At 37.6% G+C, this 72,089-nt stretch overlaps 1 protein-coding gene and 1 non-coding gene across 2 annotated transcripts; both read left to right on the forward strand.

Annotated features, from left to right (window-relative positions):
• The first annotated feature begins 24,459 nt into the window (after window positions 1-24,459).
• LOC141609793 (small nucleolar RNA R71) lies at window positions 24,460-24,566 on the forward strand. Its single transcript, XR_012527703.1, has one exon. It is a non-coding gene; the product is annotated as a small nucleolar RNA R71 (small nucleolar RNA).
• A 28,944-nt stretch (window positions 24,567-53,510) lies between these two features.
• On the forward strand, window positions 53,511-55,086 carry LOC141607773 (uncharacterized). Its single transcript, XM_074427124.1, has 2 exons — window positions 53,511-53,661; window positions 53,846-55,086. The coding sequence occupies exons 1-2, from the start codon at window positions 53,511-53,513 to the stop codon at window positions 55,084-55,086; spliced, it is 1,392 nt and encodes a 463-aa protein (XP_074283225.1).
• The last annotated feature ends 17,003 nt before the right edge of the window (window positions 55,087-72,089 follow it).

The following is a 72,089-nucleotide window of genomic DNA, read 5'->3' on the forward strand; positions in this document are numbered from 1 at the left end:
ATAATCATGAGTAGCTAAATCCCTTGTGCTAGGATGTAGGGAATCTGTAGTATAGGCGGCGTAAAATAGGAAGGCTGAAATCGCGCCATAGTCGACCGACCGCCCACCATGGTCGATCGACTGGCTCCCGTGATATTAGCTTCGTTTTAATTAATTTAATTGCTATATTTGACGAATCGAGTGCACGCGACTAGTTGAATGCTTAGGAATTGACCGACCCGAAAAGATCGAAAGATAGGGGAGGGAGATAGACTGCTTAATTAAGACGACTAAATTAATAAGATCGAGAGATAAGTTAATTTAGACTTTTAAATCACTTTTCAGGACGAGAGTTAGTATTGGTGATATTAGGGACCCGTAGCTAGATCGAAAGATGCTACCTGTTAAGAATGGACCGAGAGGACTTCTTATTTTCCCGCCTCACGTGATTGACTCAGACTTACCTAGGATACTGCCGCCGAAATTACAGTGAACCGACCATCTTAGCACCCCTTTTTAATATTTGATAGTAGTTTGGATTTATAAATTTATCTTTGGTACTCTACGACGGTATCAAATTTTGGCGCCGTTGCCAGGGTGGCAATTGTTTAAATTTTTAGTTGTTCTCATCTTAGTCTCTTTCTTAGTTTAAGGGACATCTGTTCCTTAAACTATTCTCATATTCTACTTGTAGTTTCCTCTTATGCGCAGGTCATAGGGTGGTGTACCGAGACCATTGGATCCTGAGATCGAAAGGACTTTGCGTGAGTTGAGACGATCATCTAGAGTATTGCCGACAGAGGAAGAGCTGAGTACTTTGTCCAGTTACTACGAGAACGAACTATTTGAGGAGGATCCACCTTCGTCTCCTATTTCTACTTCTTCAGCTGAGACCGTCACATCTCCAGACATGGCTGAAGAGGCAAGTATAGCCAGTCACTCCGAGCCGAAAGCTGAGAATCTCTATAAGGGATTTGCATTGCCAGTCGGGACGGAGAGAAAATTCGAAGCAAAACCGTCCTACATCAACCTGGTTGAGAGAAACCAATTTGGGGGAGCTGCAAATGAGGATGCAGCTAAGCATATGGAGATATTCATCGACTATTGTTGTTCCATACCCCCACCAGCAGGTGTGACCCAGGACCAGATCAAAGAAACAATGTTCATATTCTCACTCTATGATGCTGCTAGGGAGTGGTACCTAGATCTGGATCGAGCTGCCAACGGGATTACTGATTGGAATTCGCTGGCCTTAGCGTTCTATAAGAAATATTTCTCTGCCTCGAAGACCAATGCAATTAGGGCTCAGATCACAAGCTTCAAACAGGGTCCTGATGAAAACTTTCATGAGGCATGGGTCCGTTTCAAGAAGCTGGTGCGATCTATTCCGCACCATGGGTTCGAACAATGGTCCCTGTCTAATCAGTTCTATAATGGGCTTTATGACGATCAGAGAGCTATCCTGGATGCTGCAGCTAATGGCAGTTTCCAGGAGAATGTTGGAGAGACAAAGGGATGGAAGATTATTGAAGATATGGCCATCCATAAAGCTGAGCATGGGAATTCCAGAGTAAATCAGAGAAGATCAGCTGAATCACCTGTTGTAGCTGCAATAGAGGCCCTTACTGCGAGGTTCGACAAGTTCGATTTTGGGGGATCCACAAAAGGCGGGATATATAAGGTCAACGCAGTTTCAGACCGTCCTTTTACATGCAAAAGATGTGGAGTAGAGGGACATGTTTCAGAATTTTGTACCAGCTCGAATGAAATATGTGCTGCCTTTTAACATTATAGCTAGACTGGTACTTACCCCGATCCCTCCAATGTCCACCTTAATTTGAGGTGGACTAACCAGAATATCCTTAATCCCGGTCCACAGCAGCAGCAGCAAAGCTATGTGCCCCCTCATAAGCAACAACAGTTCCAAAAGCCTCCTTATGTGCCTCAGCAGCAGCAATTTTAGAATTCTGACATTTCTGAGTTGAAAAACATGGTTCAAAATCTGTCGGGTTTGCTGCAAAAGGAGACTCAAGCTAGAGAGACTTCTACAAAAATGTTGGAGAGTCAAATTGCCCAACTGGCAAGCAAAAGTGCAACTCGAGCTCCGGGGCAATTACCGTCGCAGCCGGATCAAAAAGAGACCTTAAATGCTATCACTTTAAGGAGTGGGTCCACCCTTGATGGGCCCGCTATGGTCGAGGATGTTACTGAAAAAGATGAGGCGGAACCAAGCAAGAAGAAGGCTGGAACAAACAGTAGCAAGAAAAAGACGATCAGCAGGTATATCAGTCGATCGACTAACATACCCGGTCGATCGACCAGTCCGCGAAAAAGTACAGCTTCTGGTTCTGAGGAAGTCAGTCGATCGACTGACCAACATGGTCGATCGACTGAAAACGCTGCTGATCGTGAACCTTTTCGTCCTCTAATGCCAGATAACTTGAGGGACCACTTGTTTCGGGGTACGACGACTCCGAAATTATTGAGGCAAGACCCAAATGCTGATGGGTCTCTTCCGGTTCCAAAGTATAACCCAATGACGATTAATGGTTCTTTCTTGAGACGGCCTGAAGAAGGTTCGAGCTACAACAAGGATAAGGTAGTGGATTTTCAGCCTAAGTCCACTGATGCCGGTATGAGAGACCTAGAGGAGAGGGCTAAGTTGCTTCTTACAGCCCCTTATCCAGAGAGATTGGTGCCGACAAAGGAACAGGTATCGTTTAACAAATTTGAAAATGGTATTCGTAGTTTAAATGTGCAAGTTCCTTTTCCTTGAATTAGTTAATCAAGTGCCTGCTTACACGAAATTTATGAAGCAACTTTTGTCTAAAAAGAAGTCACTTGATACTGTGCAATCTGTCGCACTAACTGAGGAGTTATGTTCCTATTTGACTCATACTGCACCTCATAAGCTAGAAGACCCTAGTAGCTTTTCTGTCCCATGTAATATTGGCACATTTTCTATTGAGAAGGCCTTGTGTGACCTAGGGGCCAGTATTAGTGTAATGCCTTTATGTCTTGCTAAGAAATTGAAATTGACTAGGTTTGCAGTTACTAGCATGACAGTACAGATGGTTGGTCGCTCTGCGGTCCAGCCTATATTAGTCTTAGAGGATATTCCTGTGCAAATAGAAAAGTTCTTTTTCCCAGTTGACTTCGTTGTACTAGATATACCCGAGGATCCTCACATTCCTATCATTTTGGGTAGACCATTTCTGCACACTGATGGTGCAGTTATAAATGTTGGTTCAGGGACATTGACCTTTAAAGTAGGGAAACAGGCAATTATTTTTGCCCAAACAGCTAAGAAGAAAGATCCTATGTGGCCAGTCACTTGTAATACGATTTCTGAGAAGAAATCTTATTTTGTGCTTTCTAACATGCCTACTTTGGCACCTATGCCTACTCCTGTTGTAACACCTCCGCCCCAAATTGGGAGCAAATTGGAGGAAGATTCTTCTGTTTTAGATATTGCAGGAAATGGTTTGGGGAAGGAAGAGCCGCATGTTGCTCCAGCTGTGAAGGAGCCAATCGTTCAAAGAGGCGGTTTAGGATGTCTGAGCTATGCAACTGATGAGGAGCCTGATGAGGAGCCACTCAGGGTGACGGAGTCCGATTTGGATTTTGACGAGCCATACGAGGTCATTAACTGGGAAGATGTCCGAGATGTTGATCCATTGAGTTCGGCGGATACTGAAGTTGTTAGGAGTGCAGCTGAGGAGATGAGCACTGTAGAGGCTACTTCTTGTAGCCAGGAGCCGAGCAAATGGGCCATTCCGTGGCCATTCTTGATCAACTATTAGTTGATTAAGGCATTTTAAACAAAACATTTTATTGCTTTTGTAAGACTTTTTATTGCTTTTGTGTGCGCGGGACTTCGCTTTAATAAGTTTGCTTAGGATTTAAATACTTTAGTCTATTACTTTGGGTTTTGCGCAATTTTCGGCGCGTTATTATGTGTATTTGCAGGTTCATAGGCCATATTAGCTCAGTTTATTGAGCTAATTCAAGAAAATCAGAACTTACAGCAGGTATCTCAGTCGATCGACTGGTCTGTGTGGTCGATCGACTGAGCCGCGACTCCAGGAGCTTCTGTTCCTGTTCACTCTGGTCGATCGACTGCCTGCTATGGTCGATCGACCGCTTTCCGTTGTTGTACTTGTTCACGACCATTCCCCTGTTGTGTTTGGTCGATTATCGGAGTTGAGGGAGTCTTTTCTCCACTTTATTCTCCGACTAATTTCTGTTTTCTTCTATTTTTCTTATTATGCACATAATTTTGCGTTTAATAAATTGTTTTCTCGGAATTACGCACGGTGTTTTTGTTTCGTTTCAATTACCTATGGTAGCACTGCTGGCTACTGAAACCTCCTAGCTCACACTGGTTTGGGGAGGTTTCCTTTTGCTGCGCTTAAAGTCTTGTGAGTTTCCGAGACCTTCTTTCATGTCAATTTTAGTTAATTTATCGCAAATTCCCATTTCCCTTTTATTTCATTACATGATTTTGCACAATGGGGACATTGTGTGATTTGGTTTGGGGAAGGGTTTTGCATTGCATTCACATGTTTTATTGCATTTCTGTTTCACATTTATTTCAGTTTGCATTGTTTATTTCATTTCCTATATATATACTAAAATTTAAAAAAAAAGTTGAAAAATTTCATAAAATTCAAAAAAAATAAAAATGCATGTTTATTTTAGCATATAGATCGAGTCGGAACGGTAGTATTTCAATGATGACATTGCATTTTCATTTGTTTATGCCTAAGCCGTGCTTAATTAACATGTTATATAGTAGAATCATTTGCATAGTCTACGAGTATTCGTTAATTTATTTGCTGAACTTTAAACTTGACTTAGATTTATGGCAAACTACATCACTTTCTGAGGTTTAGAGCAAATAACTGGTGTCATTCATGACCACTTTATCTAGGATTGTGAGTAGTTACTCCTTATGAGACATGTTACATCAATATGCATAAATATGAACTTAATCTGCTTAATACTTATATGCATTCGGGTTCGTGGTTAGTTGACACATGTGGAAGAGGTCGCCCCTTATTCATTTTGCCCATAAGCTCCACACTGCCAAAAATAGCCTTTTGTCCCGTTACTACATCCTATATATAGCATGCCCTTGTCAAGCTAGTAGTTTATGTTCTCGGGATTGTTATTTCGTTTTTGGTGGCTAATGCTCATTTTGAGATGATGTTGGGAAGATGAAAAGGACTAGAAAAAAGAAAAAGGGAAAAGAAAGAAAAAAAGAAAGAAAAAAACAATGATTCGGAAAAAAAGAGATCAGTCTATCGACCGGCTACATTGGTCGATCGACTGTGGACTGCAGTAATGAAAGGAAAGTTCGTAAGTCACATGTTACAATGGTTATAAGTTGGTGATTTACACTCCCATGTTGTATTTGTATCTTATGGGGAGTTGACTATTTATGGAGTTTGTGAGTTTTGTGCTTACTATTAGCACCATTTTGATTGAAATCTTGAGCAAGAAGTTGGATGTTGTTATAATTTGGTTCCCTTAGTTACTAGCTTGGCTTTTAACTCTGTTTTTATCCAAATTTATTTTAGCCTCTTATTACCCATTACCTCACATATCCATATTTACCTCGGCATGTGTCATGGTCATTTGTTTGGTTGGAATGCATATGTACGGTTGTAGAGATTATTTTCATATTAGATTGCAGGCATGTTCTTATAGGTCGTAGTTAGGTGAGTGTCATTACATTTACTTCTTTCTATCTTTACATATTTTCACCTGTGCTTATGTGGGTAAGAGTCCAATATGATAAGTCTCTATAGTTGACGGTTCAGCAGTTTTTGACGACTACATAACTCGTTTGCATGATTCATGTTGCTAATTGATTGTTAGTTGTTGCATTAAACTGGTTTAGGCTTTGCAGTTTGCATTTCGCTCTGAGATTGAAATCGTTCCACTAGGTTTTAAGATCGAGTCTAGTTCTTGCTTGGGGACAAGCAAGGGTTTGGTTTGGGGAAGTTTGATGCGTGTCCTAAATATGTTGTTTTACACCCTATTTTACACGCATTTCAGAGCTCATTTGTGTAATTTAAGCTACTATCTCCCCTATTTCCGTCTACTTTTATGTTTTTGTGTAATATTGCAGAAATGTGAAGAATCTAGCGGAAATCGAGCTGAATCCGTCCCCGAGTACCTAACATTGCATTTGACGTGAAGTATTTACTCGGGAAGCGAACTTGGTGCGCGTATCGAGGCTCGAAAGACGAATTCACGAAACTTTTTGAGCCAAGTACCTGATGAAGCAGTCGATAGACCGGTGTCCTTGGTCGATCGACCAGAGCACGACTTTCAGAAGCTACTGTTCAGCAAGTCTTGGTCGGTCGATTGAGCTGTCTGGTCGATCGACCAGACCGTGATTTTGGCGTCAATTAAAAGAACGAGAATTCCGAAGCCCATTGTAATTAGGTTTTGGGAATAAAGTTACGTAACATTCTTATATAACGTAACCTGATGTTTTCAGAAGAGGAGAAAGTCTTTATCATTGAGTTTATTAGGGTTCATCACAAAAAGTTGAATTTTAATTAACTCATTAGCTTAGATTATTCTTTCGCTAATAAAGTTTATTTCCGCATCTGGTTTTGATCTTTCATCTTCAATTCTTTACGGTATTCTTCTGTTCTATTATTCAGTTTTGCTGCTTTAATTAGTTCATAGTTAGAATTGCTAGTTTAGGTTTTCCAAAAGTCGAATTGTCGTTTCATGTTAGTTAGTTATTTCTTAATTTTAACCATGAATTCAGTATCTTTATTTGTTAATCTTGCTGTTGTTTTTATCATAATCATGAGTAGCTAAATCTCTTATGCTAGGATGTAGGGAATCTGTAGTATAGGCGGCGTAAATTAGGAAGGCTGAAATCGCGCCACAGTCGACCGACCGCCCACCATGGTCGATCGACTGGCTCCCGTGAGATTAGCTTCGTTTTAATTAATTTAATTGCTATATTTGACGAATCGAGTGCACGCGACTAGTTGAATGCTTAGGAATTGACCGACCCGATAAGATCGAAAGATAGGGGAGGGAGATAGACTGCTTAATTAAGACGACTAAATTAATATGATCGAGAGATAAGTTAATTTAGACTTTTAAATCACTTTTCAGGACGAGAGTTAGTATTGGTGATATTAGGGACCCGTACCTAGATCGAAAGATGCTACCTGTTAAGAATGGACCGAGAGGACTTCTTATTTTCTCGCCTCACGTGATTGACTCAGACTTACCTAGGATACTGCCGCCGAAATTACAGTGAACCGACCATATTAGCACCCCTTTTTAATATTTGATTTCATCTAGTTCTTTTATCATTCATTTATTTACTTAGTTATAGAACTATTCAAAACAAACCCCCACTCATTTGTTACTTTAAGACTAAAATCAGACAACTATTAATTGCATCGCCTCTCCGTGGTTCGACCCTGACTGCCACTAGCTATAGTAGTAGTTTGGATTTATAAATTTATCTTTGGTACTCTACGACGGTATCACTTATTTGTAAGGTGCAAAGGTATTCTTCTTGGCAGGGTTTAATGGCATTCCTGGGAAGTATCCCTGGTACTTGAGTATGTGGTTGCCTACCAAATTGGAGTATGGGTTGAAGTATAGAGGCAATCCTTTATAACCCGAGCTTTACTCTTGTCGTACTTTCATCCTTTTTGGATTATTTGGTGGTGTTGTCCCTGCTTGAGGTGATTTTGAGGTTAGTCCCCTTGTGGTTTCTTGAGGCATCAAGTTAGGATTGCTGGTAGTTATGGATGTTCAAGTAGGAAAGAAAAGAGCATTTGTCATTATGAGTTTGGTAACGAAGAAGTTTACTTTGGGAATAGAGGTTGTTATGACGATGTTTCCTTTGTGATAAGTGGTTGTAAGTTCTTTTATGTGCTTGAGGAAATCCGCAGTGATGATTGAGGGTGATGATATGTGGCATAAGATGTATGATTGTGGCTTTATAATTCAAAAGAAGTGAGAGACATAATGTGTAGATTTATCTTATGGTTTTATATGAGAGTATCGTGACTTATACTCTTACCGTTGGAATCATTGGATCATTATCTTGTGTTAAGGAAAAAGTTATGCGAGTAATTTATGGATCGAGAGAAAAAGAGTGGAAATGAATTGAATGTTATTATGGAGTTTAGATTGAGCACGTTGGGAATTTTTCAGACTATGCTCGTCTTTAAATGGAATACCATATTTGAGGAGTAAGAATCTTTAGTGTATATTAGTGAGTTATGAAGGATTTTATGATCTATCTGTTGAGGAGTTATTTACTGATCGTACCTTTTAAAGGACTGATTGAAAGAGATGAACTGTAATTTGTGGACTAGTGAGATGTTAATGTTAATATGTTCTAGCGTTGACATAGTGAACGACCATGTTGACGGTGATTATAACGTATCGTGGTATTCATCTTTTGAGGGTACATAGAGTGTTATGGATTGATCCATTAAGTGTGATTAGAGGAGTTCTTGAGAGTGGAAGGACTTGAGATTGATGGTCTTGAGAGTTTATGATTTTGAGAGTTTATAATATGAGGAATGTAGTGATTGTAAAAGGAGCAATTATATAGAGATTTGTTGATGAGTATATAGAGATTTGTTGGTTCTGAGGTATCATGGAGATATGGTGAAAGGATGTTACGAGACGTTGTTACCTTAAGTGATGATTGTACGATATTTGTAAGACCCTTGTTATCGTGCTTTATTTATCTTATCTTAAGGTGTCATCTTCGGGTAGATAGAATGTTTTTTAGTTGTCTATTCTTGTCATCCTTGCACGTGTTAACCATACCTCTTCTATTTGAGTCTTCAGACCATCTGTTTCTTTTATCTTTGTTCTTTGTCTATTTATCGATCGTTACTCTCTATTCGTTCTTTATTTTAACTCCAGTTCCTTCTTCTTTGAACTTTCGTAATTACTCTTTTCACATTGATTTCTCATTGACCTTTTACTTCCCAAAAGAATATGTTCTTTTACCTTGTGTTATTGCACGGAAATGTTTTGTTTTGGTTTGCAAGTTATTTATTCTTTCTTCGTAACTGGGAAATGTTTGAAATCTCTTTAGAGATACTTGTGATCATATCTCGTAGTCGAAACTTGGATCCTTTGTGATAAATGTTAGATCTTCAAGTATGGTGTTTGGTTATTTGAGGATGAGAACATAGTATCATAGTTGGATATGAGTATGAATTGGGATAACATAGAGAGTTTTGGAGAAGGAGTATTAGAGGCCTTATGCTGAGCTTATAAGGTCTGAGGGTGTTATTATATTGAGGATATATAGATGTTTGTTTATTATATGTGGGGTTAAAGATGTTTCTTTAAGAGTATGAGTGATTTTTGAAGGACATTGATTTATACAGTCTTGTTGTGGTTGTGATGTCAGGATAATATTCATGGATAGTAAACTGTGATTGGAAGTTGAGGTTATAAGCTTGTCGTTATGTGAGCACAAGTGATGAGAGTTGTATGGTGTTGTTATTACGCTTTGATGGAATTGTGTTATCGATGGCAAGTGTGTTGTGGTACAATAGGTATTTGCTTAAATAAAGGTGGATGGTTCCTTGGGTGCTTAGGAACATTGTGATCATATTTGTTCAAAGGAAATTATTGGGGTTTGTGAGTGCGACTGATGATTTTGTCATGAGATTGAGGTTGGATAGGATTATGACAGTTTAGTCAGAGTTTGAGGTTTCAGATTGATGACTTTGGATACTAATGTATATCGAGAACTATCTAGTATTATGTTAAAGTCTTTTGAGCTTAAGAGTTGTGAATGGTAGTAATCACTACTCGCTTTGAGGATATTAGAGTAGGTCGGAGTGATTCTAATGGCTCTCTTGAGTGAAGGAGTTTTCTCATTCAAAAGATGTTCTTTGTTTAGAGATTATCTGTTTGGGGTTTTGGTTAATGCCAGATTTTGTGGTGAATGGTAAATTAGAATTGGAGTATTTGTTAAAGGTTATGTGGATTTGGAGTAATAGTAACGAGTTCACAATTTTGAAAGATCATATATGTTGTTTAATGACGGTTAATGGTAGTTGGATGAGTGTCTGAAACATGAGGATTAGATGTTAGCTTAATGATCTTTATGGACTTCGATGGTATGAGTTTGATTTGGCTTTTGAGATTGTAAAGTGAATGGAGATGATAATAACATTGAGGATTTTTTATACTTTCTTTGGTTTGAGCGTTGATAAGGATCAGAGTGCGCAGCGGTTAGGATTCTGAGATTACTTATGTTGATGATCACTTGTAATTCTTACCTTGTTTTGATCTTGCCTTTGAATTTCAAGTTTCGAGGACGAAACTTCTTTTTAGGAGGTTGGATTGTAACACCCCGTATTTTATAATAATATTTTATTATAAAAGTATTTTATTAAATTAATTATTTCGAAGTGTATGAATGTATTTTGGAAATATTTATATTTATCGTCTTCGTTCTCTATTTTATTATTTCTCATTTTAATCTACTTTTGGAAGGGTTAAAATGTCCGTACACGATTTTACTATTTTAATTTAATAATTACTTTTCTTATATAAGTTCTCCAACCGTTTTAATATGGTCCAATCCAATTTGTAATCAGATAATCCATTGTGTGAGCTAATGGAACCAAAGCCCATTAGTTAATCCCCTTATAAATAGAATTAACCTAGCAATCAACTAGGTCAATTCACTTGTTTTGGTTCCCACGTAAATTGCCGCACGCTGTTCTCCTCTTCCTTCTCTTTTGTTCTCTTTTCTCCCTTTGACTCCATTGTTGAATATCTTTTCTTCTTCCAAACTCATACACAAATTATATTTCCACAATCCTTACTCTTACCTCTACATCATATTTATCTCCAAATAATTTTATGGGGATTATTTGTATGGACATTTACACCTACGTTTTGGGTCTCTTATTTTAACGGGTAAAGAAGAAGAAGGGCTTTCATGGCGTTTTCAAGGGTTTCGATTTCTGCCTTTCTTTAGTGTCGGTTTTCGGGACGTTGACACGTGTTGGAGACAAGGCTTTGTTGGTCGTTTTCTTTATGGTGGTTTTCATTAATTGCTAAAAGGGTAACTAGGTGTTTTCTTTTAATTGTGTTTATGCCAATTGATGTAATTAATATGATTTAATGATTGTTTTGCATGATTGGTACATGTTTGATTATTTGTTATCATGATTAAATATGTTTCGCATATCTGTATATGTTTTGTGCATTAATTATATATCATATGTTGCTTACCCATTAAATTATGGGTGTCATGAGTGCAAATTAGGGTTTACGAATCAAATCCTAGTGGCGGCAAGATAGGTGGCTAAGAGTTCTCTCCAAAGTTATGGCTAAAGCTAGTATAACCTTGATGATGATTCAAGTGTTATAGCTAAAGTTAATACAACTTTGGGTAGTTACTCTAGTTATGGCTGAAACGGGTATAACCTTGGAAATATGAATCCAGGTTATAGCTGAATCTACTATAACATTGGATACGAGTTAAGGTGATAGCTGGAACTAACATACCCTGAGATTTATGGCTCAAGGTTATAGTTGGAACTAGTATAACATTGAGTTACGTGCTAAGGTTATGGTTGAGGTAAGTATAACTTCAAGTTATATATGTTGAAGTTATAGTCGAGGTTACTATAACCTCACATCCAGAGTTCATATTATGGTTAGGGTTACTATAACATCGAATAGTTACATGTTAAAGTTATAGCTGGAATACTATAACATTGTATGGTTGATACTTGTTCACATGTTGTGTTGTGTTCAGTTATTAAATGACATTGTGTTTACATATATATTTGGTTACTCTTGTTCATATGATAAGTAGGATGGTCAGTTATACTGTCCTATGAGTTGAGTCGTGATGTTGTTCACGCATGTTAGTACAGTCAGTTATATTGTGCATTGGTTTGTTTGCTAGTCTGAATAGATGACGGTAGTATCAGTTATATACTATCGGAATAAACCAACGCTACCCTTTGATGCGGAATTTATTTTGGTCTGTGTTCGGGGGTGGCCAGAGGCAGTGGTTATACGCACTGGGTCCCGAGTGTCGTTCGGTTTGCACCGAGAGTCTGGTCAGGTCTTAGACATATAGGCAGTGGTTATACGCTATATATAGTACCGTGGAGGCAGTGGTCATACGTCCACACTAATGGAGGCACTGGTTATACGCTCCATCAGCTAGAGGCAGTGGTTATACGCTCTGGGAAGTTAGAGGCAGTGGTTATACGTTCTAACGGGCGTTCGCTCTATTCTCTACGCTTGATTGCTAGCTTTGTGCCTTCTGTTGCTGTGGATTGTGTGTTACCATGTTCGCTATGCTTTTATGCTAGCATTGTGCCTTAAGTTGTTATGGGTCGTGTGTGATACGTGCATTTTATATAATCTTTTTAGGCCTTTTCATGCACGTATTTCCATGCTTTTATCGTAGTTTATGCTACGAAATGCCCCGAATATGCTACTTTGGTTTGTTTTGTCTTATTTGCAGGAATGAACCAGAAAGTAGTGAAATCAAGCCTTTTACCGTCCGTTTAGCATGCATTTGGAGGAAGAGTGAATTTGGAGCGGGAATGTAGCTATTTTGAGATGCGCAAAGAAGAAAGATAGCTAGGCAAGCAAAGGAAGAACTTCAAATTGTTAGTGCCTATTTTGAAGAGCCATATCTCGAGTTCTACAACAGATATTCAGGTTATTCCAATTGGAGATGAAAGCTTGTCCTCTTAGCTTTCCAAAGCCACCGGAATCGCCCTGTTTGCCCAAGTAATGAAGAAATGGCAGCCATTAGAAGTTTAGTGCGCAAAACAGGAAATTGTTGCTGGAAAGTACTCGATCGAGTACAATTTTACTCGATCGAGTCCTTTTTCTACTCGATCGAGTAGTTGCATTTTAGGATTTATTCGATCGAGTAGATTTTCTACTCGATCGAGTGGTTTAAGCTTTAGTTTACTCGATCGAGTGGTTTTAAAACACTCGATCGAGTGGATTCTCTTATGGGCTTGGTCTTTTTAGTTTTATTCCGTCATTAGGTCAAATAAATCCTACTTTTCTTATAAATAGGAAGTGAGGACGTCATGTTTAGGGGGCTTCTCCTCTCTTATTATTCCAATACACTGTTTTTGTTACTTTGTTTCTCTCTTATTCCCGGATTTATTACTGTAACTCTTCTTCTCCCTCTTTCCCTTTTAATTTATTCTTGTTCCTTTATTGCTTTTATTATTTCTCTATTTAGTTATCATGTCTTATGTTATTAGATTAGCCATTGCTAGTGTAGTATCCCGAGCCATGCGTAGCTAATTCCTTTAATATGTTAGGACTAGGGAAACCGTGGTAGCAATATGTTAGGATCGACATGATTAGATTAGTTTTGCGACAAGAATTGTATTAAGCAATATAATTGTGATTAGGTTGAATGAATGCATGCAGGAGACCGATTAATTAGTTATCCCCGACCTGGATCGAAAGATTGGAAGGGAAGGCTTGCTTAATTACAATAGGCGATACCTAATTAGGGCGAAATCTAAGTTAGGGATACCCTAGGGCGATTAGAGACCGAAAGGGTATAATCGTAGGTTTAAGGACCGAAAGGTGACGACCTCGCTCTTCTTATCAATAATTTAATCGACTCAGTTGACCCGATAGTGTAGCTTCCACGGTAGACCGATTCCTAGCATATTTCTCTCTTTTATCTGATTTACCCCTGTATTTCATCATTATTTTCTCTTGTTTTGATTTCTCTTGCCTTAGTCTCTTTAGTTTAGTTAAAACAATTAAAACCCCCACTGTGACCTTAGACAGACCGAATAGACAAGTAGATAGTAAACCGCCTCCGTGTGGAGATCGACCCTACTTATCGCTAGCTTCTGTTAGTTATATTTAGGTATTTATTTTTGGTACATAACGACCGTATCAGTGTGTTACTTTGGTTGTAAGTATACGTGGTCTAGTGGTTGCATATGATCTAGGTTTGCATGATTTCGTCCGTTTAAGATTGATTAAGTCATAGTAAACTGTATTGGGTTTTCATGAGTATAGATGATCTCACATGTTTACTGTTTATGCCTTTCAATTGTTATTGATTGTTGATTATATTTAATTATTGTAAACATGACTGGGAGAGCATCTAGTTACTCCCGACTGATTGTCGACCCCCATTCTCTGGTTGTTCAGATTATTGTTGACTGGTTGATGTTGCTTGGGATGCATCGAGGGGCGATACGAATAATAAATTAGGAGTTTGTTTTTATGTTTGAGAACCGTGAATAATGTATTAGTTGGTTTTGGATTTAGTAGGGAACCGGATTGGTCAGGTGTTTCCGCCACCTTGATCCTTTTATCATTGTTATACTCTGATAATTCATTTAATATATGTTTTTCCTTTGTTTTATAATTCGGGTTGTTACATTTACTCATTCATCATTTTTAATTTTGCTAATATGATTGACACCTTTATTAGCATGTTTACCATAATCATGAGTGAGTAGTCTCCTAGCTAGGGTTAATGGGGGATTAAGGGAACTATAACATGGGGGATACATTCATACTTAATTTAATATGTTCTCATAAGATTGCTTGCTTGTTGTAGTGTCAACTTATGCACACAATATGTTTGATAAATTGCTTGATTAACAAACCATGCATGTGTGCATCTCTTATCTATTCAACAAGACTTGTAAAATATAAACTAACTCGAGTCCTGTTAGACCATGCATAAAAGTGACTAGGAAGAAACTAAGTCGACTTGTAGGTGTTGTACAGTCTTGACCGACTCGGCTCCGGGACCCAAATCTTCTTAGGGATTGTAAGACATAAACTAACTCGATTCCACTACAACAATAATTTGCTTGCAACTATGTAAACATGCTTGTATGATCACCATCATGAATCCCCTATGAACCCATGACAACCTAGTGCCTTAATCTATTATTTACAAACCCCTACTTTACTTGCTTGTTTTACTTTTATTTCTTTACATTTCATTGTTAAGTAGTGTAGTTTGATACCTCAAATCTCAACCCAATTTGTGACACCCTAAGACATAGCTTTCTACAATCAATAACTTAATTCAATACCCGTCCTTTGGGATCCTACCTTTTTTTTTTTTTTGGTAAAATGTAAAAATTATATTGAAGCTCAAAAATACCATATACAATGTTCACAATGCGTATTCCTAGCACAAACTCAGATACTATATTACATATAAGACCATAGCAGCTATTACATTATTTTCTCAATACAATGCTTATCCTTCCTGGATATCGTACCCTGCAACTGCTGCTTAATCCTGCTTCTGATGTCCCCTTGTATCATTACCACACATCTGCTAGGGCTGATTATAACACCCTCATGCCTGCTCGCATTTCTTTGTTTCTAGATATAATACATGGTAGCATTGAGGATATTATTCAATATCCCATTCTTCAATCTAGTGAATCTCCTATGTTGCCACCAATTCTGAGTATTGGCATCAGACATAGTCACTCCCGTCCATTCCTGTATCCTCTGAAGAACTCTCCTGCTGTACGGGCACTTAAAGAAGAGATGATGAGGTGACTCTTCCTCTTGAGCACATATACAGCAGCTGCTGTCAAGGCTAATACCAAGTCTAAATAATTTGTCTTTGGTATTAAATCCTTGCTGGTAGTACAACCAAGCTATAAAGTTGTGTTTGGGAATTGACCATTTGGTCCAAACAATATGACACCAGCTTACATCCTGACTGTTCTGCAGGGGATCCTACCTTTACTTACCACTCTACTAAGAGTAGTTTGTTTAGATTATAAATATTGTTTTGATTGGCTAGCTTAGACGACAAAGTTTGGACCGAATCATAACTTTTATTATTATTATTATTATTATTATTATTATTATTATTATTATTATTATTATTATTATTATTATTATTATTATTATTATTATTATTATTATTATTATTATTATTATTATTATTATTATTATGCGCGCAGCTTTCATTAAAAGAAAAATAAAAGTTTACATGAAATTGGTGGGGAGCCGAGAGACAATCTGGGCCCCCGCACCCTTAGCAACAGCAAAGCTAAGTCTAGTGAAAATATAACCAGCCACCCGAGCCTCCGCATCTTGAGCAAGGCAACAGCATCTGAACCCAGCTCCCCAAGTGAAGAGAAAGAGAAGGGAAGGAAACCATAACCAGCTGTTGCGCATAACTCCCCATACTTAGCACACTTACGTTGAGCAGCATCAGCGACAACCCGGCCGGTCACAAAATCCGTCATCCCAGTCTGAGTCAAATGATAAGACCCTATCAAATCGACGCACACATCACGCCCTCTGTCCAAGGAATAAAGCAGCAAATCCGCAGGACGAAGGGAGCCACCATGCCCATCAACCAAACCGATATCAACCTCCCTACCCGTAGAAATACCGGACCGATAACAGATGTCGAATAAGGTGTCACGAACGAGGTTGTGCCGATGCTTAACACCCACAGTACCAGTACAAGAAACAGTGTGGTCCCCATACACATCAGCAAAAACCCGAGAGCATTGATAATAAAATATAGTCTAAGACACAAGGTAAGATAATAACATTTTTCCGCTTTATATACATTGGTTTGTTCATACATTATACTATGCAGTCGTTTGGTTCACCATAATAAGATAGAATTCCCGGGAAGATTAAATTCATATGAACTTGAAAATCATGTGAATTGTATAAATATTATTTGGTTGGATGTGGGAACTTTAATTCATATGGAAATTTTCACTTACCTAGGGGGGCTAGGTAAGTGACTTCCTACATCATGTAGGAATTGAAGTTCCATAGGAAATTCCATTTCCCATGAATTGGGCAACCAAACAAGACTTCATTTAGCTACTTTCAATTATTTTCCATTTCCCATGAGTTTAAAAGGCAACCAAACAACCCCTATGGTTACATTACGATAAAAAATAATGAGAAGAGTTATAATTTTGTTTAAAAAATAATAATGTATATATGTTCGGATAATTAACTAGGTTTGTGACCCGTGAAATTCACGGGTTTATCCGTTTTAGTTTTGATATTTTTATTGTATTGTTAATATTTGTTCGAGCAATTAGTTGTTGATCCATTTAAAAATATACGGTCTTCAAATACATAGAAATTAGTTAGTTAATACCTTATTTCTTTGACAACTTTGGTTTATTTTTGTAAATCGAATCCTGCAAGTGACAATGTGTTAGCTACTAATTTTGAGAAACTTGACAACAGAGCAATGACAAAGACGACTCATTATATATATGTGTGTTTTACTCCGCAATATAATAAAGTGAGTTTTTTAAATATTAAAAGTTGAAGTCATCCGTATATAATAAATTTCGTATGGAAAAATCTTCAATGACGCCTTATCCCCTATCTATAAAAGTTAAAACATTTAGCTTGCTCCTATTGGTCCCTTAAATTTAGGGATTGAAATTTTTTTTTTTTTTTGAGGAACCCCATGTTCCATGTAAACATTTAATTACCCACTCTTTTCTTATGCTTTCATTTTCTAGATCTCTTATAGTAACCAAAAGAATACTCAAAATCAGTTTTAGATTTATCCATATTTAAATTTTCATGAAAATATTTGTTTGGAAAAAAATTAACTATCAATCAATTTTAAATGAAACTCTAAAAATAAATTATTAAGAAATGGAGTAAATATTTACATAAATTATTTGAATAGAAATTTTAATTATACTAATATAAAATAAATAAATCGAAAAAATCTATTCATATAAAAGTAAAAAAAATCATCTTAAAAATCAAAAAATAATTAATACTGGATGAACGTAATCAGATTTATTTACCTCAAAATAAAATAAAAAATTGAAAAACTTGAAAACATATCTATAAACTATAACAAATGAAATCTATAAACTATTTCTATAACAAAGGAAAATTGATGTGAAAGAAAATACTTCAAGGAGCCTTACATAAAAATTACCCTTTACTGTGAATGTGAGTATTTGAAAGAGCCAAAAATCGAAAATTCGGGAAGAAAAAAATACATGAATCAGTCGATCATTTCATGTGGTAATTATTATCAAATGACCCATTGAAATACTTGAATAATGGGTTGATGAGTTAGATTTATTTATATTATATACATAACTAATTAACTACATAAAAGATAATTGTAGATTTAGTTGAAGATAGATTGAAGATGTGAACAGTGAGGTAGTAGCGGTGGAAAGGGGTAGAAACAAAGTTTAGATGGATGAATGTTACGACGAAAAGTAGTAATTTAGTGGTAGGGTTTAGTTCTTTTTTTTTTCTTTTTCTTTTTAAGGGTAAAATTTTATTGATTGGATTTGTAAACAAGGAGTTATTGAGCTTACCGGTGATGCCTGTCGTTGTATGCACCAAAAATAATATTTATAGTCCAAACTACTACTATAGCTAGTGGCAGTCAGGGTCGAACCACAGGGAGGCGATGCAATTAATAGTTGTCTAATTCTAGTCTAAGGTAACAAATGTGAGGGGGATTGTTTTGAGTTGATCTATAACTAAAGCCAATAAATGAAAAGTAAACTAAGCTAGTAGATGAAATCAAATATAAAAAGGGTGCTAAGATGGTCGAGTCACTATAGTTTCGGCGGCAGTATACAAGTAGGTCTAAAACAAACACGTGAGACGGGAAAATAAGAATTCCTCTCGGTCCATTCTCAACAGGTAGCATCTTTCGATCTCGCTACAGGTCCCTAATATCACCAATGCTAACTTTCGTCCTGAAAAGTGATTTAAAAGGCTAAATTAACTCATCTTTCGATCTTATTAATTTAGTCGTCTTAATTAGGTAGGCTATCTCTCTTCCCTATCTTTCGATCTTATCAGGTCGGTCAATTCCTAAACATTCAACTAGTCGCGTGCACTCGATTCGTCAAATATAGCAATTAAATTAATTAAAACGAAGCATATCTCACGTGGCCAGTCGATCGACCAGGGTATGCGGTCGATCGACCATGGCGCGATTTAGGTCATACTATTCTAATGTCGTCTACTTCTACATATTCCTTACATGGGTTTAGCTACTCATACTGTAAATAATAACAACAATAAAATTAACAATTAAAACATTCGAATTCATACTTAAATTAATTAAACGAACAATTAACATAAAACGATAATTAGGCTTCGGGAGATCTAACCTAGCAATTCTAAACTATCAGCGAATTAAAGCAATGAAACTGAATATAAGAACAGAAGAGTACCGTGAAGGGAATCGTAGAGAAAAGATCAAAACCAAATGCAAACAGAACTTTATTAATGAAAGAATGAACTAAACTAATGATTATTGAATTGTATGTAAAGAACTAGATGATGAAAACTCGGTTATTAAAACTGAAACCAAAGGTAAATTATATAGGAATACAACGTAGTTCTTATTTCCCAAAACCTAATTACGATGGGCTTCAAACTTCTCGTTCTTTTAATTTGCGTCAGAGTCATGGTCTGGTCGATCGACCACTGGGACCGGTCGATCGACTAACCCTCGCTATACAAAGAGCTTCGTATGTCGTGCTCGTCGATCGACCATGGAGGTCAGTCGATCGACTGGAGTAGCTGGTACTTGGCTTCAAAAACTTCGTGAATTAGTCTTTCGGGCCTCGATATGCGCACCAAGTTCGTTTCTTGAGTAAATACTTCACGTCAAATGCAATGCAAAATACTCGAGGACGGATTTAGCTTGATTTCCGCTGGATTCTTCACATTTCTGCAATAATGTACAAAAACACGAAAGTAGACGGAAATGGGGTGAATAGTAGCATAAACTACATAAATGAGCTCTGAAATGCGTGTAAAATGAGGTGTAAAACATCATATAAATGACACGCATCAAACTTCACCAAACCAAACCCTTACTTGTCCCCAAGCAAGAACAAGACTCGACCCTAAAACCTAATGGAACGAGTTCAATCTCAGAGCGAAATGCAAACCGAATAGCCTAAACCAATTTAATGCAACAACTAACAATCAACTAGCAATATGAATCATGCAAACGAGTTATGTAGCCATCAAAAACTGTTGAACCATCAACTGTAGAGACTTATCAAATAGGACTCTCACGGGTCGCTCATATCACTCAATAAATACAGGTGAGTATATGTAAAGATAGAAAGAATTCATTTTGTAATGACACTCACCTAACTACGACCTATAAGAACATGCCTGCAATCTAATATGAAAATAATCTCTATAACCGTACATATGCATTCCAACCAAACAAATGACCATGACACATGCCGAGGTAAATATGGATATGTGAGGTAATGGGTAATAAGAGGCTAAAATAAATTTGGATAAAAACAGAGTTAAAAGCCAAGCTAGTAACTAAGGGAACCAAATTAATAACAACATCCAACTTCTTGCTCAAAATTCAACAATAAACCCGGTGCTAATTGCAAGCACAAATTTCACAACCTCCGAAATAATTGTAAATCCCCAAATGATGATAATAAAGCATGGGAATAAAATCACCAACTGATCAAAACTCCAACCACGTGATTTTGACTTCTCTTTTCTCGGGCTTCGGTCGATCGACCAAGATGGGCAGTCGATCGACCGCCTCCGCAGTATAGCACACGTTTTTTTCCTCATTTTTCGAATCATTTTTCTTCTCTTTTTTTCTTCCTTTCCTTCTTTTTTCATCTTCCCAACATCATCTCAAAATGAGCATTAACTACCAAAAACAAAGTAACAATCCCAAGAACATAAACTACTAGCTTGACAAGGGCAGGCTAAGTGTAGGATGTAGTTAACGGGACAAAAAGGCTATTTTTGGCAGTGTGAAGCTTATGGGCAAAATGAACAAAGGGGTGACCTCTTCCACATGTGTCAACAAACCACAAACCGAATGCATACAGGTATTAAGCAGATTAAGTTCATATTTATGCATATTGATGTAACATGTCTCATAAGCAGTACTACTCACCTCCTAGATAAACCGGTCACAAATGACACCAGTTATAAGCTCTAAATCTCAGAAAATGATGTAGCTTGCCAAAAATCTAAGTCAAGTCTCAAGTCCAGCAAGAATTTAACGAAAAACTCATAGACTATGCATATGATTCTACTAATAACATGTCAATTAGCAAGGCTTAGGCATAACCAGATGCAAATGCAATGTCATCATTGAAATATTACCGTTCCGACTAGACCTAAATGCTAAAATAAACGTGAAACTTTCAAATTTTTTTGAAATTTGTCAATTTTTATTTTTTTGAATTTTGTATATATATAGAGGAATTAAACAACAATGCAAGACAAAAACTAAACGTGAATTCAAAACAGAATGAATGCAACGGAAAACCCTTCCCCAAACCAAATCACACAATGTCCCCATTGTGCAAAATCATATAATGAAATAAAAGGAGAACGGGAATTTGCGAGAATTAACTACATAAGACATGAAGTAAGGACTTGGAAACTCACAAGACTTTAAGCGCAGCAAAAGGAAACCTCCCCAAACCAACGTGAGCTAGGAGGTTTCAGTAGCCAGCAGTGCTACCATAAGTACCTGAAAAGAAGCAAAAGTACCACGCGTAAATCCGAGAAAACAATTTATTAACCGCAACATTATGTGTAAAATAAAGAAACGGAAGAAAACAGAAATGAGTCGGAGAATAAAGTGGAGAAAAGACTCCCTCAACTCCGCAAATCGACCAAACACAGCAGGGGAATGATCGAAAACAGTGCAAAAGAAATAACATGGTCGATCGACCACATCACCCAGTCGATCGACCAGAGTGAACAGGAACAGAAGCTCCTGGAATTCGTAGCTCAGTCGATCGACCATAGGAGACAGTCGATCGACTGAAAAACCTGCTGTAACCTTCTGATTTCTTCGAATTAGCTCAATAAGTCGAGCTAATATGGTCTATAAACCTGTAAATACACATAATAGCGCGCCCAAAACTGCGCAAAACCCAAAGTAACAGTCTAAAGTGTTTAAAATTCTAAGCAAACTTATTAAAAATGCGAAGTCTCGGGCACACAAAGCAATAAAAAGAGTTTAACGAAAGCAATAAAATGAATGGTTTTTGAAAAAGTCTTAATCAACTAATAGTTGATCAAGAACGGCCACGGAATGGCCCACTTGCTTGGCTTCTGGCTACAAGAAGTAGCCTCTATAGTGCTCATCTCTTCAGCTGCACTCTTCTCAACTTCCACATCTGCAGAACTCAATGGATCAACAGCTTCAGCATCTCCCCAATCAATAACTTCATCTGGCTCATAAGAATCCAAATCGGACTCCGTCACCTTGACTGGCTCCTCATCGGGCTCCTCATCAGTGCCATAGCTAAGACATCCTAGGCTGCCTCTTTGAACGATTGGCTCCATCACAGCTGGAGCAACATGCGGCTCTTCCTTCCCCAAACCAGCTCCTACAATATCCAAAACAGAAGAATCTTCCTCCAATTTGCTCCCAATCTGGGGCGGAGGTGTTATAGCAGAAACAGACATAGAGGCAGGCATATCAGAAAGCACAAAATAGGATTTCTTTTCAGAAACCGTATTACAAGTTACTGGCCACATGGGGTCTTTCTTCTTAGCTGCCTAGGCAAAGACAATGGAATGCTTCCCTACTTTGAAGGTCAGAATCCCTGAACCAACATCTATAACTGCACCAGCAGTGTGCAGAAATGGTCAACCCAAAATGATAGGAATGTGAGCATCCTCGGGCATATCTAGTACAATGAAGTCAACAGGGAAAAAGAACTTTCCTATTTGCACAGGAATGTCCTCTAAAACTCCTATAGGCTGGACGCAGAACGATCAGCCATTTGTACTGTCATGTTGGTAACTGCAAACCTAGTCAATTTCAACTTCCTAGCAAGACTCAAGGGCATTACACTAATACTGGCTCCTAGGTCACATAATGCCTTCTCAATAGAAAAGGTGCCAATACTACATGGGACTGAAAAACTACCTGGGTCTTCTAGCTTATGAGGTGCAGTGTGGGTCAAATAAGAACATGACTCCTCAGTTAGTGCGACAGATTGCACAGTTTCAAGTGACTTCTTTTTAGACAAAAGTTGCTTCATAAATTTCATGTAAGCAGGCACTTGATTAACTAATTCAAGAAAAGGAACTTGCACATTTAAGCTACGAATAACATTTTCAAATTTGTTAAATGATACCTGTTCCTTCGTCGGCACCAATCTCTCCGGATAAGGGGCTGAAAGAAGTAACTTAGCCCTCTCCTCTAGGTCTCTCATGCCGGCATCGGTGGATTTAGGCTGAAAATAAACTACCTTCCCTTTGTTGTAGCTTGACCCTTCTTCAGACCGTCTCAAAAATGAACCATTAATCGTCATCGGGTCGTACTTTGGAACCGGGACTGACCCATCAGCATTTGGGTCTTGCCTCAATATTTTCGGAGCAGTAGTACCCCGAAACAAGCGGTCCCTCAAGTTATTTGTCATTGGAGGACGAAAAGAGTCACATCAGCAGCGTAGTCAGTCGATCGACCATGCATGTCAGTCGATCGACTGACTTCTACAGGAACAGTAGCTGTGTCACTTCGCGGACTGGTCGATCGACTGGGTATGTCAGTCGATCGACTGACATACCTGCTGATCATCTTTTTCTTGCCATTGTTCGTTACAGCCTTCTTCTTACTTGGTTCCGCCTCATCTTTACCAGTGACATCCTCGACCATAGCGGGCCCATCAAGGGTAGACCCACTCCTCAAAGTAATAGCGTTAAGGGTCTCCTTTTGATCCGTCTGCGACGGTAAATGCCCCGGAGCTCGAGTTGCACTCTTGCTCGCCAATTGAGCAATTTGGCTCTCCAACATTTTCATCCCGGCCTCTCTAGCTTGAGACTCTTTCAGCAACAAATTTCTCAACTCGGCAAATTCGGAGCCCTAGGATTGCTGCTGCTGCTGAGGGACATACGGAGGCTTTTGATATGGCTACGCTGCCGCTATGAGGAGGCACATAATTCTTTGTTCTTCTTCTTTGTGGAGGTGGAGTCGGATTTAGGACATTTTGGCTACTCCACCTCAAGTTCGGATGGACATTCGGCTCAAAATAAGTGTTTGTCCGCCTATAATGTTGAAAAGCAAGACAAGACTCATAGAAATGCTTTGCATTATCAAACATGTCCTTCTCCTCCACATCTCTTGCAGACGAAAGGACCGTCTCAAACAGCATTCACATGATAGATCCCTCCTTTTGAAGCTCCTCCCAACTCGTACTTAACAAATCTCGCCGTAAGAGCCTCTAATGCACTACGAAGGGGATTCAAAGACTTCTCCTTTGATTTCCCCTGGAATTTCCATACTCGACTTTATGGGTGGCCAAATCATCAATAATTTTCTACCCCTTAGTTTCTCCAACATTCTCCTGGAATCTACCATTAGCTGCCGCATCCAGGATAGCCCTCTGATCGTCATAAAGCCCATTATAGAATTGATTGCATAAACTCCATTTCTCGAACCCATGATGTGGAATAGTTCGCACCAACTTCTTAAAACGGGCCCACGCCTCATGAAAATTCTCATCAGGACCCTGTTTAAAGCTCGTGATCTGAGCTCTAATGGCATTTGTCTTTGAGGCAGAGAAATATTTCTTGTAAAATGCTAAGGCCAGCGAATTCCAATCAGTAATCCCGTTAGCAGCTCGATCCAGGTCTCGGTACCACTCCCTTGCAGCATCACGAAGAGAGAATATGAACATAGTCTCCTTCACCTGATCTTGGGTCACACCGGTTGGTGGGGGTATGGAACAAAGAGAATCAATGAATGTCTCCATATGCTTGGCTGCATCTTCATTTGCAGCTCCCCGAATTGGTTTCTCTCAACCAAGTTGATATAGGACGGTTTCGCTCGAATTTTCTATCCGTCCTCGGTAATGCGAATCCCTTATAGAGATTCTCACTGTCGGCTCGAGTGATCAAGCTATACTTGCTTCTTCACCATGTCCGGAGATATGACAAGCATCTCTGTTTGAAGAAGTAGAAATAGGTGACGAAGGTGGATCCTCCTCAAAAAGCTCGTTCTCGTAGTAACTAGACAGAGTACTCAGCTCTTCCTCTGTCGGCAATACTCTAGATGATCGTCTCAACTCACGCAAAGTCTTCTCAATCTCAGGATTGAACGGTAGTAATTCACCACCATGTGACCTGCGTATAAGAAGGAACTACAAGTAGAATATGAGAATAGTTTAAGGAACAGATGTCCCTTAAACTAAGAGAGAGACTAAAAATAAAACAACTAATAATTTTAAACAATTGCCTCTCCGGCAACGGCGCCAAAATTTGATGCCTGTCGTTGTATGCACCAAAAATAATATTTATAGTCCAAACTACTACTATAGCTAGTGGCAGTCAGGGTCGAACCACAGGGAGGCGATGCAATTAATAGTTGTCTAATTCTAGTCTAAGGTAACAAATGTGAGGGGGATTGTTTTGAGTTGATCTATAACTAAAGCCAATAAATGAAAAGTAAACTAAGCTAGTAGATGAAATCAAATATAAAAAGGGTGCTAAGATGGTCGAGTCACTATAGTTTCGGCGGCAGTATACAGGTAGGTCTAAAACAAACACGTGAGACGGGAAAATAAGAATTCATCTCGGTCCATTCTCAACAGGTAGCATCTTTCGATCTCGCTACAGGTCCCTAATATCACTAATGCTAACTTTCGTCCTGAAAAGTGATTTAAAAGGCTAAGTTAACTCATCTTTCGATCTTATTAATTTAGTCGTCTTAATTAGGTAGGCTATCTCCCTTCCCTATTTTTCGATCTTATCGGGTCGGTCAATTCCTAAACATTCAACTAGTCGCGTGCACTCGATTCGTCAAATATAGCAATTAAATTAATTAAAACGAAGCATATCTCACGTGGCCAGTCGATCGACCAGGGTATGCGGTCGATCAACCATGGCGCGATTTAGGTCATACTATTCTAGTGCCGCCTACTTCTACAGATCCCATACATCCTAGCACAAGGGGTTTAGCTACTCATACTGAAAATAATAACAACAATAAGCTTAACAATTAAAACATTCGAATTCATACTAAAATTAATTAAACGAACAATTAACATAAAACGATAATTAGGCTTCGGGAGATCTAACCTAGCAATTCTAAACTATCAGAGAATTAAAGCAATGAAACTGAATATAAGAATAGAAGAGTACCGTGAAGGGAATCGCAGAGAAAAGATCAAAACCAAATGCAAAAAGAACTTTATTAATGAAAGAATGAACTAAACTAATGATTATTGAATTGTATGTAAAGAACTAGATGATGAAAACTCGATTATTAAAACTGAAACCTAAGGTACGTTATATAGGAATACAACATAGTTCTTATTTCCCAAAACCTAATTACGATGGGCTTCAAACTTCTCGTTCTTTTAATTTGCGTCAGAGTCACGGTCTGGTCGATCGCCCACTGGGACCGGTCGATCGACTAACCCGCTATACTATACTCGAGAGCTTCGTATGTCGTGCTCTGGTCGATCGACCATGGAGTTCAGTCGATCGACTGGAGTAGCTGGTACTTGGCTTCAAAAACTTCGTGAATTAGTCTTTCGGGCCTCGATATGCGCACCAAGTTCGTTTCTTGAGTAAATACTTCACGTCAAATGCAATGCAAAATACCCGAGGACGGATTTAGCTTGATTTCCGCTGGATTCTTCACATTTCGGCAATAATGTACAAAAACACGAAAGTAGACGGAAATAGGGAGAATAGTAGCATAAACTACATAAATGAGCTCTGAAATGCGTGTAAAATGAGGTGTAAAACATCCTATAAATGACACGCATCAACGGGGTTCATTAAATTCTTTTCAGCAACTCTCTTATAGGACCGTCCTATAGCATAGGACTGGCCCAAAAAGAGAATAGCTCATAAATAACATGTAATTTTACGTATATTTTGACTTTATCTTGATAACCCGATAACTTATAATGAAAACAAACATATTTAAATGCACAAATTATCAAAATAAATTATTGGGTTATCAAAATAATATATTTTTGTACAATTATATTCACTAATTTACATGAACTTTGTGATATTGGGTTGGTCTTATACATAAAATGGTCCTACAAAACAATTTGTGAATTCTTTTTATTTGTTTAGGCCATAACTCTCATTTAAACCCCATCTTTAATATATGAATTTTTAATCGCAAATTCTCCCGGGTATATCCGTCTGAAACTTAAGACTTACAGTATCAAGTAGTATTACACATAAGTCAAGCATTGAGTTAACTAAAAGGTTTGTCTCATTTATGCAAATTGAGTATTATTTGGCCCTTTTTTATTCTTAAGACGGCTTAATGAAAACCTATTAATTTTTAATATTTATGGCGAGTCTTTAGCGTAAAATATATTAATTTACAAAATTTTAGATATTTTGTGGTCAACACTCTTTTCATGAATGTTTTTTCATGCAAACATACATTTTATGATATTGATTCATATTTTGAGGGATATTGAGGTGTTTGGGGAATTCTTGAAATGTTAGAATAATATAGTAGTTATCGTCTTACTTTTTAAGTCCACATATTAACCGAGTTAGTCGTACGGATTACATGTTCGATGAAGTGTTAAGTTCGTGTAAAATACCGGACGGGTGTATTTCATGATAAAAAAAAAAAAGAAAGTGGATCAAGTTTATACGAGTTTCGAGCAGGGTTTAGGGTCAAATATGTGGGGTTAATAACATTTTTAATTTTTTTTCCTCTACTCTTTACATTATCATATGGTTGTTTTCTAATTTTTATATATGAAACCATTTTATAAAATATTTATGTTAGATAGTTTTATCTATCTAAATTACAAAATACATTAAAAAGTTATTCGTATTAGTTGAAATATTTTGCGTATAATAATTTTAAAAATAACCCGTGCAATTTTTGCACGGGATTAAAACTACTAAGGTTGTAAACTCAATACCTCAGTATAGTCATCTTCAAATTATTCCAGGCCTCTCCATCAACCCTCCCATAAAAATATCTTTGAAGTCTTATCACCACATGCATGCTTCAAATATTATTTACATCCGAAAAATATTTATTATATCGATAGAAAAATATTAGATACGATTCAACGGTATGGTCGGTATCTACTCCATGTATTACTAATTAAATTTTCATTTCAATAGCTCAATAATCTAAAAAACTATATTCCCTAAATCCGAATTCCAAAAGGTTCATAAAATTTTTTAAGTTCCTTATTACTATTTCAAGAATTTGATCCATCTCTTGTTATACTTATGTCCACGATCCTACATAAAAATAAAAATAGTATTAAAGACTATAAAATAATCTATTCCGATTTTGAAAAAAAAAAACACATAAACTTAAAAATATACGGATTAGAATTTAGAAACCATACTATTTAATATTTATCTGAACGTTCACTTTCGATTCCTTTTAGTACGCTTCCTTTTAGTACATGCCTTGATAATAGTTCAAATGAAATGAAAAAGAAAAATATATGTTAGAGATGATTATACTCATGAATACAAAAATACAAATTCAAATAGGTTGATCGGGAAAGCATAATAGTAAAATCAGCAACTCTTCTATAGGACCGTCCTATAGCATATGACTGGCCTAAAAGAAGAAAAGCCCAAAGCTAACATATAATTACACTCATATTTCAGTTTTATTTTGATTACCCGATATCTTATAATGAATACCAACATATTTAAATCTGCAAGTTATGAAGATAAAATATTATATTATCAAAATAAATAATTTTTTTACACATTTATTAACTTACTTAGTTAGGCTTTGTGCCATTAGGCTAGTCTTTTGATAAAAATGGTCCTATAGAACAATTTGTGTAGTAAAATAACACAACAATATACACTTAATAACAAATTAAAAGAAATATTATAAGATGTCTATTTTGACATCAACAATCATCCATTACTTATCACTTTCTACCTTACGTTTTTTTACCTTTAATTTTACCTCAGTTTCGTGCCTTTTGTATTTCTTCCCTCTTCAGATTACCCACGTGATGGTTTGCCTTATCTGCATTCACATACGTTTCATGTTGCTTTAAAGTTATATAAAAAAAACATTGACCAAAAGAGAAAACATCAACCTGACAAAAACTTGACAAACGAATCAAAACATTGTCACATGTAAGTCATTTAATTAAACCAACTGGAAAACATGAATTCAAATATAAAGCAAACGATTCATAAAACCAACAACATAACAAATTAAAATATATTTTATTGGCCACCAACAACAACAACAACAACAACAACAATACTTGACAATAATACTTGACAATAATACTCAATATAATCAATATAATCAAATAAATTAATAAATTAAACCATAAAATACAATCCACAACTTAGAATGACAAATGGGCATAATTTAAATAAATAAAGTGAATAGAAACTATTATAGGTATTATAGGTTTTATAGTCATTACACAACCATAAATTCCCATATTTTAATTTAATTTTTAATTTATTTTGTGTTATTATTAAATTAGATAACTGATTGCCGAGGACCTCAAGAGTTGAATTAAATAGGACAAAATGTTAATAAAAATTATGGGTGTTGAGTAATATAAGGAGTTTTAATAAAAAATTATTAACATATTATATTACAAAAATTAATTAAATAGGAAAAACTTTTAATTAATTTGGTGTGAGTTAAGTATTATGAAGAGTTTTAATCAATTTATTACCATGTTTAATTAAAAAAAATTAAATAGGAAAATGTTAATAATAGTTGGTGTTCAGTAATATGAAGAGGTTTAATTAATTTATTAACAGGTTTTATTACAAAAATTTTAAAAACAATGAATTAAATAGGAAAATGTTAATAATGGTAAGTGTTTAGTAGTAGGAAGAGGTTTAATTAATTCCTTAACATGTTTATTACAAAAAATTCAATTAAAATTTCAATTTCAATTATGAATTACGAAATTTATTAACATGTTTTATTACAAAAATTTCAATTAAAATGTCAATACTAATTATAAATTATGAAATTTGATGTAAATTTGTAATTAATTTGGTGTGTGTTAAGTATTATGAAGAGTTTTAATCAATTTATTACCGTGTTTAATTAAAAAAAATAAACTAAATAGGAAAATGTTAATAATGGTGGGTGTTTAGTAATATGAAGAGATTTATTTAATTTATTAACAGGTTTTATTACAAAAAATTTAAAAACAATGAATTAAATAGGAAAATGTTAATAATGGCGAGTGTTTAGTAATATGAAAAGATTTAATTAATTTCTTAACAGGTTTTATTACAAAAATTTCAATTAAAATTTCAATTTTAATTATAAAGTATGAAATTTATTAACATGTTTTATTACAAGAATTTCAATTAAAATGTCAATATTAATTATAAATTATGAAATTTGAGATAAATTTGTAAGGGTTATATAAATTTTGGAAGACAATATATTTAATATACAAAATTTATTTAAGAATAATGATAATATCATTTAATATTATAGATCTAAGTTAATTAAATTAATTTATTGATAAATGATTTAAATTAATGTCATGTAATAATAAATTGATAATCATGTCACATTAATTCGCCATGTCACATTAAAAATATGCAACATCGAATTTAAATATGTCACGTCACATTAAATTTTAATCTGGTTGGCTTTTTGGATCCTATGTGGCTTTGTCTAGGTGGCGTTTATTTGTCATTTTAGGGTAGCCTTTTAATTATATTTTATAGATTATTAACATATTATATTACAAAAAATTAATTAAATAGGAAAAACTTTTAATTATTTTGGTGTGTTTTAAGTATTATGAAGAGTTTTAATCAATTTATTACCATGTTTAATTAAAAAAAAAATTAAATAGGAAAATGTTAATAATGGTGAGTGTTCAGTAATATGAAGAGGTTTAATTAATTTATTAACAGGTTTTATTACAAAAAATTTAAAAACAATGAATTAAATAGTAAAATGTTAATAATGGTGAGTGTTTAGTAATATGAAGAGGTTTAATTAATTCCTTAACATGTTTTATTACAAAAAGTTCAATTAAAATTTTAATTTTAATTGTAAATTATGAAATTTATTAACATGTTTTACTACAAAAATTTCAATTAAAATGTCAATACTAATTATAAATTATGAAATATGATGTAAATTTGTAATTAATTTGGTGTGTGTTAAGTATTATGAAGAGTTTTAATCAATTTATTACCATGTTTGATTAAAAAAAATTAAATAGGAAAATGTTAATAATTGTGGGATTTTAGTAATATGAAGAAGTTTAATTAATTTATTAACAGGTTTTATTACAAAAATTTTAAAAACAATGAATTAAATAGGAAAATGTTAATAATGGTGAGTTTTAGCAATATGAAGATGTTCAATTAATTCCTTAACATGTTTTATTACAAAAATTTCAATTAAAATTTCAATTTTAATTATAAATTATGAAATTTATTAACAAGTTTTATGACAAAAATTTCAATTAAAATGTCAATATTAATTATAAATTATGAAATTTGATGTAAATTTGTAAGGGTTATATAAATTTTGGAAGACAATATATTTAATATACAAAATTAATTAAAGAATAGTGATAATATCCTTTAATATTATAGATATAAGTGAATTAAATTAATTTATAGATAACTTGTAACACCCTGGCCCAAACCGGGTCGGGAGCGGTTACTTATGATAGCTCACCAGGTTGTGTACATGGCCCACAGATCAACACGGGTCCTTTATAACGCATTTTATCCTCACTCATGCGCATCCCGGGAACCTTCCCAGGAGGTCACCTATCCTAAGACTACTCCCAGCCAAGCACGCTTAACTGTGGAGTTCTTTTGCATGGATGACCATAAAAGAAAGTGCACTTTGTTGATATGAGTAGTACTTCCAATCCTTTTAAACACTAGTCATTTAAGTCTATCACTGGACCTCTTCAATTAACGTGGGGTGTTACAATCACCCCCACTTGAAGGACGCAACGTCCTCGTTGCGCCTGGGAGCATAACCGCTAACCCAGAATCCTCCCCTGTTAGGTGGGTGATCACAATGGAGCGTATAACAACTGCCTCCATGAGGGTATAACCACTGCCTCCCATCACCACATGGTCGCAGGGTTGCTCTGATACCACTTGTAACACCCCGACCCAAACCGGGTCGGGAGCGGTTACTTATGATAGCTCATCAGGCTGTGTACATGGCCCACAGATCAACACGGGTCCTTTATAACGCATTTATCCTCACTCATGCGCATCCCGAGAACCTTCCCAGGAGGTCACCCATCCTAAGACTACTCCCAGCCAAGCACGCTTAACTGTGGAGTTCTTTTGCATGGATGACCATAAAAGAAAGTGCACTTTGTTGATATGAGTAGTACTTCCAATCCTTTTAAGCACTAGTCATTTAAGCCTATCACTGGACCTCTTCAATTAACGTTGGGTGTTACATAAATGATTTAAATTAATGTCATGTAATAATAAATTGATAATCATGTCACATTAATTCGCCATGTCACATTAAAAATATGCAACATCAAATTTAAATATGCCACGTCACTTTAAATTTTAATCTAGGTGGCTTTTTGGATCCCACGTGCCTTTGTCTAGGTGGCGTTTATTTGTCATTTTAAGGTAGCCTTTAATTATATTTTATCGATGTCAAATGTTTGCATCGGTTTTAAAAAATAATACTCGTATGTAACTTTTCAGAACTGAATTTATAGGATCTGAACTGAACTTATAAGATCTGAACTGAACTAAACTGAACTTACTTAAACTAAACTTATAGAATCTGAGGTGAACTTAAATTAAGTGACTTTAAGTCCAAAAACAAAAACAAACTCAAGGGCACCATTATTGTGTATTTGTATTGAAACTAATGTAAAAATGAGGAAGTAAAAAGAACCCGAGTATAAAAAGTAAACTAGGTAGTATCCCGCGCTTCGCGCGACCTGTTTTAAAATTTTATTATTATAATTGAAGAAAAAATAACATAATTTCTATATGACCTTTAATATTTTTAATTATAAATAAAAATAAATCAATTTTTCTCAAATTTAAATTTTTTAGGTTTAAATTCAATGTTTTAAAATAAAATACATATCATATTAATTAAAACTAATAAGTGATAATTAATTATGCATGGTCAACGTTTATAAATTATTTTGTGACTGATCAAATATCATATTAATTAAAATAAAATTTATTCGATTAATGCAACAATTAACATTAAGTTCTCAAATTATATCATTTCACTATACGTTATGTTCCAAATTAATTAATATTTGTTCAAAATGATGTGAATATAATTTTATGTATTTTTAAATTTTTTATGTATAACGTGTGATAATTGTGTATCAAACATATAGAGTTCAAACTCAATTTATTCAAATGTTTTGAATTTTGATTGTGTCTTATATGTGTTATGTGTCAAACATATCTATAAGAATTGCACCTTTTGTATTTTTAAGCAACTATATATAAATGATGTTTAAGAGTTTACATGTAAATAAAATAGGTTAAACTTTCTTAAATAATATTTTTTGAGGCTTAACTTCAAGTATTTAAAAGATAACATATCAAATATTTAACTAAAAGTAATAATAGCTAGTCATAATCAATACTTATACTTGACGTATACATATTTTAATTGAAGATATTAAAGAAAAATGTAACATTTTTTCTAATTTTTCATGTCGTTTATAATACAATATTATTTAATAATCATTACTTTTGTTTTGATCATTCAAATGCACTCTCGATCACTGTGTACATACATACTCGTTATCACAGTATTTAAACCTATAAAAATCTCATATGTATTAATTTTTTCGCAATATTTTTTTTTTCCATTTCCACATAAAACTTATCTTTTAGTAGTTTTCTTTAAGTTATGTTTTTAAGAAATACAAAGACTCTTCCAAATATATCTTTCTTAGGATTTAATAAGTTTTATAAGTAACTTTCTCAAAATGTCTTTTTATGTAAACATAAAACATTATGAGACACTCACTTTAATCATCTCTACAAATAAAAATATTTCAATAAATATAATGAAAATTATACTCAATTTGAAATATTTTTCGCAATGAACGTAATTATTTACATTTTAAATTTTTTATCAAAATGATTTTTTAATAAATTTAGTATCAAATCACCGTAATATTTATATATAATTTTATAATATATTTATTAAACTGTAATAAATATTTTGCTGAGATTTATGTAGCATTTATTAGGTTTATATTTAATATTCAACTGTAATAAATACTTATATTTATGACTGGGTTGACACGTGGCGCATCCACAACTGTTAGACGATATTCTAGCCATATAAAAGCCTGATATGTTGGCTTAGTTGTTACTTAACTTAGTCAATCTCTCTGTCATATATTAGCCTTATTCTTAGGAGTTTGTTTCCAAGCTTGTATTATATATTATTTGCCAACCAAATGAATAAGAAACAGAATACGGAATTCCCTTTCTCCTTCCTTTGTTCTCTACGTCTCTTTCCTTTACATAAATTAACATGGTATCGAGTCAGACAAATTTTTCTCACATCTAAAACCATTTTTTTTCTCTTATTCTCGACATGCCTGACGCAGGTGTCGATCAACCTCCTCGCGGTGTCTCCACCGTTCATACTAATGTCGCTCACACTTTCGCTTCCTCGGATCGGTTGTCTGGTACATATATCTCTTGGATTATAGACACGGGTGCCTCTAATCATGTGACAGGCGATATATCTTTGTTTACAGATACCATGGTTATCCCTCCACGAGCGGTGGGTTTGCCTAATGGGAAACGTATCATGGCTTCCAAAATGGGAACTGTGTGCATTAACAATAACATTACACTTCGTCGGGTTTTATTTGTTCCTCGCTTAACTTGCAATTTGATCTCCGTCTCGCAATTGACGGCTGATTATGATTATGTTTTACAATTTACTAAAGATCATTGTCATATACAGGACCGTTCTACGAGGACGATGATTGGAGCAGGTGAACTCAATGATGGACTGTTTTTGCTTTCTTCAATAGACTCGTGTTCTTCGGTGAATTTGGTTGACACGGCAGGAGGGTATACCTTATGGCATCGTCGACTTGGTCACCCGGGGGATCATGCGGTTAAATTTATTCCTTTAGCTCGTAATATTTCTTTTGATAATAATGTGGTATGTGATGTATGCCACCATGCCAAACAAACTCGGTCTAGTTTTCATTCCAGTGATAATATGCTTCGGATATTTTTCAATTGATACATTGTGATCTTTGGGGGCCTTATCGTACTCCTTCTACTTGTGGCGCCAAATATTTTTTAACCATTGTGGATGATTGCTCACGTTCCGTCTGGGTGTATTTATTACTTGCTAAAACGGAAGTTACGAGTTTATTTATGCATTTTTTATCAATGGTCAAGACCCAATTTTCTAAACAGGTGAAGGTGGTGCGCAGCGATAATGGGAATGAATTTAATCATATGGCCGCGTATTTTTTGCAGAATGGTATACAATTTCAAACTTCCTGTGTCGGCACGCCTCAACAGAATGGGCGTGTTGAACGAAAACATCGTCACATTCTTAATGTGGCCCGAGCATTGTTATTTCAAGGTCATCTTCCCAAGAAATTTTGGGGTGAGTGTGTTCTTACAGCTGCTCATTTAATCAATCGTACACCTTCGACTGTTCTTAATCACAAAACTCCATATGAAATTTTGTTTGGAGTCCAACCTTCTTATACAAATTTGAGGGTATTTGGTTGTCTCTGTTTTGTTCATAATAAAAAAACTAAAGGGGATAAGTTTGAACCACGGAGTCGCAAATGCGTGTTCTTAGGATACCCTTACAATAAGAAAGGATGCCGAGTATATGATATTGAGTCAGACACAATTTTTATATCTCGTGATGTGGTATTTTATGAGGACTCTTTCCCGTTTAGTGAGTTGGGTGATATGGCTGATACTTTGGACCCTCCTATTTTATCACCTGATGAACCATTATGTGGGTCCTCTTCCTCAGCCATTACCATTTCAGCTGAGAATAACGTACCCGTTGCTAATGAAAAGCATGCTATTTCCGAGTCCGTCAAAGAGAATAACGTGGCCCCGGTTGATGATGCTTCTCCTGTTAATGATGCTTCCCTGGTTCGCGATGCCCAGCATGACCCCGAAATTCCTGACGAGCCTTCTCTTGATCTTGGTCGAGGACATAGGCTCAAATTTCCAAATTCACGATTACGCGGGTACGTTCTTGACACAACAAACAGTCCATCTTCTCCAAGTTCACCGGAGTCTCCTTCATCGCCCTCAGGTACTCCTTATACTTTAGCTAATTACGTAAATTGTAATAAATTTTCTAGTCGGCATCGCACTTTTCTCGCAGCCATAACAATGGGGATTGAATCTTCATCTTTTAAAGTTGCGGTTCGCGATGACGGGTGTTGTCGGGCTATGCAAGAAGAAATTGATGCTCTTGAAACTAATGGGACATGGGAGCTAGCAGATTTACCATTCGATAAGAAGGCTCTTGGATGCCGCTGGGTTTATAAAATCAAGTATAAATCCGATGGTTCTGTTGAACGGTTGAAAGCTCGTCTTGTTGTATTTGGTAATCACCAAGTGGAAGGTCTTGATTATGGGGAAACATTTGCTCCGGTCGTTAAAATGGTCACCATTCGTACTTTTCTTATTGTATCCGCCATCAAAAATTGGGAGTTACACGAGATGGATGTACATAACGCTTTCTTGCACGGTGATTTGACTGAAGAAGTATATATGAATCTTCTGCCGGGTTTTACACGGGGTCATGAAGGGAAAGTTTGCCGATTGAAGAAATCTTTATATGGGCTCCGTCAAGCTCCGCGCTGTTGGTTTGCTAAATTAGCTGGGGCATTACGTTATTATGGTTTCTGTCAATCTTGTTATTGCGGGTAAATTAGCTGGGCCATTCGTGATTTTAAGGGCTACTTGAATCGTTGTTTTAAAATGAAAGATTTGGGCCCCTTGAAGTATTTCCTTGGTATTAAAGTTGCGCGAAGTGTTGACGGAATTTTTCTTAACCAACGGAAATATACACTAGATATTATTAATGAGGTCGGGCTTTTAGGTGCAAAACCCGCACCTACTCCAATGGTGACTGATCATAATCTTTCTACTAGTGAAAGCGCTTTCCTGAGTGATCCCGAGCGTTATCGACGCATGATTGGGCGTCTTGTTTATTTGGCTGTCACAAGACCCGATTTGTCCTTCTCGGTTCAGCTACTTTCCCAATTTCTCCAACAACCGCGTGAAGCTCATATGGAAGCTGTTTTGCGCGTCAAAAGATATTTGAAAGGTAGTCCTAGTCAAGGTGTGCTGCTACGGTCTGATAGCAAATTCACGGTTACTGGATGGTGTGACTCCGACTATGGCACATGTCCCTTAACTCGCCGTTCTGTCACGGGTTGGTTTGTCTTTCTTGGGGATTCACCAATTTCTTGGAAAACGAAAAAACAACATACGGTTTCCCTCTCCTCGGCTCTGATACCATGTTAATTTATGTAAAGGAAAGAGACGTAGAGAACAGAGGAAGGAGAAAGGGAATTCCGTATTTATTTCTTATTCATTTGGTTGGCAAATAATATATAATACAAGCTTGGAAACAAACTCCTAAGAATAAGGCTAATATATGACAGAGAGATTGACTAAGTTAAGTAACAACTAAGCCAACATATCAGGCTTTTATATGGCTAGAATACCGTCTAACAACAACGCTTCAACCCAATTTTATATATATATATATATATATATATATATATATATATATATATATATATATATATATATATATATATATATATATATATATATATATATATATATATATATATATATATATATATATATATATATATATATATATATATATATATATATCCCTACCCTTTAAAAAGCCCCAACTTAACCAACTATAGCAATGAATAGTGAGTTGAGCAAGTTACTTCCCTGCCGTTGGATCCTCCTTCAAGATCTACTCCCTCCATTTATCCTTCAATTCACAGCCACAATCTAACCCCTTTACCCTGCCATTTCTCTTCACCGCTTATTTGTCTCCGTACTGGGTTTCTCGCGCAAATGGCGATTTCTATCAGCACAACCTAGGTATTTACTTAGATTACATAGCTACTATTTTTTTGTGATTGTTACACTTATTGCGTTCTTTTACCGTTGTAATTTATTGTTGTGTTTTTCGCGTTTTGTCTATTGTGATTTTAGTCTCCAGAATTTAGTTTAGAAGTTAGGAATTGTGAACTAATTATTTCATGTGCACTTTGGAGTTCTGATTTGAACATTTAGTCTGCGATCTGGTAGTTTTACTTCCCGATCTGTCGTTCTCTTGTTTAATTATTGTTGTTATTATTTAATTATTGGTTTAGCTGTGGTAACTATACCGCTACTGCGATTGTGTCTGCTTTAATTACCGTTATTATGATTTAGGTTACTCTTGTTGATAAATAGCCTTGGCGTTGAATTAATTCTAGGAAAACCGTTTACGGCGTATGTTCAATGTTTGATTCTGCTGGGTAGTGTTTAATTTGTTCGTTTAATGGTTTGTGTGCTCAGTGAATTCGGGGTGTTCCTGTGATGTTGCTTTGGCTCAACAGTTGTTAGAGAGTTTTCCTTCCTTAGTCATTTTGTTACTTGAATTTAAAAACTTTGAGTTTTAATTGCGCTTGATCGCTGTAGAGGTGCCTCTAATTATTCATCCGTTTGTGTGGGGTTTGTTGACAATTGTGTTCTAATTTTGATTGAACATCAAGTTAGTTGTTTATTTGTCCATTTCATTTCACTTACCGTGTTGATTTGTGCCTTTTTATTTCATTGTGGGTTTTTTTTTTTTTGATTTGTAATGATTAGTGTGGTTTGAATTCTGCAGGTGTGGCCACCTGGGGTTGGCCTGTGGATCGGATATCGCATATTCCTTCGGTGTAGCTTCCTCTAAAATGTTGTTGGCGGTTATTTCGGGTGAATGTGTGTTTCTTTTGGGGTGTGTGCTGGTTTCGGGCTCGAGTTTTTTATGGGTGGTTATTATCCTAACTCTACTTGGTGGCGCCTTCCTTTGTTATTGTTTTCGTTCCAAGTTTAGAAAAGGTATATTATCATATGATTTTTCTATTTGCTTGCACGAGTGAGTTCCGTGTGTACTGGGACCTTTCAAATCATAGTCCATGTTGAATCGTTCGTTGTGTGCATTATTTGGTTTTCAAGACACCACCTTTTAATTTTTCTCACTTTTATTTGAATGTGCCGTGGATTACTAGGAGGCCACAAGCTATGCTTGGATTCTTGAACACGAGCTTCCCTGCTTTTGACTGCACCCTCATCTTAAAGGTTATTAGCGGTTCCGGCAACATTTAATTTTTTGTTTTAACCTGTGTTTACTGTACTCCATCACTAATGTGCTTTTTATGCTCGTTGGCAAATTCCCAGAGCCCGCCTTTAGCAGGTCAGATTTCAGCGTGGCTCCCCTTGAAGATGCTTTACGCTTGCCTTCCTTGATTTATGTTTTGCTGTAACTACTTCCTCATGTATTAATATTTACTGTGGTGTAGGACTATCGTTCGGGTCACTGTTATTTCCGGAAGCCTCCAGTAGTTGGCTCGATTTTTTTGTGGGTGGTTACTATGCTAACTCTACTTGGTGGCGCCTTCCTTTGTTATTATTTTTGTTCCAAGTTTAGAAAGGGTATATTATCATATGATTTTTCTATTTGCTTGCACGAGTGAGTTCCGTGTGTACTGGGACCTTTCAATTCATAGTCCATGTTGATTCGTTCGTTGTGTGCATTATTTGGTTTTCAGGAAACCACCTTTTTGTTTGTCTCACTTTTATTTGAATGTGTCGTGGATTACCAGGAGGCCACAAGCTATGCTTGGATTCTTGGACACGAGTTTCCTTGCTTTTGACTGCACCCTCATCTTAAAGGTTATTAGCGGTTCCAGCAACATTTTTTTTTTTACCTGTGTTTACTGTACTCCATCACTAATGTGCTTTTTATGCTCGTTGGCAATTTCCCAGAGCCCGCCTTTAGCTGGTCATATTTCAGCGTGACTCCCCTTGAAGGTGCTTTACGCTTGCCCTCCTTGATTTATGTTTTGTTGTAACCACTTCCTCATTTATTAATATTTGTTGAAGTGCAGGACTATCGTTCGGGTCACTGTTATTTCCGGAAACCTCCAGTAGTTTAAGCGCACCTGCTTTCTGTCCTAAGCCTAAAGTTTGTTTTCCTTCGTCAAGATGGTTCTTATCAGTAACAACAGTGGCTTTGTTGCTGGTTTACTTTGGACTATTAGGTGCGTTTAAAATGTTACATCTAAACCCAATGCTTGTGGTGGGTTGTTCATAGGGTTACTTGATTACGTGGCCGATTCTCATTTTCAAGCTTTATTTACAAATGAACTAGGCGTACTGTCTTCTACTGATATTTGGGAATCAATTAGGGTATAGGCTATGACTTCCAAGTTTCCTGTTTTTGGGAGTTGCTTCTTTTTCTTTTCCGGCTTTTCTTTCTTTGCCTAAAATTTTACAGTTGAATTTCCTTCCTACGTCCAGTAGATTCTTAACAGTGCAGCCAATATTTCTTTTCGTGTTTGAACCATGCTTACTGTGAATTCTGAATTGTGTCTCCTGTTGTATTTGAAGGGCGTTGGTAGCCTCGCGCCTTGTGTTTGGTGATTCTCAAGCTCCTCTTCCTTGGAGGTACCTTCAGTTTACTTATTTTCGCATGAGGCTTATGAACACCTTTCTTAAATTGTTTCATGTTGGGCAAAATTTCTTTGTTGCTAATTTGCCTATTTGAGTGCTTAATGTTGGTGGCCTTAGGTAACCTGTGAATATTCCTGGGCCATTGGTGGAGCATTTGTGTTTGGGGTTTTGCTTTTTTTGTCTTTTTAGAGCCTCCCGGGTCTCTGGGGTACCGCTAAGTGTCTAGCTGGTTACCACTTACCGTTAGTTTAGTTAAAGTTAACACTGTTAGGAGTCAGTGAGGGTGTTGAGTTTAATCTTGAGACATATGTTTTGATTGGATCTGGATTTGGCAGGGTTATTGAGGATGTTCTTGTGTTCTAGCTGGCTTAATTAGGGTTTTGGTCAAGGATATTTAGGTGCTGATTCTGCTCGTTTTTAACTGTGGTCTCTTAAAAAAGAGCATTAACTTACTTGTGTTGCTTATGGCCTGCTGTTGGCTGTCAGAATTGGCCCCTGTTTACATTAAGCGACTACTGCCTGTAGTCTGAATTGGAGTTTACTCGGCTGTATTCTCCGCAAGACTCGGCTGGTTACTTACTATGATTACTGATTTGTTTACACGAGTTGCCTCGGTATTTTATAGCGGACTGTTAGTAACATCATCTCACCACGCCTTTAATAATCTAAATTATCTTTACAATATGTGGTCTTATTAACGGGAGTCGGGACGGGAAACTGGCCACCAACTGCTCAAACACCGAGCAGTAAGAAAGAGTTCAAGCAATTTAGTTTCCCTTAAGTGCCTCTTATTTCCCCTTAAACTCTACAACTTGCCTGTCAGTCGTATCTTAACCAGACCAGTTTGCTTATTCTCGTGTGTGTACTTAAAGGTGAAAGGGGTCAGTTGATGTTCACACAAATACACCACGCGAGATTTCTGATTTTTTTTACTCTTCGTGTTTTGAAATGTGAAGTGCTCGCCCGGGTTCAAGAGAACATTTAAATTATGAAATTGTCATGGATATTGCATTGAAACACTATTCTTCGTTTACTGACGTACTGCCACGATCCCAAGCTACTCGCTTACTTAACTTAGGGCAGCTACACAGTCCCTAACTTAATTCACTAGCCCCATAAGCTGTAGCGTTGGATTCATTTGCTTCACTTCTCCAAAAGTTACCCACAAATAATTCGTTTTCCTTTTGTGGATCTTAGGTTTGGAGGAGAGTTTAGTATGACACGCTGTGTTGTGCACTTTATGGAGTGAACTGCACCAAAGGCCAAGAAGTCGTGGATGCTCATACATGTTAGTCACGCCTACATTTTTGCGATTTTTATTTGATTGGCTTAACCTTTAAAGCGAAGAAAAAAAATGTTAAAATCCTGTTCCCAAAGTTTACCTCTTCAGTGTTGCGCAGTTATTCTCAAATGGAAATGTGGTGCCGCATCCAGGAAGAACACTGTAGCCCATTGCACTTATACGCCTCCAGGGCTAAACCTTTGCGCGACAGTAAGTATACAAACCTGTATTTGGCTTGCTTTGCATCTCCCCCCCTTGCCAGTATTTGTGTTGTTACCACACACGCGCACCGAAGAACAATAACCACCACACACGTGTATGTGTTCGTTCCTCGTTTTGTCCGAACATGAAACGACCTTTTAAATAGATAAACAAAAGGACAACAAAGAAAAGTAGTACAGGGTTCGTAGGCTTCGTAAGCACAGGCAAGCCATCCCCAATATAAAAACACGAAAAATATGTTTCGCATGTTGGTATATGTTTTTATGCGTTAATTACATGTCATATGTTGTTTATGTATTTATTATGGGTGTCATGAGCGTAATTAGGGTTTACGAGTGAACCCTAATGGCGGCATGATAGGCGGCCAAGGGTGCTGTCCAAAGTTATAGCTAAAGCTATTTTGTCTAAAAAGATCATTACCCAAAAAGAAAGGGTAAATTTCTTTTGGCTGTTAGTCTTGGAAAGGACTATTTAGTAATGACTATGTATGTAAGTGTAAATATATATGGGAATGAATATAGATTTAAGTCCCTTTCGCTCTGACGCCGCTCCACGTGTACTTTAGCAAAATGCTGCCAACCACGACAGGCCATTAGAAACATTTGAGAAAGCAATCGCCGTCCTGCAAGCTTCAGGGTCAGCAGTACGGCCTTTGGAAGTTTGAAGTATACACAGTTTTTGTATGCTATGTGTAGTGGCCATGCAGTTACCTGTACGCTTTCAGCTACGCCAGACGACCATAGGCGCATCGACATGTGTCCTAATATTAGTCGAATTTGAAAAAAATACCACCACTTCAGTAACAATCCAAATAAAAAGGGGGCAAAAAAGAACAAGCACACCAGGAAAATGAAAAAAATTATTACATTTGTACTGATCAATTAAACGCGGCGAATAGTTTGTGCGTGGCTATTGCAGTGACAGAATAAACGGAACAGTGGCCTACAAACAAGGGGACCAAAAAACGCGCCAGCTTTGAACCGGTAATTTTCCACAACTCTACAACAGTGTACTAAATAGCGCGTTCCATTATGTAACACCATCAGTAAATATTTAAGTTGTTTTTGAGTCCCCAAAAAAAACGCCGAAACGGGTTAGTGAACATAATTAAACTGGCAAGTTACAATTAATCAATGCTCGTCCGTTGCAAGTATGACCAAATTAAAGAGGACGCTTAAACTGTCTTGGGTATTAATAGGTCCATAATTAAATAACAAAAAAAAAGGGCACAGACTCCAAAATATAAAAGGATAATCAGGGTAGGAAAGCATAACGTCCGGGAAATCTAAGGAACTGAAAAGACACGACTGTTCAAGTTGCGTCTATTCCTTGCATGATGTCATAAGTAACTCCTTGACATGATTAGTAATTAATGAGCTTGTCCCCTACTCTACTATATAAATAACCCCCCCAACCATTTCCCAAAATGCCATCACCATAACCCTGTTTAAACCATCTCTACAACTCATAAATTCCTACCACCACAACATCTCCTTCATATGGAGCCTTATACATGCACACGCCCTTTCTACCTAGATGAAAGTGACAAAGCCATGTTCATTGCAGGCTACATGGGATGGAAGGAAGGTCAAATTAATTGCAAAGAGGTCTTTACCAAAGTTGTTGTTGAGAAAGCTGTATCAGAGTACGGTGATACACCCCACCATCCAGCACTTGGTTTAAGGGAGGTTATGTCAAATGTATTTGATCGCCTGGATCAGCCTGATAAACGGAATGTGGCTGAGGTTTGTAAGGCGTGGGCTAGGTTGTTTCTTGTGGGTATCAAAACATCAAAGGTGCTTGTTGATTATAACAGGCAATTAGTGACAGAAAATGTTGAGGGCCTAATCACAGCTCAACGTGGACATAAGGTGGTCCAAATGTATTGCGTGTGTACGGCTTTTGCTAATGATGGGGATAAATCTGAATTTCATCGCCAACTAGAAAATGGGTGGTCAAGTGAGGAAGAGATGGAGGACAGGGAGGACTTATATGGGTGGGCTACTGAAGAATCGGGCAGTGAGGGATACTATGATTCCGATTGTTAGATTCTTAACAAATGCTTGCTACTGGTGGTCGACTACTCTAATATTGGTCATCTAATATAAGTAATAGTATGTTTTAAAATTGAAGTCTAAGGTCTTCTTATGGCATATGTAAATTATAGTGTGGTGTTAACGGCGCGTAGGAACCCTGTGATAGAAGTGTCTATTTTGTCCTCAGAACTTTAGTTTCTCGCATTCTAACATTTAGGTCGGTCGTGCTTTCCAGAGCACGGTTTCCTTTATTTTGGCAGTTTAGCTGTGCTAATGAGGGTTGTAAATTATGGTGTGGTGGTTGTTGTCTTCAGATTCCTCGTCGGCTTAACCTGGAATCTAAGGCCTAATATTTTATACACTGTCAGCAACCCTTGTGTGCTATCGTTCTATAAATATTGTGGTTTTATGTTGTTCATAACTTGCCTGCCTATTTATCAATCTTTATTACTGCATTTGCTCTTGCTATAGTCTCTGCTGACTGAATGGTGCGGGGCTGTGGTGCCTTACAATATTACGACCCATCTTTTAAAGTGCACGCCTACTACTATGTGCGTTGATGAGTTTGTCATACCTGGATTTTGTGGATCTAATTGCATTGTACTTAACATGTATGCTGGTTTAGGCAAATGCACTATCTGAAACTTCTTACAGAATGGCTACTCCATTAGCTTTAACGTACACCCCTTGCATTGTCTTTGTGTTTTTTCATCATTCAAAACTTTCGTTTATGGAAAAACAGAAACTTTGCTGTCGTGCATGAACCTTGCCATGCACACAGTACACCCGCATACCTGTGTTTGCTGCACATTGTGCACCACTGCCAAAGTGAAACTGTTTATTTAAATTTACCACAAAACCCTGGTGCCTCCGTTTATACGTAGCTTTTTAAAGCCATGCCTCTTTAGACATAGCAATTGCCGCAGGGAGTGATAAGTTTCGCTTTACATTCCCGCTTCTGAACTTGATGTGCCTCACTACGTTACTACTTCGGTAGTCAGCATACGGTCAAGAATGATAAGTTACATTCCACATCCCTCCCTTAATCCCCACACTTCAACAGAGCCTGAACTACGTACCTTAAAAGTTTGGCGTGTTTATTATCGACCCCAAAAGTGGATTATTAATACCAATCCGGCAACGTGCCTGCAGAGCCTACCAAACATCCCCGCCCCCACAACCCAATACGCGCATGGTGCCTCTAGCCTCACTAAACTACCAATTACGGTCGGTATTCCCTCGCTAGCGTGTGTGCAATTACATTCAACTGGCGTACAAAACCTAAAAAGTCCTTGCGAATGATCCATTCTAGATGGTGGGCAAGTTGCGATATTATTAGTTTTCCTATTACTACTACTATAGATAATATTATTATCATTATCGTTGTTGTTGTAGTTCTTATTATTACTATTATTACTATAATAATCAGTATTATTATTCTTTTTACCATGCTTGAGCTAATTAATATTAGTATTCTTATTACTATTAATATTAACAACAGTATTTTTATTATGAGTATTATTATGGGTGTTGTTATTTACGCTATTATTATTATTATTATTATTATTATTATTATTATTTTTATTTAAATTTAACTTAATATTAATCTTACTCTTATTATTATTATTATTATTATTATTATTATTATTATTATTATTATTATTATTATTATTATTATTATTATTATTATTATTAAGATTATTATTATGACTATTTATTAATGTTATTATTATTCTTATTATTATTTATATTATTCTTATTATTATTATTATTATTATTATTATTATTATTATTATTATTATTATTATTATTATTATTATTATTATTATTATTATTATTATTATTATTATTATTATTATTATTATTGTTGTTGTTAGTGTTATTGTTATTTTTAATATTATCATTATCACCATTAAGACTATTACTATTTTTTTTATTTTGTTTTAACTCAATTATCACTACTACTATTATTGCTATTATGTTTGTTTACGTCTATTAGTTTGTTTGCAAATATACTTTACACATATGTCATTGGTGTGTCGACTTCACAAGGTTTGCATAACTTTAGCTCTGGCTCTACGTTGCTGATAGACCACCTAACTACAACTCCTGATAGTAATATCGCCGCACCGTCTCGCAACCGAGACAAGACGGTATTGGCCACAACAATAGAACCGCTTCTCCGACCTAGCTTTCAGGCACAACCCGCCATCTAAGTAAATCTGTAACCCAAAAAAAAAACACAGAAATAGAGAACAGTAAACAATTGGTGAAACAAAGGGAAAGCACATCCCCAAAAAGAGGGCCCGAGCTCAGGAATACAAGTACCATAGCAATTACATTAGAACTAGATCACACACAGCACTAAACAATGAAAGGAAAGAAAGTACCATGGTCATTACATTACAACTACATACACAACAACTACATACACACCAACAGTACGCTACAGTGACACAAAACCCTGAATTGAGTAAGAAAAGAATGGGTTGCAAACAATAGCTTGTCTTTCCATTAAACAAGAGTACAAATAATGCAATTGATAAGACATAATAGGCCATTTTACTTTAAAGCCTAACAAGTACTAGCAACTCAAATTGCCCGGGATTTCAGAAAATCTATTAAGAAGGGTGTTCTTATACAATGTTACAAGCAATCTTTAGTAGGCAAAATTGGTCCTTTCTGCACTGCGTCCGTCTACAAGTGGAAATTGTTACTGAAAAAAAAAGGTCTGCTATGATCTCAAACGATCACACGGGTCAAATTGTTTTCATCCCTGCCCCAACTTAAATAATTATTTGCGCGCGCTTAAAATACATGCTTTATTGTACCTGATTATTAGTTGCAAGTTTTCATGTGCCAATGCATTTTACATCTATATGCGGTAGTATCCTGGACAAGTCTCGTGTTTAAAGCAACACCACAGATTAGCGGACATGTATGCAATTTATATCAGTAGGCCCGAATCAAAATGAAACTATTAAACACATCTATTCCATGTTAACCTGTACTTTGCGAACATAAAAATAGAGTTTTACAGTTTTTCCCTTTTTTTGAAAACAAAATTCTGATTTACATTCTATGCCTAATATTATATTGTACTTTTTATATATATAGATATACATGTGTATAAATATGGGTGCCTATCCTTTCAATTATTTGGTATACTAATACTCTTGAACAATTGGGTAGAAATTAACAAGATGCAAGGGAGCTTTGATAGCATTGCTGGGCACACACCTAGCTCTTCCTCTGCCTCACCAAAGGTGTGTTATACCTATGTGATTAAATCTCATTATTTGCCTTGCATTAATCAATATATACAGATTAACATATGCACTTCTGAATACCTTTAAAAGACTCTATATCCTGCATTAAAAGTAACATTTTGGTGTGTCTTCGTGTTATTTGTTGTGCATGCTATAGTATCCTTATAAGTTGAATGTGTCCTCGTGTTATCTGTCGTGTTATCTGTTGTGTGTTAACAAGACTTTATAGCCTGCAATATCTGTTACTTGTAGAATGTCCGAAAGCGAAACATAACAGAGAAATACATCTGAAAACTGCACAAACTTGTCTACGCGTTTATGTGTGTAGCGTGCTTAACGTCTAACTAAGAATGTAAGAATCTTAATAGTTACGGCTGCATGAAACCCACAATCTAAACTGATTTACTTGAACCCTCTTATCTGTGAATTGTAGTATTAAATTAACTTGTACTTAGAGTTTAAGAAGGTTCATAATATGTGCCCAAACAGGCCAGTTTAATCTATTGGAACACCACACTTGATTTGGGCCTGTAGGATTTCCACTCAAATGTGCATCTGGGATTAAATCTTTTTTTTTTGTCACGGTTGTCATTCGTACCGCGCCTTCAAGAATTATGTCACTGTATTCGCTGCAGAACTAAAAAAAGAATGAATTCGGCAAAATGCTTGACTGCAGACCCACAGCTAAAAGAATGTTATATACTCCATTTGCGTTTGAGCACCAAATTGTTCCACACAATAACCTGTTTGTTAACTTTGTAGTTTGAACTTTATAGTTTTACAAAAAAAAAAACTGGCACAATCAAATTACTTTGAAGTGAACTAATTAAATCACAGGTCATAGGTCCTGGACCCATACAAGTTGTGGTCCCGTTTCAACCCTTGCTAGAACAGGTAGCAGAATGCCTATCTTTCTCAAGCCCTGAATATCATTATGTGGGCACAAGCAGTAATAGCGTCTACCTTTCAGTCCACCAAGAGGGTGCACCAGTTGCCTACATATACACTGGCGGCCCAGCCTTGACGCCTGAGGAGTCGTGTGAGCACGCAGCTATGCAGGCTGTACGCGATCTGATGGTCAAGTACAATGTAACTGTCAAGGACTTCATCCACACCAAGAGGGTAATGTCTCGGAGGATTGGTGGCCTCTACAGTTTAAAACGTCTAGAGTTAGAAGGCCTTATGAAGGGCAATACAAAGCTCCCACTGAATGAGAAACTTCAGGTTGCCTTACCGGGTCCAAAGAAGGTAGTTACTCTGAACTGCGTAACACTGTTACGCCACCTGACTGAGAAATTCCCCATTCACTGCACCACATTGCAGTCCCTACGCTATGCTCAGGAACGGTACACTACATTTATTACCGTATCCCTTCCTGGCGTGATTAGTGGGAAAAAGGATATAGTGAGTGACTGTTTCAAATTTCCCGAAATTGCAAAACATGAAGCAGCTCAGAAAGTAATTGAATATGTTACCCTAATACTTAACATTGAGATCATAGATGCAAACTATGATACTCCCGCCACTAATCGTTTCATTCTTGACTGTGCACTAGAGCGAGAAACCTACCTTGCTTCAAAGGCAAGGCTAACAGGCATAGAAGAAGAGTTTGAGCCATCATGCGTACTCCTTGAGGAAGGAGCCACAACTCCACGCGCCAAAGCTTTCCAGATCCCTCCACCTAATGGCCCGCCTCCACCTCCTAAAAAACTGAAACTGTGTTCAACCTGCGAACACAAAACCCATGTCCGACCTGCAAAAGCAAAACCCCCCCGGTACTTTAGAGTTTCTAAACATGTGGAAGAGATGTTTGACCATTTCAAAAAAGGATAATTGCATGCTATGTTAGAAATAGCATGAGAGAAGGGGGTTGAAGTCTGCAAAATGTTTGGTTTTGACACCGGGCGCTGTTCCGGATGTTAGTGTAGTTTACTACTTATTTTTGCTTTATGTAGGTTGTAACTTGATGACACTATAAGAGTGTGGCTTGCTTGATGTATTTTGGCCGTTAGGGTTAGTTAGTGTAATGTGTTTAGAGCAGTATGTCTTACCAGTACTCAGTGTACTACTGTTGTTTAAAAATAAATACTGTTTGAACCCGATTACTGTGTACAAGTCACCTGGTATATTTGTTCCTAAATGCCATTTATTAAAGCACCCTTGGCCACAAAAAAAAAGGCACAGAACCGCTGAAAAACCACAATGAAAACAAGACAACCGCTAGGAATTAAACCTAAACACAGAGCAGGTCGAGGAGTGCAACTACAAAAGGAAAAAGAATACAAATAACTCAATGAACCATCCAAGTATAGTGGCTACAAATGCGGCCTGCGCTGCTTTAGGCTCCCCTCACCGAACAAAACAAAAAAAAAAAAAACATGGTCGCTTTACAAGTTAGGGGTCACTCTAAACCAGAAAATCAAAAGTAGGTTAGTAACATTAACTACCTATAGCTGGTTAGGTTAACAGAAAAAGTATTCTCCATGAGGTTTCTTTGTTAAGGAAGGTTGTGGTTGATGCAGCTAAACTCGGTAACTGTTATGTGTTGTGTTCCTTGTATATATGTTGCATTTCAGAGAATGAATTCTGCATTTATAGTTTGGGTGTCAGTCGTAGTTACGCCACTATGCCTATTTTCCCGGTTTACTATTTGACCATTAGAGCCAACTCAAAGACAGCTGTACCTGAAAGACAATTTCTGTAATACCTAACTTTGAGAGCTTGATGTGTCACTAGAATCGCACGATGCTTAATGGATGGATGTCTGGGATGTTTGCAACTATACCTACACCCCCCACCTCCCAACCCATATACACATGCACCCACCACCAAAACTATCTAATTGTATTGACGAAATCCTTTATATTGAACCATAATAACACTACTATTAACACAGGTCCTAATCCCTGCGCAGGCCTGCCTGCCAGCTGAGATTTGCAGGCCAGGAGGTCAACCACCTGTAGCAGTTATGCGCGCAAAGCGTGCACGAGCAACATTCCTACAGCCTGGTAGTCGCAAAGCTGGGTATAGACTGAACCCTACGTGCCTTTAGACTTTAAGTTTATTGTTACAGGTTAACCCTTACTATCTCTTGCAGCAACAAACCTGAGACCCCACCACAACGGCGGCCCAGTAAGAGGCAGAAAGCCTAGGCCAACCTGTGAATAGTTCTTACACACAACAAACCAAAAAACTCATCCGCTTGAGCATGCGTGATTAACAGGGTTACCGCTGGCACATGTTGGCAATCCATTGCCTATAGAACCACTGAAGCTGCCAGGAACTCAAGCTTGTACTAAATGCCGAGCCAAAAAGTTTGCATATGAGACGGCTTTCTCTTGCTGTGCTGATGGGGCTATTCAATTGCCAACAAATGAATACCTTCTAGAGCTGGTTAGACTTTATACTTCTCCTGGTGAGGACGCAGTACATTTCCGAACGTTTGCAAGGATGTACAACAACCCCTTTGCATTCAGCTCCATAGGCGGAACCTTTAAAGCAACCACCTGCAATGGCATTTATGTTTTTCAACTTCATGGTCAGATGTATCATCACATCCCCACATTGCTTCCAAACGACGGTCAGCCAAAATACCTGCAACTCTACTTCTACGATGGCCAGCATGAAGCATTGAACAGGGCAGGCTACTTCCCAGAGGTGAGGCCGGATATAGTTAACATCCTAATGCAAATTACCGAGAAAAATCCTTACGCACGATTTTTCAGATCTCTAAGAGAATTACCCGTAAACGAGAATACCCATATACTATTAAACAGAAACACCACACTTGATCAACGGGTGTATAATGCACCCACGTCAGACGAGGTAGCTGTTATTTGGAGTGACAATTCGTCCTCAAGAGAATCCACCACTCCGCACATAACTGTTACTGCAAAAGATAACCAGGCACACAGAATTATGCACTATTACGGCTGTTATGATCCCTTACAATACCCATTGCTATTCCCATCTGGCGAGTGCGGATGGGTACAAGGCCTACGGAAGATCAATACAAGTGTGTGTAAAGGAACAGTAAATAGACCGCCTGCCAGGAATCCCTTACAACTGCCACACACAGTTGAAGGCCTATTAGAAGATGAATTATGTCGTATGTGAGCATAGGAGCATTGTTTAAGTAATTATGCATAGTCTAATTTACAGTGTAGCATGCCCACATACGCACATGGCTAATATGTCGTAAACATTTTGTAAACAGGTGCAGAACAAGGTTATGGTCCTAAGGATAAGGTTATATCATGCCGACAATATTACAGCTACAAGTTACAGAATCGCCCTGGAAATATGCTGTTAAGAGGCGGTCGGTGTCTCCAACAATACATAGTTGACATGTACGTTAAGATTGAGAACACAAGGCTCGATTATTTCAGAAACAATCAAGAGACAATAAGAGCTGAATTATACCAAGGAATTATTGACACTGTTGGAAATGGAGAATGTCGCGCAACAAAAGTAGGGAAGCGGGTCATTTTGCCTCCAACTTTTTTGGGTGGTCCTCGAGACATGAAAAAGAGGTATCTTAATTCAATGGCCCTGGTACACAGATTTGGGAAACCTGATCTCTTTATCACAATGACGTGCAACGCTGGCTGGCCTGAAATTAAAGACCAACTAGCTCCAGGAGAGGAGGCGCAAAACCGTCCAGATTTGGTGGCTAGAGTTTTCCGGGCCAAACTCCTAGCCCTTAAGAAACAAATTGTTGAGAAACACATCTTTGGAGAGGTGGCTGCTTATGTGTACGTTGTTGAATTCCAGAAAAGAGGCTTACCTCATGTTCATTTCCTCATAATACTTAAGGATGGATATAGGCTGAAATGCCCAGCTGATTTCGACAAATTTGTGTGTGCTGAAATTCCAAGCACGACTACTCCTGCCTTACACAAGACTGTGCTTAAACACATGATGCATGGCCCGTGTGGCAAGTTAAATCCGAAATGCTCGTGTATGAAGCATGCAAAAACTCCTGATAAGTGCAAATATGAATATCCAAAATCTTTTTCAACTGCCACTACAACCAATATTGCTGGGTACCCGGAGTATAGAAGGCGGGACACGGGTGACACAACCCTGATTCGGAAACACAAACTGGATAACAGATGGGTAATCCCTTATAACCCGTACTTACTTGCTCTTTTCGACTGCCACTTGAATGTCGAAGTATGTTCAACAATGCATGCAGTTAAGTATCTATACAAGTATATATACAAAGGCCACGACAAAATCTCTTTCAGTGTCACAGATAGTGATGAGCCTAAAACTATCGATGAAATTTCACAATTTCAGTCAGGGAGATGGGTATCTCCCTGTGAAGCAGCATGGCGGATCTTTGGTTTCGATCTATTTGAGACCCACCCACCAGTAATGCCCCTCCAAGTGCATCTACCCAACTTGCAAACGATACGCCTAAGGCCTACTGATAACTTGGCGAATATTATCGCCGATGAAAAGAAAGAACGCACTCCACTGACTGAGTTTTTCAGGAAAAGTGCGACTAAAGGCTGCCCGAAACTCTTATATGGCGAATTTACAGAACACTTTCGATGGGACAGCGGGACTAGAACTTGGAAAAAACGCAGAAACAAGGTTGTCGTCATTGGTAGGCTTGTGTTTGTAGCACCAGCTGAAGGCGAGAGATTCTTCCTCAGGCTACTACTCTTGCACATCCGTGGACCTACGTCATTTGAGGCTTTAAAGACTGTGAAAGGATACATGTGTGCAACGTTCCAAGATGCAGCCTTGCGGCATGGTCTCCTAGAAGAGGAAGACGCAGCTGATTTGTGCATGGCGAAGGCGTGTGCAGTTCAAATGCCTGCAGCACTTAGGCGCCTATTCTCGACCCTGCTCATTTTTTCACATCCAAAAGATCCATGTTTGCTATGGGAAAAACATTATGCGTCATTGTCAGAAGACTTTAGTCACAGATACCCAAACTAGCCCCAAAAAATATGCCAAATGACAGCAAGGGCAGTGGAGCGGTACCTGGAAGCAATGGGAAAAAACATGGCAGCATTTGGTTTAGACCACCTAGATACATGCATCGATGATGAGTTAAGACGTACCAGAGATATAGTTGATGCACTTGACGCACCAATTCCTGAGGACTGTAAATTGTGTAAGGCACAACTAATACCGCCCAAAGAGAAGCGTTCACAACAATTATGGAACATGTCCAGGGGGAAAACCTGGCGCGTTCTTCGTAGACGGTCCAGGTGGCACTGGTAAAACGTTCCTATACAACGCGCTCTATGCTGAAGTACGTCTTACGGGATAGATCGTTCTGCCAACAGCATCGTCAGGCATTGCGGCTGCAAACATTCCTTCTTGGAGGACAACCCATTTACGGTTCAAGATCCCTCTTGAATGTGAGGTCTCGCTAGCATGTGACGTTCCGAAGCAAAGTAGCCTGGCTGCATTGATTATAGCTACAAGCTTGATAATATGGGACGAGGCCTCAATGTCCAAGCGGCAGAATATCGAGTCTCTTGACCTTCTCCTTAGGGATTTGTGTGACCCAGAACAGTTATTTGGGGGCAAGATTGTAGTTTTCGGGGGAGATTTCCGGCAAACTCCACCAATATTGCCCCGAAAATCCCAAAGAGAAGTCGTTGAAGCCAGTTTGGTGAGTTCCCCTCTTTGGCCGCAGCTATTCAAATTCAGACTGACTGAAAACATCCGTGCTCGGACTGACCCTGAATTTGCGCGCTTTTTGCTTTCACTAAGCAATGGACAGCTGCAGACCAAAGAGCATGAATATATTGAACTTCCTGCTGGACTTGTGAAGACATTGGAGGCGAGTAATGCAAACCCAATCAATGACCTGGCGTCATTCGCATTTCCAGAACTCGACAATAACACCACATTGGATTCAAGCATTTTTTCAAACCGGGCGGTGTTAACACCATTGAATGACGATGTAGATGTCATCAACAGCGTACTCATTGACAAATTCCCAGGCAAAGCTGTAACCTACACAAGCTATGACACAATGTTAGATGACAACTGTGCAGTATACCCAGCTGAGTTCATCAACAAGCTTAACCCTGGTGGAATGAGTCCCCACGAGCTTGTTCTCAAGGAAAACTGTCCGGTCATTTTGATCCGGAACCTCCAACCATCATTTGGTTTATGCAATGGCACCCGCCTGATTTGCAAGCGATTCTTGCCAAACTCGATTGAATGTGTAATAATGACCGGCCAGCATACAGGGGACCACGTGTTCATACCCCGTATCAAGCTCCGGCCAGGTCCGTCAACTAACTATCCATTTCAATTTCAAAGGAACCAGTTTCCTTTAAAACTCAGCTTTGCAATGACGGTAAACAAATGTCAAGGTCAAACTTTAAGCCAGGTTATTGTGTACCTAACGCGACCATGCTTCTCTCACGGCCAGCTTTATGTCGCACTATCTAGAGCTAGGAAAGCAAGTCAAGTTACCGTCTTTGCAACTCCAGGCCCAGAGTCAGTTCCGCCAACATTTATCAAAAACGTAGTGTCTTACGATGCGCTTACTCTTGCTGAAATTATTTAGCAAAGTTATCAGTTCAAGGTAAAAAAATATTAAACACTTCTTACGCCTTCACATTCTCAATTTTCGTACTCCAGAGATTATAATAAATCGCACCTAATATGTGGTTGGGGCTACGACATTTGTAGGTTAAAGAAGACTAGGTGTAGCGACTATGATGTCCAATTTTCTTAGCTGCAGGATATGTGGTGGCCATGCAGTATACAGACAAGATGGCTACATAAGGCCTGGTGGGCTTTATTTCCGAAGTCCAACCGTCGTCACCGGTGCCCGCCCAATTGCAGCGTAACGCATAAACTCTGTGCTACTAATTATTTTACAAAGTTTGTTTAGTTCCCCTTCGAATGTTTTAGAATTTCTACCAAATGTTGATATTGAACTAGCTTACTCAGGATACTTTTTTTTTTGGCGGGGATGCTAGCACGCCAAACAAACGATGGATAATCTCGTAGCGTATCTAACCCAATCCACTTATTTCTGTCTTAGTAAATCCGCAAGTCTTACGGAACCAAACTCCTTAAGTAATAGTCACTGGAAGAACAACAACAAACCCGAGCAACAAAGGGCAAATAATAGGAAAAAAGAACTAAATTCACAAATAAAAAAAAACACTTATGCCCTAGGAAATTGCCTGTACTGAACTTCTTAAAAAAGAGGCTAGGCCGTGTGAACAATAGCGAAATCAGAATATCTATTGAGGGCTATAGCTTGTTTGGATCGGAAAATGAGCCGTATTAAAATCAGCAAACCTGCAATGACAATTCAACAATTTAGATGTTTAAATAAAAGACTATTAAGTAAGTGCTTAGATATATTAGATTACATATATAACTTCTAACTAAAAGCACTAAACATCTATCGAATGAAATTTGAAAAACAAAAAACACAAAATATGAGTTATAGCGTTCATACATATTGCTAAAAAAAGACAAAGTAAAAAAGGAAAGAACAAAGAAAACAATTTGAATATGCGACATACCAATCCAAAACGAACCCCAAGAAAACCAACAAACACCAAATAGCTATACATTAATCGTTGCCTGAACTACATCTCACCGTTTCCAATATACTCCTTCGTACACATACTAATTGTCCCGTATGGACTATGACACGGGAATTTAAAATTGCAATGTTATAAAAAACTATATAGTGCTTCCTTCGTCCTGGTCAATTGTTGTCCTTTGGTTTTGGCACAAAGATTCAAAAAAAAGTAAAAGGCCAATTACCCAATTACTAAATGACAAGTTGAACAAATTTAGGATGAATGATCAAATTACCCATTAAATTCAATCTTAAAATATAAAGGACAACAAATGACTGAGACACCTTAAAAGAATAGTTAAAAGCACATGCAAAACACTATACAGAAAAAAAATAATACACTCAATAATCTATTGTCACAACTCTACTTTATGTACTCCCTACAATACCAGCCATACCCTATGTGTCAAAAAAAAAAAGTTGTACAACTGACCACTTCTCAATTGTTCCCTCCAGAAAACAAGATCACACACCTTATTTTGCAGAGCAAGTCTGGGAAATTTGCAGATAGGCTTCGCTGCTATACCATTTTCCTAAAACGGTGGTGTATTCTAGGTATGCTCTTCAAACTATTAACCTCTCCTTATATTATTTGCACATTTAGATCCAAACAAATTCTGGCAAATCCGTCAGAGTATAAATGATACTAGAATTTAATGGCGTTAGTGTATTGAATGTTACTAAGTTTCAGTCGTGATTAAACAGAGATACTTGTATGTTACAGTAGTTGAGTTCTTCAAATGTTTTCACTCACTTTGCATTGGTTAACTTTATGGATACACTTCTTATGTTAATAAAAGAAAACAAATTTCTAGCACCCCCATCAATGAATGCAAATTATAAAATGTCAGGCGTATTTGGAAGGACAGACCCACAATAGAAAAGTACTTGTTACTTAATCCAATGTAATTGTTGTAATAATAGTACATTATAGTAATGGTTCAAGTTTATGTGGTAAATATCGCAACTATAGTTGTGATCTGAACTGCAGTTCCCTTAAAGGTTTAAGAATGTTCACTTGGTAATTTAAACAGAAAAAAATAATAGTCTGGAAGGTATAGACAAGAAGGAGTACATTGGAGTTTATTGTACTGTTATTTGAGAATGCCATTTCTTACATATTTTATGTTAACTATTGAACAGGGGAATACAATGGCAGACGGTAGGGTGTACTTAGACTCTCTCAACAGTAACAACACGAATTATAAGGTGAAAGTCAAGGTTGTTCAGAAGGGAAAGCCCCAAAGGTCTGCAAGAGATGTTCTGTACCAAACCGTGGTTCTGCAGGATGATAAGGCAAGAACTTTTTAATTCTAACACCGTGCTTTTTCAAAGATGTCGATTTACTACACAACTTTTATTAACAATCAGTGTTACCTTTGGTAGATGGTATGCTAGATACGCCTATATGGCATGTTTATTTTAATGAATGTCTTTTATGTGTTAACACAACCTTAATTGCTGATTGATTATGTTTTAAAGACCTGCGTTTTCACTACTGTTTTAAGATGTTCTGTTATTTGGTTTTCTGTGATGAAAAAATGAAGGTGTGTGTTTAATGTAACATGACATATATTTGCGCTCGTAAACACGTACTATGAACATTGCGCTAATCCTGTATCTGTAGGGCTAATTTGTTTGAGAATATATTCCATGGGTTACCCCATATATGTTTACTTATATGTGTTGGCTAACTTAAAGGCCAACGTCTGCAGAGAAATAAAATGCGGGGCACATTGTTTGGGGATCAAGTGTCGGGGCACGTAGACGCCCTTGTCTCTAATGAGGTTTATGAGATTGCGAATGCTCCCATTAGAACATTGCCAGACCAGTATAGGCGGGATCCAACTGAGCTGCCATACACAATGGGTTTTGGCAGTCAGACATTCATTCACCCACTATCTACACCGGAGGCATGCCTGCCAGAATACCTATGTGTCTCTCAAGTACCAAAGACGGCCACGCAATTCGACATATTTGGTAAACTTTATTTATGAGCGGTCGGTCACGTGCACTTCTTTAATAGTACATTTGCATTCATTTTAGTAATGAACCTTTCAGATGTGATTGGAACACTACTATATGTGGAACCGCTTGCGCGGGAGGTAACCACTAAACAAGGCCGTAAGAACAATGTTAGAGAAATGATCATCACTGACCACGGGTAATTTTTTCAGAATATTCCTTAAGTCGGTAGAACTCTTACCCCACCTTAGTACTGACAATCATATACATCAAACAGGACTGATCAGCCAATTGTGGTGTCGGCGTGGAATGAACTATCTGATAACGACTGTGCACAACTTGCATCCTTGGTCACCTCATTACCAGTTATAGGGTTCACAGGTTTAAGGGTGTCCCCTTTCAGAGGTATTATATACCTAGCGTCATATTTCAAATCAAACAACAAAAAACTTTGCCCGGACCTTACAATTCCTGGTTATCGGAACCTGCAGGTTTCTCGTTGACAAGCACCATGTCAACACTTATTGATGCGAGCCCTGTAGGGCCTAAGGTAGATCAGCTTAAAGAATGGTATGATACCTTAATAGAACACCTGTTACATTTATTACAAGCCACTGTCATTTGAGCTTGCCCAAAACGTGCTTTAAACGTGCTATTGTTTGCTGCAGAGTTAGCCACAGCATGGCCTTCCTAACTGATCTACAAGCAAGGGTTACGAAAGTGAGAGATCCTAATACGCAAACTCCTATTGTGAAACTCAACTATCTGAAAAACAAAAAGGTATTAACAAAACAATACATAACTAATAACACTGAAATTATGGTACTCGACGCTTAAATATACATTACCTAATACAACTAGGCAAACAATCCCCACACTACAAGTGTTGTGTAATCATTTAGTTACAAATTAATAAAGCTGATATCTAAAACACCTCCGTCAAAGGTGAATGTGTTGGGGTTGGTGTCCTTAACAGTTAGTGCAAGGACTTATAAATCTCTAAAAGGATCAAAGGGTATACTTTTGTATCATAATCAGTTGATCCACGTTTATCAATAACGGTTGGCTTGCTAGATAAGTTTGACGTTATTGTCATACAGATGGCGGTGATCAACTGGTCCCTAAAAGTCACACCTATAGGATACGTTTGAGAGATGTGACGGTATGAAAATACAGTCATGTAGATGCCAAATTTGACTAACCAGTTAGTCCGAGTTATTTGACTAATAATAAGTAAAAATGTGATGTTGAGATATTTTATTTAATACGGATTAAATAAAAATGGCTAAGGCGAATTAAGCGGTTAATTCGTAAAATTAAATATAAGCGATTTATATTTGATTAATGTATATTGGATAAATTAATTATACAATATTGTCTTTGTCGGACACGTATTAATAATTCAACTAATCCGTGTTATTAGTTGATGCTTTAATATCCGATAACCGATGACAGTTTATAATGAAACCGTGTCATATACATTTAGCGCATTTCGGGTCGTACCATGAGTTAAAAATAAGAGAAAGTGGAAAGCCCACTCTCTCCAAAAAAGGGCTCACGGCCGAACCATAGACAAAAGAGAGCTCTCTCTCTTTTGTTAACCTAATGCTAATTCATTTGAGAAAACATTAGGGTTTTGAGAATTGTGCCTCTCAAAATTCGGATCTCACATCCAACCAAAACTCACAAAACAATCCTCTCTATATTGCAAGGCAATTAGAGGATTCCTATTTCCTTCTAGCACAAGGGCATATCTCGGACAATCTTGGGTGCATCATTTAGGAGGAGGTCTACCTTGATCTCTCATTGCCTTTTGCACTAGGACCGAAGGTTATTTCTATATCTTTATCGTTTCATCATGTTTTTCGTTTTATGACTATAAATCATATGTAAAATTTGCGTTATAGTCCTAATTTTATAGGGTAGTATACGGATATTACCCCACAAGTGGTATCAGAGCGAGGCCACGTAAATTTTTCTATGTGATTTTCATTAAACGATTTTGAATCGATGAATTTTGTTTAAAAAAAATTGGTGCGGCTGATTTTTTTTCCATTCGGCACAAATTTTTTTTTTTGCCCTCGGCAATTCTTTAATTGCTGCGTTTTTTTTTTATGTTGCAATTTTTTTTTTTGCCTTGGGATCCGTGTAATGATTACATGGTGATGGTTATCGATTGTTCTTTGTTTTGATTTAATCTTTGCATATTACTTGTAATCGATATTCATTATAGTATGTTAAAGATCTATCAATTGCAAAACGATAAACCGTGTCGCTGTTTTTGTCTCGGTTGTTTTTATACACGGACTGTTTTTTTTTTTGCATTGGGAACCGTGTCAAGTTTACACGGTTGCTTTGTCGATTTTTGGTTTTGTTTTCGATTTGTTCTTTGCGATTGTTGTTTTAAACGATAATTACAACAATATGTGAAGAACATGTCAATTGTAATTTTTGTTTTAATCCGGAGTAGAATAAATTGCAATTGTGTTTTATCAAACCGTTTTGTTTTGATCTGTTGTTGCTCACGGTTTGAGCAATTTAATTTTTTATTTTTTTTTTGTTCTTTTTGTTGCTCTCGGTTCAGCAGCATTTAATAAAAAAAAAAAAATTTTTGGGTAATCTGGTCTTGTTCACGTCTGAAGATAAAGAAGAAGAAAAAAAAAAAAATTCAGTTTTTTTTTCGGCCCTTTTTAATGCATAAAACGGTTTTTATGCTCTCGCTTGATAGTGAAACGGTTCACCCACGTAAAATTAAGTTACTTTAAAACGATTTATTGTAACGGAATATCTCGGATTAAAATTAACTTGGCTAAAGCGGTTTTGTCTTGTAATTTTAATTATCTTTGGTGGTTTGGATAAAAATTTAACATAATTACGGAATTATGTCACGAATAAATTTAATTTTTAGTTGATGCATTTTAATTTATCGTTCTTGTTTAATTTTGAATGCTTTTAATTACGTATTTATTTATTTTTGCAAACGGTTGTAACTTAGTGTGGCCTTAGTAGAACGTGTTACCGTAATGATGGAACACGGTCTTGGTTGTATTTTGAGATCTCGTATCTCCATTTTTATTTCTTTTAATTACAGTTTTTATTTAGAATGTAAATAGGTTTATATTTGTAAATTTTAATTGTAATTTTGAGAAGACTAAAGACGGAGACCGGATGCTCACTCCCGCTACTTGGATCAAGATGGAACATCAAGACAAGCTTCTCGGGTCCAACGGTGGATTCCAAAGTTGTTATATGTTCTTTTTATTAGGATAGGCCACACTAGGAATTTATTTTTACGTATTGCATTCATTTATTTATTTTTCGTAACAATAATATGCATCATATTCCGCCTAAAAACCAAACCACCTAATTTTTGCATGAAAACTGACACATATAGAGGTTGCGAGTTAGTTTTCATTGACATTCTCATGTCACACGATTTTTAAGCCATCACCCAAATTTAATTCATTCACGCAGACGCTAGTTATTCGTTCACTTAATATGAATTATAATTCAGTTGATGGGATCTTCCTCGTATAAACAAAAATTGAGAACGGTCTTTATAGGTCAAACTCCAATGAGTCCCTTCTTCGTCGGTAGGCATAATATGACCCCTTCTACGTCGGGTAAGTTGGAACCGATTGACCTATTTTATCTCAACACTATGGTCACTCGTACGATCCTGTGACTATGGTGGACTATAGATAGGATTTACGGAAATCTATCGACCAAGAGTTCTTCCGGAAGAATTAGCTAAACAGTTGGCTTATCAATTTACAGAAATTGAGTCTTGGGATCACTTGTATCATTCTTGAGGGAGATCAATTATGCAAGTGCATTGAGTCTACATGTTAAAATGAATTTTAAATAGACTTAAATCACCTCGATGAGTTGCTTATTTCGTTTTTGTTTTTCTTTCTTTTTCAGTGTAGACCACGAACTTTTAAACTGCAAATAACAAATGGCTGGTTCTACTGATAACCCAATGCCAAGTGCCACATTGGACCGTGAGTCCTGGCTTCGGATCTTCATGAATCAGATGAATCGTCTACTCGATCAAGAATGATGGATCCAACTTCGGAGACGGGAGGCGGCATTACGGAATGCCGCCGCCGACGGAAGCTCAAATATCTATTAGAGCCCCTCCCGCAAACCCAGTCCCACGGCTAGAGTCTTTGAAATCACCAAGTTTAATGATTTCTGTATGGAAGCGGGTGCGATTAAAAACGTACTCATTTTTGCAATGGAATCCAATTTGCAGAAACGCTTCATAGCCCATGGTGCAAACAAGATTTTCACCACGCTCACTAAGGAATTCTCGAAAGCACCGAGAATCGTGACCTATGAGCATACCACTCGCTTCTTTGATGCGAGACTCCAGAAGGGCCAACCAGTTAGCCCACACATTCTCAGCATGATTGAGAATGTCGAGAAGCTGGAGACCTTTGATTGTAACATCAGCGAGAACATTGTTATCGACCGCATGCTTCATTCACTCCACGATGGTTTTTCGCAATTTAGAGCGAATTACTATATGAATGATTTGAAGAAAACCCCACATGAACGCACTCCCTTCTCGTACGGACACGAGAAGGACATGAAGTTCAGTGGGAGCTTGAAACAGGATGTTCTCGTTGTGTCAAACAAAGGGAAAGGTAAGGGCAAAGCTCGGCAAACCTAGCGAGAGGTAAACCGAAGTTCAAGAAGTCGGGTTCGGGTAAGAGTGGGCCTGGTGAGTCGAGCACCTCATCAGGCGCGACAAAGAGCAAGAATGAAAACATGGAATGCCATCATTGCCATAAGACTGGGTATTGGAGGCGTACATGTCCTGTTTATCATGAGGACTTAAAGGCAGGTCGTGTTAAACCTGTTGGCAGGTCGTGTTAAACCTGTTGGTATGTCTTCTCTCTCTTCTACTTTTATTCATATGATTGAGATTAACCACGCAAGTTACGGAACTTGGGTACTTGATACTGGTTGTGGTTCTCATCTCGTGTAATCATGTGCGGGGGCTCAAAACATCGAACCCCTCGTAAAGGGTGAGGTGGAACTGCGTGTTGGGAATGGAGCAAGAGTGGCTGCCATCTCAAAGGGGACATATGTGATCCAGCTTCCTAGCGGATTTGAGTTGTCATTATATGACTTGCTATTATGTACCTAGTCTTTCGAAAAACATTATTTCGGTTTCGCACTTGATAAACTTGGTTTTTCATTTGTAATAGAAAATAATACTTGCATTTTCTCATTACACGATATGATTTACTGACAAGGCGTCTCCATGAACGGAATTTATGTTTTAGATCCGACCACGGAAATATTACACGTAATGAATAAAAAGTTAAAGGTTGGTGACAAAGATCAAACGTATCTATGGCACAGCCGTATGGGACACATTAATGAGAAACGCGTAAAACAGCTCATCAAAAATGGAGCTATCTTGGCCTTTGATTTTCAATCATTTGGCACGTGTGAATCATGTCTCATCGGTAAGATGACTCGGATTTCCTTCAAAGGTGTTGGAATGCGCGCTGCCGACCTATTAGGACTCATACACACGGATGTATGTGGCCCTATGTCAATCACCGCACGAGAAGGCTATAGGTATTTCATCACTTTCACGGACGATTTAAGTAGATATGGCTATGTCTACTTAATGAAGCACAAAAGTGAATCCTTTGATAAATTCAAAGAATACCAAATAGGGTACAGAACCTATTGGGTAGAAAGATTAAAACACTGCGTTCGGATCGTGGTGGCGAGTATCTTTCTCACGAGTTTGATCAACACCTCAAAGACTCGTGGGATTGCCTTACGCTTAACTCCACCGAACACCTCAATTGAATGGTGTGTCCGAACGGAGAAATCGAACACTACTTGATATGGTTCGATCCATGATGAGTCACACGGTTTTACCGATTCATTATGGGGTTATGCTCTTTGTCACCGCTCTAATACTTAACCGAAGTCCGTCTAAAGCTGTTGACAAGACTCCATATGAACTATGGAAGGGAACGGTCCCTAACTTGTCCTTTATACGGGTTTGGGGCTGCGAGGCTTATGTCAAGTGGAGACACGAGGATAAGCTCGGCCCGCGATCGGTCAAGACATACTTTATAGGTTATCCTAAAGGAACGCTTGGTCATTACTTTTATTCGCCAACCGAACAACGTGTTTTTGTTGCGGCTAGTGCGACATTCTTAGAGAAGAAATTTCTCGAGAATGCAAAGAGTGATAGAACCTTCGAACTGTCGGAGATTCCAGAACCAAGTACCGAGCAACTATTGGAGGAGCCTATTCCTTCAATCCCGGTTGCGGTTAACATTCCTGAGGAACCTAGGAGGTCGGGAAGAGTCTTTATTCCTCCGGACAGATACATTGGTCTGGTCGAGGAACATGACATAGATGACATTCTACTCTTAACGAGTAGTGAACCCGCAACCTATAAAGGTGCCATGACCAGTTCTGACTCAAAGCTATGGCTTGAGGCCATGCAATCCGAGATGGACTCCATGTATGAGAACAACGTGTGGGATCTTGTTGACTTACCTGCTAAGGTTCGTCCCCTTCAATGCAAATGGCTTTACAAGATAAAGCATTCTGTGGAAGGTCAACAAGATATCTACAAAGCACGACTAGTTGCTAAAGGTTTCACCCAAGTGCCAGGTTTGCACTACGATGAGATTTTTGCACCTGTAGTCATGCTGCGTTCCATTCGGATTATCTTAGCGATTGCCGCTTTTCATGACTATGAAATTTGGCAAATGGACGTGAAAACCGCCTTCTTAAACGGCTTTTTGGAGGAAGAGTTGTACATGGTACAACCCGAAGGTTTCATTGATCCAGAACATCCTAAGAAAGTGTGCAAGCTTAAGCGTTCCATTTATGGACTTAAGCAAGCATCAAGGAGTTGGAATCATCGCTTCGACCAAGTGATCAAAGAAAATGGATTTACTCGATCGGTCGAGGAACCATGTCTTTATATCAAGTCGAGTGGGAGCAAGATTGTCTTCCTAATATTGTATGTCGATGACATACTCCTGATTGGGAATGACATACCTCTCTTAACTTCGGTGAAAGTATGGTTGAAAAACCATTTCCAGATGAAAGATCTGGGTGAGGCACAAAGAATTCTGGGCATCCGTATCTATCGAGATAGATCACGACGGATGTTATCTCTCGATCGAGTCTTACATAGACAAAGTCCTAGAGAGATTCAGCATGACTAACTCCAAGAAGGGGTTTCTTCTTATGGCTCCAGGGGTGCATTTGAGCAAGTCTCAGGCACCAGAGACACCGGAAGAGAAAGAGCGCATGGCACGGATACCTTATGCCTCGGCAATAGGATCTATCATGTACGCCATGATATGCACACGTCCGGACGTGGCATATGCATTGAGTATGACAAGTCGATTCCAACAGCATCCAGGTGAACCACATTGGTTGGCTGTCAAGAACATTCTTAAGTACCTACGGAGGACTAAAGATTGGGCATTGACTTATGGAGGCGAACAAAAGCTATGCGCAACCGGTTACGCAGATGCTAGCTTCCAAACGGATCGAGATGACTCGAAATCTCAGTCTGGATTCGTTTTTACTCTTAATGGCGCTGCAGTCACCGGAAGAGTTCAAAACAAATCACATAAAGAGATTCTACGACTGAGTCCGAGTACTATGCCGCGTCTGAAGCTACAAAGGAAGCGATATGGATGCGTCAATTCTTACATGGACTATCCGTAGTGCCTAGTTCGAATGACCCGATCACCATCTATTGCGACAATAGTGGTGCCATCTTCCAAGCTAAGGAGCCAAAGTCTAGCAACAAGTCTAGACATGTACAACGGAAAGCTCATCTAATCCGAGATTACGTGGAGCAAAAGGAAGTAGTGATAGAAAAGATTGCTACGATGATAACATAGCAGATCATCCTCTCACTAAAGCATTACGACAAGATAAGCATGAAGGGCACGTTAATTCCATGGGAATTAAACGTGTTCCTAAGTTGTAGTACTCTTTTATGGATTAGATTCATTCGCTTTTGTACTCTATACAACATCATCGTTTTGATATTTTATATATATTTTGTTTTTTCATGTGGATTTGTACGACAAATTTTGAACACCACAAAGTGAACTGAACGAACATTATATTTTTCAGTCCTTAATTGCCCACATGAGCTGATAACTCTGGCAATTATTTTGTGACGTTGGTTGATGGTGGGTTCAACTAGCCATAAGTCAACCGGTTGACTGACCAATCACAGAGGCGATTTATACGGATATTTCGTAGGACACAATTGTGACATCGACGTGGAGTCCTAAATGTTTTATAACATTCGTTGCCCGGTCGTGGATAGGACTTCCATGGTGATCCTAAGAGTCGATTCTTTTGACTATCGACTGTCTCTTGAGACTAAGGCAGATTTTGGGTGACTTTGGTTTCTTTCTCACGGTCATCCGTAACAGGGGGCCAAGTAGATTTTTTCTGGGTCATTTCATGCCGTGCTTAGATCGGAAGGAGTTCGAGTTAAAGGAAATATTCAGCCTTTATCAGGTACTAGATATTTCTCAGGGCCACTCGAGGAGTCAGAATCGAAATGCATGGCCATGCTCGGATACGGATTCGTTTTATCGCTTAAGTTACTCTCTAGTCGGGGAAACCACTCTTGATCCGGATCGATCGTAAAATACGACCTTTGTGGATCCAGATCTGCAAATTGTTTTACATTGAGTGGGAGAAATTTTAAATGAATATGAGAATCGGTTATCGCACATACACTTGTACGGACAAGTGGGAGTTTGTTGAGCCGTGTCCTCCGTTAGTGCGGATAACGTCATTGCACATACACTTGTACGGACAAGTGGGAGCTTGTTGGGGTTGGTGTCCTTAACAGTTAGTGCAAGGACTTATAAATCTCTAAAAGGATCAAAGGGTATACTTTTGTATCATAATCAGTTGATCCACGTTTATCAATAACGGTTGGCTTGCTAGATAAGTTTGACGTTATTGTCATACAGATGGCGGTGATCAACTGGTCCCTAAAAGTCACACCTATAGGATACGTTTGAGAGATGTGACGGTATGAAAATACAGTCATGTAGATGCCAAATTTGACTAACCAGTTAGTCCGAGTTATTTGACTAATAATAAGTCAAAATGTGATGTTGAGATATTTTATTTAATACGGATTAAATAAAAATGGCTAAGGCGAATTAAGCGGTTAATTCGTAAAATTAAATATAAGCGATTTATATTTGATTAATGTATATTGGATAAATTAATTATAGAATATTGTCTTTGTCGGACACGTATTAATAATTCAACTAATCCGTGTTATTAGTTGATGCTTTAATATCCGATAACCGATGACAGTTTATAATGAAACCGTGTCATATACATTTAGCGCATTTCGGGTCGTACCATGAGTTAAAAATAAGAGAAAGTGGAAAGCCCACTCTCTCCAAAAAAGGGCTCACGGCCGAACCATAGACAAAAGAGAGCTCTCTCTCTTTTGTTAACCTAATGCTAATTCATTTGAGAAAACATTAGGGTTTTGAGAATTGTGCCTCTCAAAATTCGGATCTCACATCCAACCAAAACTCACAAAACAATCCTCTCTATATTGCAAGGCAATTAGAGGATTCCTTCTAGCACAAGGGCATATCTCGGACAATCTTGGGTGCATCATTTAGGAGGAGGTCTACCTTGATCTCTCATTGCCTTTTGCACTAGGACCGAAGGTTATTTCTATATCTTTATCGTTTCATCATATTTTTCGTTTTATGACTATAAATCATATGTAAAATTTGCGTTATAGTCCTAATTTTATAGGGTAGTATACGGATATTACCCCACAGAATGTGTAAAAAGCACTGATGTGTAAGTTAAACAGGCGAAGGGCACGCTTCAGGATGAGCGCTACCAACTGAACGTAACCGTACCTGTTCCAGAACTACAAAAGGTTAACGCATATTTAGAATGCTCCCACTGTGGCAAAAGGACTGAGTATGTATCTGGTGAAACTTTCAATTGTGAGACATGTACCAAAGACAACGTGGTGTCTGAGCCAAGGTCAACTACCCCCCTTTCATTAACAATATACATCCCACATACGTGCATCTCATCCATTTTTTACCTCTTTACCTTGTAATGCAGGATCACGTTCAATTGTGAAATATCTGATGGCACAGACCAATTGGAAATAACGACATTTACTTCAGACACGGAGACTCTGTTTCAGATGTCTGCAGTAGATATATTCCACCTTAAGCACTCGGTATGCAACTCATTTCGGTAGAAACATTTTCCGTATTAAATTGCACCTAGACGTACCGTCCATCTTTAGCCGTATCTATTATAACACTATTATTAACACATCCTTAGACACGTTCCCACATGGTGCTCCTTAACACATCCCTCTTAAGCTTTACTTCTCTTATTTCTTCAAGGAGGACTCCATAACATTTGGTAGAGTTTGCGAGGGCCTGAAAAAAACCCTTTCATAGTTGAACTTTCGCCAAAGACAGCACTGTCAAGAAATAACACATTGAAGTGGGCTTTACGCCGAGTCGTTCCTCGCCCTCCCCAAAGTCTGCTTGCTGAACAGATGGCACAGTCGGCGCCCAAAGGAGCAGAAATAGGCATTACCGCTGTTCAGCCGACCCCATCAGTAGCAAGGCAGTTGAATTTTGGAGAATCAGCGCAACAACCCACAGACCTCACACTGGTTGAAGTAGAAGTCAGTTCTGATTATCCACCTTTACGAAAACTTCCTGCCTCAATGACGCCAATTTCTGTCACTGAACCACTGCCTACTGTTACTATTGAAGATAGAACATGCCTTTCACAAACTGATGTTTCTACTACAGCACCATCGCTTATTACACTTTCCCCCAAAGCTGCTCAGGCTGGAATTACTGAAATTACTCCTGCACCAGCCACGCCTATTCTCAAAGCACCTCAAATGGAAAAGAAAACTGCTGCAACACCAGAAACCCCTGCGCAGAGCACTCCAAAGCGCACCAATGCTAAGCAAGCTGTTATGCCTCCTTCTAAAAAAAATAAGGGGGTCGCCAGTTCGGCGGTAAACAATTAGACCACTTCTGTGGAAACACCCGCTGTTTGCATACAACATAGTTGTAAATATTAACTATGTTTCCTTTTCCTACCGACCAGTTCTGTACAGCGCACCTCCTTGCCACTTCTACTACACGATGTGGTTTGATAAAAGGCTATAGGGCGCCTACAGTCTTTTGGGAACACTTTTGCATATCTAGCAATGTGTTCCACCCAAAAGCACAGTTCTACCGCTTTTGGGTTCTAATGACCAAAAAACATGTGGACTCTTGGAAATTATGAATAAACCACTTATTATTAATGAAAAAAAACGTATGTATGGAACAACCTCTAGAACCTATTTACACAATGAAGTGCTACTAATCCTTTTACTACTACCTATAATCGCGTGCTCTCTATGACGCTTACACTACTGTCTGCCGAACAGTGTGTACTTCTGCGTAGATGACGACCACCTTTCATGGGTTGTGCTGTAATAATACTGAACTCCTTCTGGGTTCCTTGTGTGGTGGCTGCATAAACATTTGGCCACAAATGGTACCTTAATTACAACGCACTTCTAAAATGCCTGCAAGAAACCCGTCCTATGATAACTAAGTAACATTTCTGAACCACTAGACCAATTGCTGTATGTACACAGACATAGTTAAGCCCGCAATATTTAGCTTCACGTCACGTTTTTTCGTCTCAGTAACGTGATCGCCTAGCACGTAACTAATTCTCTACAGGAACATAGCAGAACAAACCAACCCATCCCATCTAAAGCATACCTAGGTATTCCCTTCAAAACACAATCCCCTAAAATAAGAAGGTTATATGCAAAGCTCACCAAGTGGCCTTACTACCATAATTGTTGGCGTCACAGTCCCCTCAAATAAGCAAATTATATGCAATACTCAACAACTGACATGCTAAAAGCAAATTCTAGAGAAACCATGAAGTGACCTTATAGGACACCCCTGCCTACATCCTACACTGCATCCCCCACAAATATCTTGCAAATATTTCAATACATTTAACCAAGACAAAATTTGTAAAGTAATACCAAATTAAACTATCCTTTAAATTGTTTTTCTTAAGCAACAAACATATATATATATATATATATATATATATATATATATATATATATATATATATATATATATATATATATATATATACCATTAGCATTATAAATCAAAACTTTATTAAATTGCTAAAAAAATAGAAAACTGAAAACAGTGTCCCTGGAACCAGCCATTTGTTATTGCCGCCTGAAGGTGTACCATGTTAGCTCTGTCGTTTGGTGTTTAAGCATAATAGTAGTTCAGCACGATCCGTTTATAGCGGACTATAACAAACTAATTACGCTTTCCCAAACTGCCAACAGCATGCTTTGCATACCTGTATCATAAAAGCAACATAACTACCGTATACTTAGATATGCTTATAATGTCGTCTTGCAACAATTGTTTGTCACTATGTTTGGATAACTACTATCCTTAATTGTTTGTCTTACACTACCTAATCTATGCAGCTCACCATGAGACCTCGACGAAAATACATCAGGGAACTCTCGGGAGATACCGGCCCGTACACCATTAGAGCAAAAGTCGTTGAGAAAACAAATGTACATTCTGAACCAGCTGGCCAAGGCTTGGAGCTACAAATAATCACATTCCAAGATGAGGAGGTAACTCTAAGAAATTTAGAGCTGGTTTTAAATATTATACATTGTCGTAGAGACAGAAATTGTCGTAATCGAATGCAATATACTATCGTATTCTTAAGAGCATTAAAAAATATACCAGAGATTTACAAGATTCCTTAATAGTAAAACAAAACTTCGTTAATTCTGTCGTTGTTAAGAGACCAAATAAAATAAATAGTCCAGCGTGGTTTTGAACAACAGCGACAAACCATATAGATGCGACTTATTCGCTAATGAAACGTATACCTAGATGTAATAGAAGCAAAATCAAGTGCTGCTCAGAAACAACGCACAAGACAGTCTATAGTACCTCAACATTAGAAACCTTGACAGCTGTGCACCCTAACCTTGAACTTATAATTATGTATAAACTATGTTTAGAACACGTTTGGCAGGTTCTTCAATTTAGAAATCTGCTAAAGTAGTGTGTAGCAAATGCTAAACCCAACCAAAATACCGGTTAAACATACACAATAAAAACAACCTTGCCCATATTTCAGTATTTATTCTACAAAACAAGTTTACTAACTATTCTACATTTTGTAAAATACAATAAAACTGTTACTTTGCTGCAGGGTACTAAGATGCGCACTTTCCTACACGAAGATGAGCTTGAAATATTTGAGGACATGATCCATGACGACATGGAATACGATATCTCCAATGTCAAGCTAAAGTTAGACATCGATGCGGCTTCGGATAGTCCTACTGGACAAATGGTTGACATGTATTTCAACATAAACACCATTGTCCAACCCGTATCTGATGAAGAAATTCCTGCGACTTCTAATTACGTATTAATTGGATCAATACCCAGAAAGGTTACACTGGAAGATCGCTATGGTAAGGCATAGTAAACTGTAATTTACAACGTCCTTAAATCGTAAACCCCCCCCCCCCCCCCCCGCACCCCCCTCCCCGTCTTTAACTAAATCTTCAATTTTAGACGTGTTAGGAGTTGTTATCTATGTTGACCGACACTGCCATACTACTGCCAGCCAACGGGAAGCAACAGATGTTTGTGAAGTTCTGATTGTTGATCACAGGTCAGAACAATCCTAAATTAAAGATAACCTACAAACTTTTAGTTAAAGAATCTGTATGAAACCATTTACTCTCACTCGCGGTTTCCATGTGCAGTCATGAACAGGTTCTGATATTAACAGCCTGGTCGGGGATGCCTTTGAAAGAGTGTTGTGCATTGCATTCCATAGCAACAAACTTTCCTGTTGTTGCT

Source organism: Silene latifolia, chromosome 10, assembly GCF_048544455.1.
Source record: "Silene latifolia isolate original U9 population chromosome 10, ASM4854445v1, whole genome shotgun sequence".
Lineage (NCBI taxonomy): Eukaryota > Viridiplantae > Streptophyta > Magnoliopsida > Caryophyllales > Caryophyllaceae > Silene > Silene latifolia.

Bases quoted from the DNA above. Each gene is read 5' to 3' on its own strand.
- LOC141607773 (XM_074427124.1), top strand. From the start codon at position 53,511: ATGACAGCAAGGGCAGTGGAGCGGTACCTGGAAGCAATGGGAAAAAAC. The intron at 53,662-53,845 runs GTAAATTGTGTA...TTCTGCCAACAG, and splicing joins CGCACCAATTCCTGAGGACT to CATCGTCAGGCATTGCGGCT.